This window comes from Rutidosis leptorrhynchoides, chromosome 1, assembly GCF_046630445.1.
Source record: "Rutidosis leptorrhynchoides isolate AG116_Rl617_1_P2 chromosome 1, CSIRO_AGI_Rlap_v1, whole genome shotgun sequence".
NCBI classification, from domain to species: domain Eukaryota; kingdom Viridiplantae; phylum Streptophyta; class Magnoliopsida; order Asterales; family Asteraceae; genus Rutidosis; species Rutidosis leptorrhynchoides.
In genome coordinates, this window is record NC_092333.1 from 20827160 (window position 1) to 20899248 (window position 72089).

The 72089-nt window shown below is 35.2% G+C and overlaps 1 protein-coding gene across 1 annotated transcript; it reads left to right on the forward strand.

Moving 5' to 3' along the window:
• The first annotated feature begins 9873 nt into the window (after positions 1 to 9873).
• On the forward strand, positions 9874 to 48591 carry LOC139846812 (disease resistance protein At4g27190-like). Its single transcript, XM_071836380.1, has 7 exons — positions 9874 to 12516; positions 12702 to 12896; positions 45291 to 45593; positions 45706 to 46341; positions 47028 to 47787; positions 47896 to 47964; positions 48358 to 48591. The coding sequence occupies exons 1-6, from the start codon at positions 9874 to 9876 to the stop codon at positions 47907 to 47909; spliced, it is 4551 nt and encodes a 1516-aa protein (XP_071692481.1). The 3' UTR covers positions 47910 to 47964; positions 48358 to 48591.
• The last annotated feature ends 23498 nt before the right edge of the window (positions 48592 to 72089 follow it).

Consider the following 72089-nt stretch of genomic DNA (forward strand, 5'->3'; position numbering starts at 1 on the left):
CCAAACCCCAATTATGGTACAAAGCTCAATTACCCAATTTTAATATTTTAGCCCAACATCATGATTACTTCGGCATTAAATAAGCATAATAATAACTTAGCTACGAGACATTAAATTAAAAAGGTTGAACATAACTTACAATGATTAAAAATAGCGTAGCGTTACACTGACAGAATTTCAACTTACACCCTTACAACATTCGCTAACATACCCTTATTATTAGAATTTAAAATTAAAATTAAAATTATAATATATATATACGTATGAGTAAGAAGAAGGAAAAAGATGGTGTGTTATTCGACCAAAAACTGCAAAATTTATAGATGTGGCCAATATTTCAGGGCCATGCGATCGCATGGCTTTGATGCCTGATTTCCATGCGATCGCATGGAGGTAGGTATCAGCTCACACTCATTTGTTTTCTTGTTTGCCGACGTTTATAATATATAATATAATATATATATTAATTTTAAGAATTAATTATATATTATATTATATTCATGTGCATAGTTGACTTGTAATTTTAGGTCCGTTGCGTCGAGCGTTGAGAGTTGACTTTGGTCCCGGTTCAGGATTTTCGAACGTCCTTGCGTATAATTTAATATCTTGTACTTTGCGTTTCGCGTCTTGTACTCTTATAATTTTGAGACATTTCTTATCAATAATTGGAACCACTTTGATTGTATTTTGTACTTTTGAGCTTTTTGGTCGTTTGCGTCTTCAATTCGTCGAATCTGTCTTTTGTCTTCACCTTTTATTATTTAAACGAATATTACTTGTAAATAGAACAATTGCAACTAAAAGCTTGTCTTTCTTGAGGGATAATGCTATGAAATATATGTTCGTTTTTAGCATTATCATTTCCCTTGAAACCTTCATGTCGCTTAGCCAGGTTTTGATCATAGACTCTCCCCTTGTTGTTGTCCCACTTACGCTTCTCACTGCTAACCCCCGATTCGGATTTTCCCTTTTCCGGTTCATCGCTGATAATTTAGTTCATTAAGGTGTGCGCCATGCGCATTGCTTCCGGGACATCAGCTGGTTTTGAAGAGGTAACATTTCCCTTAATGGTCTTAGGAAGTCCCCACAAGTACCTTTCCATTCGCTTAAACTCCGGGGTAACCATCGTGGGACACATCAGAGCTAATTCCAGATACCTACGGTTGTAACTATCAAGATCGTTTCCTACCACTTTCAGTCCCCAAAACTCAGTTTCCATCTTCTGTATCTCTGTTCTGGGGCAGTACTCTTCGATCATAGCCCCCTTAAATTCCTCCCACGGGGTAGCATACGCCTCATCAATACCCTTAGCTTGAGCAAGTGTGTTCCACCAGGTTAGTGCGCCGTCCGACAGCGTACATGAGGCATACTTGGTTTTGTTCGTCTCTGAGCAGTTGCTTACACGGAACACCGATTCTAATTTCTCAAACCACCTAGTGAGACCAACTGGCCCCCAGTACCACTAAATTTGTGGGGCTTGCAGCTTTAGAATTCCTTATAAGTACACCCATTACGAATGGGCTGGTTAACTGGTGGGGCTTGGGGGTTCATTTCCGCTAAAGCTGCGGCTACTCGTTCAGTGATCATTTCTTCGATCTGTGCTGCTGTGGGCGTTGATCTTCCGTTGGCCATTGATGTTCTAAACAAAAATTTTGACTCAAGTCAAAATCCAGTATTCAGATAATAGTACAGTATATGGTAACCAACATGGAATCAACACAACACATGCTAATTAAGTAATGCAACTAGATACAGATACCACGAAATCATCATACAGTAATGTAAATAGAACACCGTACAAAAGTAAACAACCCAAAGTTCCATTCATTAATAAGTAAGATAGTTGCATACATCCGCATAAAATTCGTACAATACATAAGTAAAACATGAAACTACAACGAGATTATATAAAGAAATCTAATACAAATGCCCTATGGTGACGGTGGGTAAAGGATGTCCATCATGTGGGACACCTGGTCCTCGAGCTCAGTTACCCGAGCACGGAGGATATCCACCTCCCTCGTCAGTTCCTCGACAGAGGGAGAGGCTGATGGAGCAGGCGGTGCTGATGGTGCAGGTGGTGCCGGTGGTGCAGATGATGCTGGTGGAGCTGGTGGTGCAGACAGTCCAGCACCAGAAGTAGATGATGCGTAACGGGGAGCCTTACATATGAATGGATCAGCAGGATACGGCACAAGCCGCTTACAGGCGGTAACTCTAACCTTCAGTCCATGTGCGTTAACGAACGACCTACCTCCGTTAACCCGGGGAATAACAGTACCATCAAAACGATACCGCTTCTTCGGCGGGGTAGAGGGTGGCTGCACAGGTGTCTCCTCAGGGTCCTCGTCGGAATCATCGTCGCTAGAGTCGTCGGATGATGAGTCGTCAGATGATGAGTCGTCGGAATCATCGGAAGGAGGATGTGCTCGGCCGGTAGTCATCAGTCGGTATCGGCCGGGTGGAATCGGCACAACATGTCCATCAGGAAGGCGTCTAGCCCAATGATTATGCTCATTACGGAACGGAACGTCCCCATATTCCCCAGGAATCACAGCACCACCAGAATGGTGCTGTGGCTCCGAGGGTCCTGGGATGAGTGGAGCTGGAATCTCCGGTGGATCCTCATGTCCTTCTGAGATGATCACTGGGTTGGGTGCATGGCTACTGGCTCCAGAGGACGAAGCGCCAGAGTCGCTGGAGGGTAAAGAGGACGGGATCTGTGAATCGGCAACAATGGCAGGCGATGTGGCGGATGAGTCTGAGTCGCTCTCCAAGATGATAACAGGTGGAATATCCAATATCTGAACAAGGAAAAATAACTTTTTCCATGTCAGTAAGTCATATAGCAAGCACGTATTAGGCAAATTAACTACGACTGTCTAGATCATATATAGCAGTAAGTAGCATGGCAATAACGACAAGTATCATGCAATCAAAAGCAGATAATAGCATGCAGTAGTGAAAGCAAGTAACAGTATACAACATATAGCAGTAAAAGTAAGCAGCAGCATGCAGCAAGTTCCGCAGAAACAAGTAAACTAGCAAATTGTAGATTAGTCCTATTAGTGAATCATACTCGGTCCGGTCTAGACTCACTAATGCAACCTAATTCCCTACAACCAATGCTCTGATACCAAATGTGACGCCCCGTACAAAACCATCGTATACAGATCATCAACAACAGGATCATTACAAGGTCAAACACTATATGCTGTTTTAAAAAAAAGTTTGCATTTATAAGAAAAGGTGACGTCATAACCAACGCCAAATGTTTAACAACCGGTAGTGTGCTTCTACGAATAGAAAGCGATAATAATAGTACGTGACCCATAGGTCATTACAAATCATTGTTTCAAAAGTAATAAAGTTTGAATGCAAATTAAATATTTCATGCGAAGGCATCTCTAATAAGCACAGCGGGAGTCTACAAAGCATGGCAACTACAGCGGAAGCAATCAAACCTTAAGCACCTGAGAAAAACATGCTTAAAAATGTCAACACAAAGATTGGTGAGCTATAGTTTAAGTATAACAGTAATGTAAGGTAGGCCACGAGATTTCAGTGTTTCAAAACAGTATGAAAAGTATATGTTCAAACGTGGGCACTTGGTAACTAACTTAACGTTTATAACACCCCCTAAAAGTACACTTAGCAAGTGCGTAAGTTTACGAAGTATTAAACACCCGTTAAATGCTAGCGCTACTAGCCCGAGTGGGTATGTCAAACCCTATGGATCCATATCTAAGATTCGCGTTCACCGGTTCAAAGACCAATGACTAAACGTTACCGAGCTAAGAGGAAAGTTTATGCCGTTGTATAACCCACACATATATAAAGTTTAAGTACTCGTGCCTAGTATGTAAAACGTAAAATGCGCATGTATTCTCAGTTCCCAAAATAGTTAAAGTAAAAAAGGGATGCTATAACTCACAGTGGAAAGTAGTAAAAGTCGATACGCGGGAATAGTAAGCAAGTGGTTGGTCCGGAAGGTCCTCAACCTAAGTCAAAAGTTACTAAGTCAGTAAATTGTTCCCAAAGGTTTAAAAGTATGTAAATTAGGTCTTAAGTATCATCATCATTCATCATCAAACAAAAAGTGTAAAGTAAGTTTTAAGTCAAGACTAGGGTTTGAAACAAGGGCTGACTTCGTTCAGTCACCACAACCTCTATACAAACTGAAATGAGGTGAGACTAGTGGCCATGGCTCCGTATATGAGTCCCCTAGAGGCTGACCAATTTCCAGAACCAAAATCATCTTTGTTTGACCGTGGCGACGGTTTAAGTGCGAGTAGGTCAGAAATTTCAGCACAACGTTAAAAGGGTGTAGTGACTTTCGGATGGCCATAAATCCTAAACCGTAACTCGGATTAAGACGAGGTCTAAACGGAAAATCATCTAATCGAACCGAACTAGCTGGAAATCAACTTTCCAGTAGCCCAGGTTACTTATCAGTTCCAGAAACAGTAAGTAAAGTTGTTCCGGTGGGTTCTTGGTGCTTGATGCTCATCACGGTTCTCATCCTTGATGCGTATAGCTTCAAGTGTACAACTCGTTGATGTGTTTGCATCATCTTAACCAAGTTTTGTCCATCATAAAACTAGTGTAGGTCTAAGATATGTAGCACAACTCAATTAAGGGTTGTAAGTAGTTAGATGAACCAAAGTTACATCAAGATCTTAGATCCGACACATACATGAGTTCTAATAGTAATATTAAGCTACAAACTTGAAAGTAAACTAAATAAACAAGATCTTAAGTTGTAGAACTTAGATCTTAGCTAGATCTTAAAGAACCTAGACTAGAAAGTCTAGATCTAGTATTCTTAAGTTAGATCCTAAGTTACAAAACTTGGATCTACACTTTAATGAAACCATAAGTTATGAAACTTAGATTTTCAACTTGTAACATGTATATAAGCTTATAAGCTCTTGTTTACAACAATTTAGAAGACCATAAGCTATAGAAACTTAGATCCAACATAAGTATATGAAGTTATAACTAGAAAGTTAAACTTCCATGTTCTTGAACTTACAAGTTTAACTTTAGTTCAAGAAAAATGAGATCAAGATTAACTAGTAACACTTGACCAACAAAACAAGCATCACGACTTTGAAACATGTACAAAGGAAGAAATAAATTAAATCTACAAGTAATAAGTTCATGGTTGTTCATACTTAGAAAGATTCAAGCCAAGGCTTTGATCTTTAAGAAAGTAAACCTTAAGTTTACAAACATGAACACAAGTATGATTTATAAAGCTCATGAACTTTTCTTTTTAACAAGTTTTATGGAGGAATCAAACTATAAACTTGATCCTCCTTGGTCCTTGTATGTTCTTGTATAAACAAGGTAATATGAAGAATAAACTAGAAAGTTTGATTCTTAACAACTAGTAAGTAAACAACAACAAACAACACAAGTAACAAGACAAGTAAGATTGATGATGATGAATTCGGTTTTACAAAGGAGAAAAAGAAAGAAATAAAAGATATAATACTTACAACTAGAGAGAAAATTGAGAGAAAAACAAAGTGGTGTAAGTTTGTGTGTGAGAAAGTGAAGTAATGCTAGCAAATAAGTAACCAAAAAAAAAAAAGATTTGAACTCTCTTTTCTCCCTAGGTGGCCGACGGTCCAAGGAGGCTCAAAGGGGAAGGTCACAAGCCAACTTTCTAGAATGGGGTGAAGGTGAAAGCTTAGAATAGATAAAGTTAAGTGTATGGGGAAGAGTTTCTAGCATGCTTGCACAAGTCTCTTCATCATTAACTTAATTAATCTAAGTTTAACATTAATAAGTTACTAGTAATAAAATGGGCTCACAACTAGTCCATTAAGTGTGTAGGGTGGGCTTTCAAGTCCATTCACATGAGTCCATTAATAAAAGTCCAAGTCTAAGTAAGTAAGCAACAATTATATAAGTAAAGCCCAAGTAATTAACTACTAACATTAGTTAATTAAAAAAGATTAATAATAATTAATCATGAACGTAAATAATATTCGAAATATTATTCGTGAAAAGTACGTGTGTCACAAAGACAAGTCGGGACATGTAAAGTCAATTACGATAACAAGTAAATGTATAAAAATACATTTAATAAAGCGCAAGTATTAATAATAAATATTAATAAATAAAGTCGAAAAAACCAGGGTCGTTACAAAGTTTATGTGTTATCCACAACTAACCTGGTAATGATTAGCGACACAACCAGATTACTTGATTGGTATATTACCTCTCTATAAACAACTTCTCGGGTGAAAAGAGAAGCAACGAACATTAAACGGTTAACACCTGAATAAATCCAAATGACCCATTAAAAATAAGATCTTCACTCATGTAATAATATAGGATTTTAAAACCGAGTGTTAAGGCAATGTCTTAATGACTTGCTTAAAAATTGGGTAATAAGTGGTCGGCTGCAATCAGTATCTTTGTGAGGAGAAATAGTGAAGATTGCCCTAGAAGTTTTGGGTATGGCACATGATTTGATTTCTAACCATGCTATACAACCTCTGTTTAAAACAGATAACACGATAAATTAATCATGTGACCTACAAAAGAATTTGCATGAAGTGGTAGGATTTCCATTCATCATTGGAATACATTCCTCCGAATGTTGAGCATGTTCATTAAAAAACAATGCATCAAAAAATGGGTAAGGTAGGTGGGCGCGTACACTATTCTTGTTAGGAGAAATAGTGGAGTCAACCCTCAAAAATAAAGAAAGTTAAGGTCTGTTTTTGACCAAAACTTTTACAATTCATATCAATAGCACCTAAAACATTCTTCATGCAAACATGTAATAATAGAAGTAAACATGCTTAAATATTCAAAATACTTGGCTTTTACTTTTATTCACTAAAATCATCATTCACAACAACTCATAAAAAAATTTCAATAAAAATACAACAAGCAGGGTGTTATAAACCCAAACAATTTAATTTCGCCTCCCCCACACTTAAATCATGCTACGACCTCGTATGCATGTCAAAAAATATTTTAAGCATAAGTTAAAAAGAGGAAAAGAAAAAGAAAATTATTACCGGGTATCGCTAGCTCTCCATTGGTACTAAAACAATGCAAATAATCAAACATTCATCATCTTATTAATTCCCTTCCTTCCAATACTCTTATTCAAACAAAAATAAAAAGAAGCATAAAATCTAATGTAGCTCACTTTCGTAGAGGTCACGATTGCATTTAGCATATGCAACAAGCCTTTTAAACCACCCAATTGCCTTGGATAGATGAGTGAATTCTCGTGAGGGTTTGCAGTTAAGATACCCACAAAGTTCATTTAAACTAAATAAATAAAATAAAATAGAAATAAAATAAAGAAGACTTACAAACTCTACACATAGTTCGTGTAGTTTTTATTTCCGAATCATGCACGCAAGTCGTTTTCTACTTCAGCTCATTTCGGGCCTATAGAAGGTTCCCCCTTCTCTCACTTTGTGAGAACCTTCACCATCTCTTATTATCCTCAACTTGGACTCCAACCATGCATCATCTTCGTTGGTCACGTGTATTAACTCATACAATTTCTCTTTTTCCTAATTACCTTTAACTATTAAGAGTAAGCAGAGTTCATTTCACGGGATATTGTTCCACGGGATATTGTGGTTAAAAGCAAGTAGTTCTTTGAGTTGGTTTTGTAATTAAAAATAAATAAAAAGTAATTAAAAGACTTAAGTTTTAAGCAAGAAACATAAAACAAGTAATTAAAGAGAAGTCGTAATCAATGGATTAAAATCCTTTATTCCTTCCAAATCCCAATTAGGTATCATTCATTCAAACAAACATGTGTGCTTATCAAGTTATTATCTAAAATCACATATACATGAATTCTTAAATTCGTTAAAGTAGTTACCTTGGGCAGGATTATATAACCTAAACACTTGTCTTTATACTTAATCTAAATTAACACTTAGTGAATCAAGCACAATTGTTAAATCACAATAACACGTCTTGCAATAATCAAAATCAACAAACTTGCATTAAATAATCACTTGAATGTTTACATAATTATAAATCAAAAGACTATCATTGTAAAATTACAAGCCACACACATACTTATGAATAAATAATACACTAAAAGTTCATTAGAAGGAATAAAGAAAATAGAATTAGCCTCGCATGCTCATGATGATGAACATGACGAATCTTTGATGAAGAATCATGAAGAAGCCTTGAATCTTGAAAACTGGAGTGTGATAGTGTTTGGGTTTAACTTCTAGCTCCAAATTTGAGTTATGAGATGATAAAATTCATGGATTAGGGGTTCCCTATTTATAGATGACAGATAACTTGTCCCCTAAGCCAAAAACCCCTAAAATTCATCCATCAAAAAGCGGCCAAAATTAGAAAACATTTGTATATTGTCTGAAACTGTATGTATACTCTTTTGAAATATAAACCGTAGTATAAAGAAACCGTATACATACTCCCCAAACAGCTCTGATCAAATTTTCAAAATTGCAAAGCCGTATACATATAGTTTTGAACCGTATGTATATTCCTTTACAAAATTATGACCTTTCCTTCATTTTAACCATTTTTCGCGCGTTCGACTTTACATTTTATATCCTGAAGTTACCTTTTATACCCTGAAAACTTACATTTTTTTACCCTGGAAGTTGAGCTTTTATACATGTTGAAATCCCTCAAGGTTTTATCGTTTCATTTACTCAAATGACCAAAAGTTGGATGTGTTTTAGTATATAAGGTATTCTCCAACCTTCAAACATCTTAAAAGTAAGATAAGTACCATGTTTTCACCATTAAACTCTTGTCAAAACTCGTCACAAAGACAAAAACATAAGTACCATTTTTTCACCATTAAACTCTTGTCAAAACTCGTCACAAAGACAAATGTGAGTATAAAATATGGAACGATCAAATGACCGAGAAATATTAAGGTCACGACTTGAATTCCCCTGTCATGATCGAAAAATTACACTTCGCTACTTGCATCTCCCCATATAATCGCCGAGAAATTTTAGGTCTTGACCTTAAATTTCAAGTCACGACAAGTTCCTTCCGGTCATGCCCGGGAAATTTCAAGTCACAACTTGCATTTTTCGGTCAAGGCTGAGAAATTTCAGGTTGCGGCAAAAAATTTCTAAGTCATGAGAAAAATCATGCAGCTCGCAAAACGCAAATTTGCGATTTGTGATGAGCGAGAAATCTAAACCGTAACCTAAAATTTCTTGGTCATGACCGAATAATGCAAGTCGCGACCTGAAAGCATACCCGCAATTCACAAAACTCAAGGTTTTTCTTGCAAATTGTGAGGGTTCTTTTTGTAAAATAAATAAATTTGGGGGAAATTGTTGTCATCCGTTTTAAAAAAATGACATTTTGATTAATATCTCTTATTTAAATACCTTTTGAAAGCTCTTAATCTGGAAATTAAGAATTGTAAGATTTTCCCTCCAACCCTTCTCTACCCACCACAAGATTTGAACCTGACACCTCTTGCAAGGATGTCATGGGTCCAAACCACTCGGCTAGCTTGCGATAGTTATTGTGATTTAAATTTTATTTTCACATGATTGTTATTGTGATTTTGATTATTAAATTATTAAATGTGATTATCCTTAAAGGAAAAAATTAAAATATCGGAATAATAGAATATTTATTATTTTAAAAATAGATTATCGAAATGATTCCAATTAAATATTGAACACATGTTTGAAATCTTTGTGTTTTGGAATTTAAAAAAAAAAAAATTTGTTTTCAAGATATTTTTCTGCTATTGCTGCGGTTGGTGGATCTTTATTATGAAGCATAGATAGAAGTATAGAATCGCTGATTTGTGTATTTCTTTTGTAGGTTTCACAAAGTAAAGATTATTCATAAAGAAATTCAAAAATGGAATGTCTGAGTTCTGCAATTTCTTCTGTCGGTGGAAATTTGAAGGACCGCGTTATCAGATACTTGGGTCTCCACTTATGTTGCACGAACTATGTTAAGGAGATGGGTAAAAAATTCAAAGTTTTGAAGAACACCAAAACTGAAGTTGAGAAAAAACAGCGTTCACAATATGCAAGAGATCTAGAACCTAGTAGCCATGTAGACCCCTGGTTGAATGAATTCGAAGATGTCAGGGAAAAAGTTGAAAGTATTCCTACCGATGGAAAAGTATTCGTAAATATGCTGAATTTCCAATTGCAGAAAGAATGTTCCGATATTATCGACACGTTAGATGATCTCATACAACAAGGAGCCGACATCGAATGGCCCAACATAAAAAGAAGTCTTGGTAGTTATTCAGGTCCATCCACCTCTTATGATGTTAACAAAAACGTCGTGACGTCTAGACAAAAGATATTCAATGATGTATTGGAACGCCTTCAACCAAACAATGAGACCCAAATGCTGGCTCTATGTGGAATGGGTGGTGTAGGGAAGTCCACAATGATGGAAAAGCTAAGGGATGCTGTCTTGCGCAGAAATACATTCTTTAAGGTAGTGAGGGTGGGTATTGGGCAAAAGGCAAAACCGATTGATATTCAACGAAAAATTGCAGAGTACACCGGTGGTTCTCTCACGGATACGGATATACAAACAAGAGCAGATCGTCTCCATGACAGATTTAAGAGCTTTTTAGAACATGGTAACAAGTATTTGGTCATATTGGATGATGTTTGGGACGTATTGAATCTCAAAGATATTGGATTAACGAATCCTTTGCCAAAAGGCTGCAAGTTGTTACTCACATCAAGAAATGAAAGTGTGTGCACTTCGATGGGTGTTAGTAGTATTTTCAGTATACGTCTTTTAAAAGAACCAGAGGCACTAAATTTATTTTGGGAAATTGCTGGAACAAGTCAAACCGACAAAAGTGATCCTGAAATCTATAAGATTGGAGAAGATATCGTAAAAAAATGTGAGGGTTTGCCCATTGCCATACATACCGTTGCCTCTTTGCTCAACGGAAACCTCACAAAGGATGAATGGAAAGATATGTTGTTTAGTATAAAGAACGAACAACTTTCAGTATTTGATAAAACTTTTATTGTTTTTAAGAAGAGCTATGACAATCTCAAAGATGAAGAAAAAGCAGTTTTTCTTCTTATTGGCTTGTTCCCCGATGACTATGATATTCCTACAGAGGAATTGATGATGTACGGATGGGGGTTGAGGCTTTTCAAGGATATGAGTCATATCTCAGTAGCAAGACGTCGGATGAACCATTGGGTGAACATTCTCATACGTGCAAATTTGTTGATTGAAAGTGATCGCGAAGGATGTGTCAAAATGCACGATCTCGTTAACGATTTCATTTTAAAAAAATGTTCAAATGATGTTAAGCAAGCTTCGCTTGTTGACATTGATGATATTTCAAAGAAGCTTACAAAAGACTCTTATGAAAGAATTTTATTGAAGTGCACAGGTATGCGTGAGTTTCCTGCAGATTTTAATCACCCAAACCTGGCACTTTTAAAGCTACTCGATGGATATCTTTTACGTGCATTTCCGAAAGATTTTTATGATGGAATGGAGAAACTACAGGTGGTGGCGTACGAGGGAATAATTTATCAATCGTTGCTTCCGCGACGCTCGACCACTCTTCGAACACTCTGTCTTAATTCATGGAGATCGATGCATGATACGGATCTATCTATTCTCGGAGATCTCAGTAACTTGGAAGTACTCAGTTTAGCTGGTGTAATCACGAAGCTACCATCTGCCATAGGGAAGTTGAAAAAGCTAAAATTACTAGATTTGGGTGGATGTGAAAACCTTCGTATTGATGATGGTGTCTTTCAAAGTTTAAATGAACTTGAAGAGCTCTACATGAGAGGTGGTCTTCTATACTCTTATATGTTGACGGAAGACAGTTGTAAAGGACTCCAGATGCTTTCAAGTAAACTCACTGCATTAGAGGTCGACTTCTGTAAGGGTATTATCCAGACCAAAAAATTTTCCTTTAAGAAACTCCAAAGGTTTAAGATATCTATGGGTTGTCAAGGAGGTTGGATTGATAATACAGGTGATACAGCTTCATTTAGAAATACGTTGAAATTCATTGTTAGCCTCCAAGAGCTTTTAGAAAGCAATGCTAATGAGTTGTTTAAGAAAACAGAGAGACTTTATTTAAGTGTGAAGGATTTGAGTTCTCTTGAACATATTTCGATGCATCCTTTTCACTGTTCCTTCAGGGATTTAAGAGCCCTTGTGGTTTATGATTGTGCAGACTTGACAAGCATTTTCACAGTTAATGTGGCAAGTAGTTTGACGAAACTTGAGTGTCTCGAAGTAATTAGCTGTCCAGATCTTAAATATCTGGTACAAGATGAGACTAGTGAAGTCAGGGCGATTAAATTTCACAAGCTAAAGGTATTGAAATTGGATGACTTACCATCGTTTGTAAGTTTTACCGACACTGACGATGTGATGGAGTTACCACAACTTGTGGAGTTGCAACTTGAAGAACTTCCAAATGTTGCCAGCATATTTTCTGAAAATAATGAAATATCTGCAACAATGCAACCATTATTGAAGAAAAATGTACGTTTAATTTGATCTTCAAAAGTTAAAAGTCAGTTTGTTGTTACAAAGCATCTTTATATATATATATATATATATATATATATATATATATATATATATATATATATATATATATTTTTTTTTTTTTTTTGTTTTTTTTTTTTGTTTTTTTTTGCTAAAGTAAAACTTTAATTACTGTGCAGGCTGTGATTCCAAACTTGGAGAAGTTAATGTTGGAGGATATGAAAAACTTGAAGGAGATATGGTCGTCTTTGGAGGATGTTAAAAATACTTCCATGTTGAGACACATTGAGGCAAATGATTGTGAAGCTCTTGTGAATGTATTTCCATGCAATCCAATGCGATTACTCGGTAAACTGCCGGTTAAAAATGGCCAGGTATGAATGATTTCTAGTTTCACTTCATTTCATTTCCTCCATATATCTTATACGATCGATAACCCAATAACATGTCCTACAATATAAGGACAAGAGTCATTCCTTTCTCTAAAATCAATTGGTATTAAAGGGATTTTCCTTTATACTTATATGCATACAGTTGTTTATTTCCATATCCGATGTAGGACTTTAGTTTGCATTTTCTTACAAACCCAACTCCATTTGGGCCTCCGGTCTAACCTTTACCGCCACAACCTCGGAACTTTCAACCTTATTAGGTTGAAATCAGGGAGACTTTCGATACAAGGCTCCATGATTGACTTATTGTTGCCGCGAAAGAGGGGTGCGCCACGTTGCTGCGTGTGCTCAGGGGTGCGTCTATTGCGTCGTCCATCACATCTAGCCTGACTCTGATACCACCAATAGGATCGATAGCCCAACAAGATGTCCTACAATATAAGCCGAATAGTCTCTCCTTTCTCTAAAACTAATTGGGTATTAGAGGGAGTTCCCCTTAGACTTATATGCATACATTTGTTTCTTTCCATATTCGATGTGGAACTTTGATTTGCACTCTTACAATATCAATATCAATCTCTGAAACGTTGAATTTTATCATATGCATTTTTGTTACTTCAAAGGGTATATATATATATATATATATAGCCCGTGCATTGCACGGACGCACGGTAGCTCAAAAATCGTTAAAATCATTAGTTACATATAGATACAGTTTTTAGTCTATGATCAATACTCAAATGAGGGGAAGAATTTCAACATATAAAGACCATAAGTTATTATATAGCAAACCAATTAATACCGCCGTATGAAAGAAATAACCCGGTGACTTTTAGGCATCCCAGAAGAACTTTGACACGAACAATGGTAGTGTTTGACCAAGACGTTCAAGCATTGAACCCTATCTAAATTAATTGTAGTTGTCAAATCTTGTTGCCTCTTAATAAGCTTATAGATAAATTAGGTGGGCATGTTTTATTTTTTCAGTAGGCATGAGTGAAGATGAGCAGTACGTGTAAGAAATTTTGTAAGATAGCATGGTATATGTTTATTTAAAAATACTATTAAATAGTAAAATCACAATCAAAGATTACAGATTTGGGGTTTTGCTTTGCACCAGAATGGTATGCATTTTCACACATGTTTTGTTTCTAAAATGAAGGTATAATTTAAATTATGACAAACTATAATCAAATAATATGAGGTCACATAATACAGATCCTTATATTGATAAAAGGAAATGAATACTGTATTTGGCTCCCTTTGTGAGATTTCTTCAATTTTGTTGAAGGAAGTTACATCAGATTTCATTATAAAAAAAAAAAAGTCAACGCCATTAACAAATAAATAATCAACTCTAAATCTTAAACATTTAACACGTACATGCATTTGTGTATATGAGATAAATTATACAAGTAAATAGTATAAAACTTACAAACTATAAAAGGAACTACGTACATGCATTTGTGCATATGAGATAAATTATATAAGTAAATACTATAATACTTACAAACCTATCAATAAAAGATGCAGGGTAGCGCCAATATGTTTGCTCAAAGGATGTTCCATGGTAACTATACCTATCAAAATAGCGTAACCCACAACAGAGATACAATTATTATTTAGTAAAGAACCATTTAATACAAAAGATCAAAAAAGTGCAACTCTATGACAGAAACTAATTATAGCTTAAATGCAATATTGTGATTGCAGGGTAAAGAAAATAAACACAATAGCAATGTTGTATAAAAAGATAGGTTATGCACCTGCAATTACTAACATTCAGTTGGTGGAATCTGCATAATTTTGAAAAAGCAATCAGCGTTATTGAAAAACGTTATATGCTGATGCAATAATAAACATAGGTTTAGGATACTTTTCAAATATGGAGCTTCAGATTTCAATAGTGGAACATAAAGAGTAATAGTTTTTTCTACTGATTGCATATTGGTGTACTATTATTTTTTAAAGGCAAGTTGTTGGCATCGAATACTCTCATTTGCCAGGCAAGCACACGCTTTTGGGCAGGAAACCCGAACCGCGTTACAGGGATCCGAACCGCGTTACAGGGATCCGAACCTTAAACCATCCCGAGGGGCAGGTGGACGGACCTGGGTCCTGAACACGGGTCGGTAAAACCTTCCTCGGGCAATCTGACTTTCAGAAAATAAATCCCGCGGATACTTTTAAGGGGACTATTATAGTGTAATCACAAGTGACTATTAGTTTGGATGAGACATACTATCAGTGTACTTCACAACAACACTTAGTTTATCACAATATGCAGCACAAAATTAAAGTCTTTAATAAAAACGTTCAATTGAAAATATAGGTTTTTAATTAATAACAAACTATATTTATAAGATCAGAGTTTTTTTTATAAAAAAAACTCACTTTATGATAATCAGGTAGTAAGCTACATTATTTGAAACACACAAGGAAAGCCTGCTATCTAATCTGTAATTTACTCTGAACCAATTAAGTATACACGTAATTTAGTCACGTATTATTTCTCCATAAGCCAACAGTAATAATCTGATAATTTCATTGACTAAATAGTGTCATTAAGATATAATGTGTAACTGTGTAAGTACCTATGAAAATGAAAACTATTAGTAAGAAAATAATTACACATCACACTGCAATAACAATTATAAAAATGGTAAAATAATACTATACAATTCTAAATAAAGAATTGTTAAATTTCATCTATAGTATTTATGTCACATTCAAGATTTCATTGTTATAAAACATCAGAGACAAAATCGTTGATACGCTGAAATTTGACTGTAACCACAAAAATCAACATGCCTTATAAATAAAAGATGATAAGTTGGTCAGTCACAAGACAAAAAAAAATTGTAAAATCAAACCTTTTAGCATAAATAATGCTTGCTCTACAATGCTCTGAAACACAAAACACAACAGCACTATATGTACATAACAAATTGTTAGGATTTTAGGACCCAAAACAACGCAAGTGATTCTACAAGATCACTCGGTAATTCTACAAGATTACTAACCCACTTGAACGAAAGGTGATTCTACAAGATCACTCACCGATAGTAATTCTACAAGATTACTAACCCACTTGAACGAAAGATTATAAATGCAAGAAATGTAAATTGGCAAAAGAGATAACGTGGTTATATGCAATCGTCGTGATTGCTTTAGTCCACGGACCAACTAGAGATTGTATTTACTGAATATTTGTGGTGTATTACAATGAGATATAATGAGCTCAATTTATAGAGATTACAAGAACACTTAGAAACTTCAAGGAATCTGCATGTGGCCAACTAGCCAAGCTTTACACCCATCAATGGCATGATCACAGCCACAATTGGTGGTGTAAAGCAGCCCACTAAGCACCTAAAGTGCTAATTGAATCAATCAAGTTCGGATCCCATGTGTGCAGGTGATGCGCCGCATCTCACCATGATGCGCCGCATCATGTGAGTGCGCGCCGGGCACATATCACCGCGCACTAGCTCAATCCTGGAACAGAACTTCTGTAAACTTCCAATCTCGTGCTCAATGGTTTTGCACTCCGTGTACTACATCGATGCGCCGCATTGGACTCTGTTTCTGCTTTTGTCTTTGTTTAAAAGTCTCCATACTCCAACAATCTCCCACTTGGAGACTTTGAAAAAACTCCATTCATATCAATGATCTAACCAAGAACATTAAACCACCTTCGAATTACCGCCAAATTCTATTTGGGACACGCACGCTCAACACATACTTCGGATTAGTAGACTTTCGATAAAAGGTCTTCAGTACTACTTGTTAATCTTGTAACATAGGCTCTCTAATTCTCTAGTTGGGGTCTTCTCTCATCAAGTCATGAGAAGACCAATTGAGGTAATGCAAAACCTCAATTTCTCTGTCGTAATCACCTTAGTAAACATATCAAAAGGATTCTTCGTACCAAGGATTTTCTCCAATAATAAAGTACCATCATTTATATGTTGTCGAATAAAATGATACCTTATCTTGATGTATTCCGTACGACTATGAAACACCGGATTCTTCCCAAGATGAACCACACTTTGATTATCACAATACAAAACGCAATAGTCTTGTCTTTTACCCAACTCACCTAAGTTCTTCAACCAAACAAGCTCTTTAGAAGCTTCTGCGATAGCCATATATTCGGATTCGGTGGTTGACAAAGCAACACTCTTTTGTAGTCGAGACATCCAACTAACCGCCGTCTTCCCAATTGTGAAAACATAACCCGTAGTGCTTTTTCCCGAATCATCACATCCACCCAAATCAGCATCCGCATAACCCCTAAGTATGAGATTGTTTTTAGTGAAACACAATCCCATATTAGAAGTACCTTTCAAATAACGAAGCAACCATTTGACCGCTTCCCAATGCTCTTTCCCCGGATTAGACATATAACGACTTACAACTCTCACTGCTTGAGCAATATCGGGTCTTGTACAAACCATGGCATACATAACACTACCCACGGCTGATGCATATGGAACCTTTTCCATATCCTTTTTGTCTTCTTCCGTCTTTGGTGATTGATTTTTCGATAACTTCATCGTGCTACTCAAAGGCATAGAACGAGCCTTTGAATTCTCCATGTTGAACCTCTCTACTACTTTCTCAAAATATTTGGATTGAGACAAGTATAGAGTACCCTTCACACGATCACGCACAATACTCATACCAAGTATTTGCCTAGCACCACCAAGATCTTTCATCTCGAATTCATGGGAAAGTAATCCCTCCAACTTGTTGATTTCGGACATGTTGGAACCTGCAAGTAACATGTCATCAACATACAACAATAAGATTATATAAGAAGACTTGAGTTTCTTCAAGTAGCAACAATGATCCGCTTCACATCTTAATAAACCAATCTTCTTCATAAAGTCATCAAACTTCAAGTACCATTGCCGAGGTGCTTGCTTCAATCCATACAAACTTTTCTTTAGCTTACAAACCCACTTCTCTTTACCCTTTACCTCAAAGCCCTCAGGTTGCCTCATGTAGATCTCTTCAACAAGATCACCATGCAAGAATGTGGTCTTCACATCTAGTTGCTCTATATGTAAGTCTTCGGATGCAACCATAGAAAGTACTAAACGAATAGTAATTATTTTAACTACCGGTGAAAATATCTCATTGTAGTCAACCCCTTACTTTTGTTGAAGGCCTTTGACTACCAAACGAGCCTTGTACCTTTTCTTGCCATCCAACTCATTCTTGATACTATATACCCATTTGTTTTGCAACACCCTTTTATCATGAGGTAACTTCACTAGTGACCAAGTTTTATTCTTCTCGAGTGACCCCATCTCTTCTTTCATGGCAAGCTCCCATTGTATGGATTCTTTTGTCTTTCTTACCTCAAAGTAACTTTCGGGTTCACCATTCTCGGTATAGAGCAAGTAGTTTGCTGATGGAGAATACCTAGGATTAGGTTTGGGCACTCTAGTCGAGCGTCTTAGTATAGGAGTAATTAGAATGGTTGGACCGGTTTCATTTGTATCCTCCTCATCACTAGAACTCGCACTATGTTCGGAATCGTCACCGCTTTCCGAACCATCCCCATCATTAGCATTTTCCAACGCCTCATCGTTAAATGGCAATTCATTATTACCCGTACTCCCACTAGAACCTGCAAGATTATCAATAGAAACATCGTCAAAAGTAAAATGACCTGATTTAGGACTCCCCATTTCCGGTTTGCCATAGACCGAATCTTCATTAAAGGTAACATCACGAGAACGTATAAATTTTCTAGCCTCGTTATCCCAACAACGATAACCCATTTCATCCGACCCATAACCTATGAAAATACACTTCTTTGACTTAGCTTCAAGCTTGTCTCTATCCGCATATTTAGTCTTCACATATGCATTACACCCAAAGATCCTAAGGTGATTATAACTCACCTTCTTACCTTTCCATTCTTCCTCGGGAATTCGGAAAACCAACGGTGTTGAGGGTCCCCTATTTATCAAATAAGCCGTCGTATTAACCGCATCTGCCCAAAACAACTTAGGCAAACCGGCATGTAGTCTCATACTCTTAACCCTTTCGTTCAACGTACGATTCATACTTTCGGCGACCCCATTGTGTTGCGGTGTCTCCGGTACCGTTTTCAACATTCTAATACCGAGCTTTGCACAATGGTCTTTAAACTCAAGACTACCATTTTCCCCTCCATTATCCGACTTCAAGCACTTGACTTTCAAATTAGTTTCATTTTCTACCATAGCTTTCCACTTCACAAAAGTATTAAATACATCGAATTTAGCTTTAAGAAAATAAACCCATACCTTTCGAGTGGAGTCGTCAATGAAGGTAACATAATAGCGAGAACCTCCATGTGATTCTACATTGGTTGGACCAAACACATCCGTATGAACGAGCTCCAATTTCTCCAACTTAGGTGCGTTCCCCGATTTCCCAAAAGTCACCTTCTTTTGCTTCCCATATACACGTGGTTCGCAAAACCCAAGTTGTGACGATCGCTCCAAATCCATATGGACGAACACGTCATTCATCGATTTCATTGCGAGGTATTTGACCTCTATATGATACGTTTTGTAAACATTGCATTCTTTTGAAAAGGCACACCATAAATGAATATTTAAATCAAAGGTTTTCGACATCTGATGATTTCTACATATAGACAATCACCGTAAATAATAGTTTACAATAGTAATTCCGTTGACAATGCAGTCAAAATAAGATACGTGGTGATGATTTGGTGAATGCAACGTTTCCTTGATAAATATGCCATGTAAGACTCCATGCACATAGCTTGTCTAACATATAAGCAAACAGCGGAAGACTTCTAGGGAACCTGAGAATAAACATGCTAACAAGTGTCAACACAAAGGTTGGTGAGTTCATAGTTTTAGTGTTTCACATAATCTGTATATAAAGGTGGATCACAAGATTTCAGTTGTTTCATCCAGAAACGTTTATCAAAATATTCTACAAGATTGAGCACCCTCGTAACTAAGCTTTAACGTTATAATAAGTACCCCTGTTTTAACATACATGCAACCAACATGTACAATACACGCAAACTGACGTGTACTAAACTCAAATAGCATACGTCTATTTTATAGTTCAGGCTAGGGTTTCTATACCTGGAACAGACGGGGTTGTCAAGCCCTATGGATCCATATACTACTACTCGCGCCCACCAGTTCTTATAACTGGCAGTTAATAGTTACCAAAGCTAAGGGATTTTTGGTTCAAACTCAGTGTAGAATTTAGTATGTACTTGTGTTCATTACATTTAAAATAAAGTGCATGTATTCTCAGCCCAAAAATATAGATTGCAAAAGCAATTAAAAAGGGAGCAAATGAAACTCACCTTAGCAGCACATAAAGTCGTTCACCGAAATGTGACCGAAACTCGGAATACCAAATAACCGTAGATCTCAACCTAGAGAACATATGTTGGTCAATAAATGTATATCAAGCTAGGTCAGGTCATAGTGTATCACAATCCTAATGCTCAAGATTGACATACAAAAGTTATCCAAAGTTGTTTCAAAAAGTCAATTTTGACTATAGTTCAACAAAACGAGAGTACCTTATATAAGGATTCATTTACTCGGTTGGTAATATTCAAAAATCCAATTTATCAATCTCGTAAACAAGTTGTTTAAATCTTAATTGCAGATTCAAAAGCAATTTTAATTAACGTCAATCATAATTCAGTTGATCATATCTTTAATCCGTTCATCGAAACTATTCGATATCTAAATGAAAAGTTATTGATTTTTCGCCAGCTTTCCAAAAACATGCATATCATATACCTTTTTCCAGTAATATATGTATTTAATTCGTGATTCATCATAAACTGTTTAACGACAAAATTTAGCATACAAGCATGCATAAATATATATACTCGGGCACTAGACATGGATACACAATTAATATACAAAAGATAAGATATGAATGCTCACGTATCAATATTGTGATTCAATATTGTAGGAAAGTACGTAGACGTAACGGAGATGATAAATACTAGGTTTGATTCACAAATATACCCCCGAACATTACCCATAGTGTCATAACCCGTCCTTAACCATAAGAACGTGTTAGATAACGTATGATTTCATTGCGAGGTATTGACCTCTATATGCGACATTTTTAAAAAGGAAAACTGCATATATTATACATTACAACCAAACCATTATTTTTGTTACAAGCTTTAGACAATAAAAAGATGATTATCGTTTAACGATAATCTTCGACTTACAAACTTTACAAATGATAATAACAACACGATTTCTAGCATATTTTACAACACACGTCCTCGGATATGCAGTTTTATTTTTGACACAAATATGAGTACGCATGATCCTGCTTAGATTCAACATAATGCAGCGGAAGCTTTAATTATCACCTGAGAATAAACATGTTTAAAAACGTCAACATAAAGTTGGTGAGATATAGGTTTAGTGCGCAGCAATATATATATATAGACCACAAGATTTCGTATATAAACATTTCAATAAAAATATTCTAAGTGGTTGAGCACTTGGTAACCATACTTAACATTTTCACGTCGCATATTCCCTTTAATATGAAATCTTACTACACCGTACCAAGTGTAGTCACAAAACGAAGTACTGTGCAACCGTTGAATACTGGTCGTCCAGTCCGGTTGGGGTTGTCAGGCCCGATAGATCTATCAACAGGATTCGCGTTTACAATACCGCTGTAAATATTAGTTACCAAGCTACAGGGAAGTATGCCAGTGGTACAACTCAACGTAGAACATATTTTTCAGTTACTTGTGTCCATATCGTAAAACATAAAATACATGTATTCTCATCCCGAAATATTTAGAGTTTAAAAGTGGGACTATATACTCACTCTTGTCTTGATGATATATATATTTTGACTCGGTCTTCCGGTTGATATCACGAACCTATCCATATATAATATATCAATATGTTTTCATTTTAAAACAAACGTTATATATATATATACTTGTTATACTTTTAATATTTTGAATATTTCCTTAGTCCGTAGTTAGCATTCCGATGTTAGTAATTCAATTTTTAATGGTTCATTTTTAGATGTTTAATATACCCGCAATAAACAAAACCCCCAACGAAATAAATAAAACCCCATCGTATATGTATTGGTCGAGATTAATCTTGACCCATGGTACCGGTGTTGTCAAATGACGTGTTGCGTACATAAAGTACCGGTGTTGTCAAATGACGTGTTGCGTACAAACACGGGATCTTATGATTAATCTTCTCGTATTGTTTACGGGTGATCCTGAACCATATAAAATTGAATTATAAGTACATATATATAAAATATCATGTTATCTTAGAAATATGTGATTTATATCATTTTTTTTCCAATTGATCCCGTAGTTGAAATGATCTAGGATAACCAATTTTGTTTCGGTCATAGTTTCTTCGTTACAAATCCGTTTTCGTTGATTCAAATTGCCATCTTCTTGGATCGAGTTCTTCTTTAAGACTATGAACTGTAAATACCTTGGTTTGTATTCAAAATCATACGGCATAAGTGAAACATTAGTGACACATATGAAGTTAAACATTTTTGTTACAACAAAATCATTTAATGACCATTTTTCTAAAAATACTTATACTTTGAAAAACCAAGTTTTACCTTGTTAAATTAGCATATACATAAGTTATATTACAGGTCTTGAAGTATTTTAAAAGTTAAGTTAGAAGGATCTATTTAGTTTGCAAACAAGTTTGAAAACATTCAAACTATGTTCTTGTTGTTAAACTTTTGTACCACAAAATAAGATAGCTATATATATATGAATCGAATAAGGTTATGAACATAGATTCTACCTCAAGTTCCTTGGATAAGTTTGCTGTAAAAGAGAAGTAAGAAGCTAGAATCAAAAGGGTGATAGAAGTGGATGAAAGATTGGTAGTAAGTTGGTGTTCTTGGAGGGTTTTCTTGAAGTGTTTTTGTATGATTTTCTTATGGTGTTTTAGTATGGTTTTTGAAGCTAGATCTTTATGGAACTTTGCTGGATTGTTATGGAGTTTAGAGAGTAAGAAAGAGTGTGTGTTTTTAGTTAAGAAATTGAAGTAAAAATGAATCAAAAATGATGATACATATATACTCCTAAAAATGTGATCTTTAAGGATAACATGACAAAATTTTAGTTTGTATTTTTGTAATTAGTCAAGTAATCATCCAAAAGTAATTACCTAGCTCTAAGGGCATGAATAATGGCTGGTTAGGTGGTGATTTTGATGTGTATTTACTATTAGTAAATACGTATAGGAGCTAGGTATGATACGAGTACAAATACTCTAAATATACGTATAGAAATTTTGTGAAAAATGGAATGAGGATTCAAATATAGCTATCTTTTGGGAATACACTTATATGATTTTATGTATTTAAGTTCTTAAAAGTGATTAAATACATTACTTATACAATATATGTATAAACATTATAGTCTTAAGTATTTAAGTCAAATAACGTTACGTATTGTTATCGTTTTGAAAACTTAAGTTAGTAGTTTCAAAATACACATATAACTTGTTGTTATTAATACAAAATGAGATATTAAAACATTCATTAATCATGTTAAATATGTATATATACATATATATACACAAACGTATAATTATCATATATTGTATAGTTCGTGATATCATTGGTCAAACTAGACGGTCAAACGTTGTGTAAAATTCTTTTCGGAAATATAAATCTCGACAATTTGGATTGCTTATCATGTTGGCAAGGTTTAATTTATGTAAATATTAATCTTATAAGTATAGTATGATCGAAAAAGTGCGGGTCGTTACATTACCTCCCCGTTAAATAAATTTCGTCCCGAAATTTTAAAATTGTACCTATTTTGCGTCATCGAGAAACAAATGCGGATACTTTCGTTTCATCTGATCCTCTCGTTCCCAAGTAAACTCGGGACCTCTTCTAGCATTCCAACGAACCTTAACAATCGGTATATTACTCTGTTTGAGCTGTTTAACTTCACGGTCCATGATTTCGATTGGTTCTTCGACGAATTGTAGTTTCTCGTCGACATGAATTTCTTCAAGAGGAATGGTGAGGTCTTCCTTTGCAAGACACTTCTTAAGGTTTGAAACGTGAAAGGTATTATGTACTCCAGCGAGTTGTTGCGGTAACTCGAGTCGATAAGCTACCGGTCCAATGCGTTCGATGATCTTGAACGGGCCTACGTACCTTGGGTTCAGTTTACCCCTTTTTCCAAAACGTATCACACCTTTCCAAGGTGACACCTTTAGCATAACCATGTCCCCGACCTGAAACTCTAATGGTTTCCTTCGGACATCGGCGTAGCTCTTTTGGCGACTGCGGGCTGTTTTTAATCTCTCCTTGATTTGCACTATCTTCTCAGTCGTTTCATGTATGATCTCGGGACCAGTTAATTGTCGATCTCCTACTTCATTCCAACAGATAGGAGATCTACACTTCCTTCCATACAATGCTTCGAATGGCGCAGCTCCAATGCTCGCATGATAACTATTATTATACGAGAATTCTGCTAACGGTAGATATTTATCCTATCCGTTTCCAAAATCGATCACACATGCCCTGAGCATGTCTTCGAGAGTCTGAATCGTTCTTTCACTCTGTCCATCGGTTTGTGGATGATATGCGGTACTCATATCCAACCGAGTTCCTAGTGCCTCCTGTAGTGATTGCCAAAACTTTGAGGTAAATCTACTATCACGATCGGATATAATGGAAATAGGTATTCCATGCCTTGAAACAACTTCCTTTATATACAATCGTAATAGTTTCTCCATTCTATCTGTTTCCTTTATAGGCAAGAAATGTGCAGACTTGGTGAGACGATCAACAATCACCCAAATGGTGTCGTATCCCCAGGCAGTCTTTGGTAACTTCGTGATGAAATCCATGGTAATACCATCCCATTTCCATTCTGGGATTTCTGGTTGTTGAAGTAACCCTGACGGCTTTTGATGTTCTGCTTTGACTTTGGAACAAGTTAAACATTCCCCAACATATGTTGCAACGTCTGTCTTCAAATTAGGCCACCAATAATGCGTCTTAAGATCTTGGTACATCTTTCCAACTCCAGGATGTATCGAATATCTTGTCTTATGTGCCTCGTTCAATATCAATTTCCTTAATCCACCCAACTTCGGTACCCAAATACGATTTGCAAAATATCGAATTCCATCTTCCCGCATAACGAGTTGCTTCTCATACTTCTTCATTATTTCATTTCCTATATTTTCTTTAGTAAGTGCTTCTCGTTGAACTTCTTTGATTTGTGAGTTGAGATTCATGCGAATTTTTATGTTCATCGCTCGTACTCGAATTGGTTCTCGTTCCTTTCTGCTTAGTGCGTCAGCCACCACATTCGCTTTCCCGGGATGATAACGAATTTCACAATCATAGTCGTTTATTAACTCGACCCACCTACGTTGCCTCATGTTCAATTGTTTCTGATCAAAAATATGTTGAAGGCTTTTATGATCAGTAAACACAGTGAATTTAACCCCATACAAGTAATGTCTCCACATCTTCAATGCAAACACGACTGCTCCCAATTCTAGATCATGCGTCGTATAATTTCGCTCGTGAATCTTCAATTGTCGGGATGCAAATGCAATAACTTTCTTCCGTTGCATAAGAACACAACCAAAACCTTGTCGCGAAGCGTCACAATATATTTCAAAATCATCGTTCCCTTCTGGTAACGATAATATAGGCGCCGTAGTTAACTTCTTCTTCAATAATTGAAATGCGTTCTCCTGCTCCGAGGTCCATTCGTATTTCTTCCCTTTTTGCGTTAACGCTGTCAACGGTTTAGCTATTCGGGAAAAATCTTGAATAAACCTTCTATAATAACCGGCTAAACCCAAAAATTGGCGTATCTGCGTTGGTGTCTTAGGAGTCTCCCATTTTTCAATGGCTTCAATTTTTGCTGGATCAACCTGAATTCCTTTGCTACTAACAACGTGGCCAAGAAATTGTACTTCTTTCAACCAGAAAGCACACTTAGAAAATTTAGCATAAAGTTGTTCTTTTCTCAACAACTCCAGTATCAACCTTAAATGCTCTTCATGCTCTTGCTCACTCTTGGAATAGATAAGAATATCATCAATGAAAACGATAACAAACTTATCTAAATACGGACTACAAACTCGATTCATGAGGTCCATGAATACAGCTGGCGCATTCGTCAATCCAAACGGCATAACCAAAAATTCGTAATGACCATAACGTGTCCGAAAAGCAGTTTTTGGAATGTCCTCTTCTTTAACGCGTAGTTGATGATAGCCCGATCTTAAGTCGATTTTCGAATAAACACATGATCCTTGCAATTGATCAAATAAGTCATCAATTCTCGGTAGTGGATACCGATTCTTGATAGTTAACTTATTTAATTCACGATAATCTATACACATCCTGAAAGATCCATCTTTCTTCTTAACAAACAAAATTGGAGCTCCCCACGGTGAAGTACTCGGTCGTATGAATCCACGGTCCAGTAATTCTTTTAACTGACTTTGAAGTTCTTTTAACTCGGACGGTGCAAGTCTATATGGAGCACGAGCCACTGGTGCAGCTCCTGGTACTAAATCTATTTGAAATTCTACCGATCTAAATGGAGGTAATCCCGGCAATTCTTCCGGAAAAACTTCAGGAAAATCTTTTGCCACAGGCACGTCGTTGATGCACTTTTCTTTCTTTTCGACTTTATTAACATGTGCTAAAATAGCGTAACATCCCTTTTCTAAACACTTCTTGGCTTTCAAACAGCTAATGAGTTTTAGCTTTGAATTACCCTTCTCTCCATAAATCATCACCGGTATTTTATCCTTACCAGGAATACGAATTGCCTTCTTAGCACAAACAACTTCCGCTCCTATTTTGGACATCCAGTCCATGCCGACTATTACATCAAAACCTCCTAATTCTACGGGTATTAAGTCGATTTTAAACGTTTCTCCGGCTAAATTTATTTCACAATCACGACAAATTTTATCGGCTTCAATTAGTTTACCATTAGCTAACTCAATCAAGTACTTAGCATCTAAAGGTAATGATGAACAATTCAATTTAGTGTAAAAATTTATACACACGTAGCTTCTATCGGCGCCAGTATCAAATAAAATAGATGCTGATAAGTTATTAATGGTAAACGTACCCGTAACAAGCTCCGGGTCTTCTCGTGCCTCTCTAGCATTAATAACAAACGCTCTTCCACGTGCAGGTCCGCCATTCTGATTCGGGCACTGACTCTTATAGTGACCTTGTTTTCCACAACCAAAACAAGTAATGGTAGCCAAAGCAGTTCTATTTGCGTTGGTGGCAGGAGTCTTGTTGCCACTTGTAACGAGAGCCTTACAATCTTCCGCAAGATGACCTTGTCGATTACACTTGGTGCATAACACACTACAGTAACCAAAGTGATGTTTGTGGCAACGGTTGCATAAAGGACTTTGTCCTTTATAACCAAAACCTGAACCACTACTCGCACCTTTTGTGGTTTCTTGTTTCTTATAAGGTTGTTGTTGGTTACCTCGATCATAACTTCCATTCCACTTTTTCTTGTTTCCCAATACCTTCACCTCAGTATTGAATGCTTTCTTGTCCAAAATGACCTGATCCATTAGCTCGTTCGCCATGGTTATAGCTTCATGAATTGTCTTAGGTTTCGATGCTGTAACATTTGCCTTGACCTTTTTGGGCAAACCAGCTTTGTACATTTCAATCTTCCGTTCTTCGGTTGGAACCAATTCAGGACATAGCAAAACTAATTCCATGAATCGCTGGTTGTAGTTGGTGATTTCAGTACCAACCACCTTCAAACTTCGTAACTCATCTTCTAACTTAATAACCTCATTCCTTGGACAATACTCGGTGATTATCATTGCTTTGAATTCTTCCCATGGAGTATCATAAGCTACATCTCCTCCTACCGCCTTCACATAATTCTTCCACCATGTGAGTGCACTATCTTGTAAAGTGCACGATGCAAACTTGGTCATGTCTTTTTCATCACAACCACTGATTTTAAACACCGTCTCCATCTTTTCTATCCATCGGGTTAAACCGATCGGTCCTTCCGTTCCACTGAATGATGAAGGCTTGCAAGCTTGAAACGTCTTGTAGGAGCATCCTACACGAGGATTTGGATTAACTGCAGCAGCTCTTGCAGCCTCAACCCATAACATTCTGTCGTTCACTCGCTGGTTGATGAGTTCCTCGAGTTCTTGTTTCGTCATTCGATTCAATCGCGCCATTTCCTAATGAAAGAAAATAATTATTCACATGGATTATTATAGATGTAGTGTGTATTTATAGTACATTATAGCTTATTAATAATATGAACTAGGTATTATTATAAAAGCCTTTTCTTCTTATTAGCGTTTTATAATTATATCTTGGGTAGTACCTACCCGTTAATGTTCATACTTAATAGCTTAGTACAGAATCAATTACTACAATCTAAATAATACTTAACCATGGAAAATTATTGCATTTCATACTTCAATATTTTACATATGCTTATCTTACATCGAACATTAAGCAAACCACACTATTAATATTATACAAAACATTATTCGGTTCCATGGTTTGACACAGCAGCGCATCGTTTGATCTATTTTCTAGGACGTTTAGACACAAAGATTTGCTTAACGCTTATCCTAACTGTCTGCCTATATTTTGGCTGTGGGACTGAAGAACTGGATGCCGGGACAGAACGAATAGGAATAGCGGGGATAGGGGTGGTAGTGTTGAGTGGAATTGGTGCCACATCATTCTCATTAAACTCGGGATTTGGATTTTCTAATTCATTAGCCTTTCGTTTCTTTCCTAGTTCGAACTCGTCTTTTGTAATTTCCTGTATTTCTTCCTCGGGTTCACTTTCCTCCTCGGGTTCACTTTCCTCCTCGGGTTCACTTTCCTCCTCGGGTTCACTTTCCGGGTTCTTTATAGTTGGTTCATCCGGAATTTGTGAGTCTTCCCCAAGGATATCATTTTCGTCATCGGACAGGTTAATGACTGGAACGCCATCTGAAGATTCTGATTCGGAGTCGTTGATTGTGATAACAATTTTTGAACTCGACATCTATCACACAACAACTAACCCATTAGTACTTATATAATATTTACATATAAATTTTAACCAACAGTGATAAGCAATGGTTTTTTTTTTAAATCAGACCCGGTCAAAGTCCAGACTTTACTAATGTATCCTAACGACTTATCAGTTAGACACACTAATGCAAACCTGGTTCGCTAAGACCACCGCTCTGATACCACATGTCATAACCCGTCCTTAACCATAAGAACGTGTTAGATAACGTATGATTTCATTGCGAGGTATTGACCTCTATATGCGACATTTTTAAAAAGGAAAACTGCATATATTATACATTACAACCAAACCATTATTTTTGTTACAAGCTTTAGACAATAAAAAGATGATTATCGTTTAACGATAATCTTCGACTTACAAACTTTACAAATGATAATAACAACACGATTTCTAGCATATTTTACAACACACGTCCTCGGATATGCAGTTTTATTTTTGACACAAATATGAGTACGCATGATCCTGCTTAGATTCAACATAATGCAGCGGAAGCTTTAATTATCACCTGAGAATAAACATGTTTAAAAACGTCAACATAAAGTTGGTGAGATATAGGTTTAGTGCGCAGCAATATATATATATAGACCACAAGATTTCGTATATAAACATTTCAATAAAAATATTCTAAGTGGTTGAGCACTTGGTAACCATACTTAACATTTTCACGTCGCATATTCCCTTTAATATGAAATCTTACTACACCGTACCAAGTGTAGTCACAAAACGAAGTACTGTGCAACCGTTGAATACTGGTCGTCCAGTCCGGTTGGGGTTGTCAGGCCCGATAGATCTATCAACAGGATTCGCGTTTACAATACCGCTGTAAATATTAGTTACCAAGCTACAGGGAAGTATGCCAGTGGTACAACTCAACGTAGAACATATTTTTCAGTTACTTGTGTCCATATCGTAAAACATAAAATACATGTATTCTCATCCCGAAATATTTAGAGTTTAAAAGTGGGACTATATACTCACTCTTGTCTTGATGATATATATATTTTGACTCGGTCTTCCGGTTGATATCACGAACCTATCCATATATAATATATCAATATGTTTTCATTTTAAAACAAACGTTATATATATATATACTTGTTATACTTTTAATATTTTGAATATTTCCTTAGTCCGTAGTTAGCATTCCGATGTTAGTAATTCAATTTTTAATGGTTCATTTTTAGATGTTTAATATACCCGCAATAAACAAAACCCCCAACGAAATAAATAAAACCCCATCGTATATGTATTGGTCGAGATTAATCTTGACCCATGGTACCGGTGTTGTCAAATGACGTGTTGCGTACATAAAGTACCGGTGTTGTCAAATGACGTGTTGCGTACAAACACGGGATCTTATGATTAATCTTCTCGTATTGTTTACGGGTGATCCTGAACCATATAAAATTGAATTATAAGTACATATATATAAAATATCATGTTATCTTAGAAATATGTGATTTATATCATTTTTTTCCAATTGATCCCGTAGTTGAAATGATCTAGGATAACCAATTTTGTTTCGGTCATAGTTTCTTCGTTACAAATCCGTTTTCGTTGATTCAAATTGCCATCTTCTTGGATCGAGTTCTTCTTTAAGACTATGAACTGTAAATACCTTGGTTTGTATTCAAAATCATACGGCATAAGTGAAACATTAGTGACACATATGAAGTTAAACATTTTTGTTACAACAAAATCATTTAATGACCATTTTTCTAAAAATACTTATACTTTGAAAAACCAAGTTTTACCTTGTTAAATTAGCATATACATAAGTTATATTACAGGTCTTGAAGTATTTTAAAAGTTAAGTTAGAAGGATCTATTTAGTTTGCAAACAAGTTTGAAAACATTCAAACTATGTTCTTGTTGTTAAACTTTTGTACCACAAAATAAGATAGCTATATATATATGAATCGAATAAGGTTATGAACATAGATTCTACCTCAAGTTCCTTGGATAAGTTTGCTGTAAAAGAGAAGTAAGAAGCTAGAATCAAAAGGGTGATAGAAGTGGATGAAAGATTGGTAGTAAGTTGGTGTTCTTGGAGGGTTTTCTTGAAGTGTTTTTGTATGATTTTCTTATGGTGTTTTAGTATGGTTTTTGAAGCTAGATCTTTATGGAACTTTGCTGGATTGTTATGGAGTTTAGAGAGTAAGAAAGAGTGTGTGTTTTTAGTTAAGAAATTGAAGTAAAAATGAATCAAAAATGATGATACATATATACTCCTAAAAATGTGATCTTTAAGGATAACATGACAAAATTTTAGTTTGTATTTTTGTAATTAGTCAAGTAATCATCCAAAAGTAATTACCTAGCTCTAAGGGCATGAATAATGGCTGGTTAGGTGGTGATTTTGATGTGTATTTACTATTAGTAAATACGTATAGGAGCTAGGTATGATACGAGTACAAATACTCTAAATATACGTATAGAAATTTTGTGAAAAATGGAATGAGGATTCAAATATAGCTATCTTTTGGGAATACACTTATATGATTTTATGTATTTAAGTTCTTAAAAGTGATTAAATACATTACTTATACAATATATGTATAAACATTATAGTCTTAAGTATTTAAGTCAAATAACGTTACGTATTGTTATCGTTTTGAAAACTTAAGTTAGTAGTTTCAAAATACACATATAACTTGTTGTTATTAATACAAAATGAGATATTAAAACATTCATTAATCATGTTAAATATGTATATATACATATATATACACAAACGTATAATTATCATATATTGTATAGTTCGTGATATCATTGGTCAAACTAGACGGTCAAACGTTGTGTAAAATTCTTTTCGGAAATATAAATCTCGACAATTTGGATTGCTTATCATGTTGGCAAGGTTTAATTTATGTAAATATTAATCTTATAAGTATAGTATGATCGAAAAAGTGCGGGTCGTTACACATAGCCTCCTTGGCAATAACCCATAATTTCCTTAGCTCTAGCTTGCTCGAAACCCATTTTTGAAAGTGACACGCTCATAACCTCGTCGTAATATTTTATGTAATTATATTACTAAAAATAATACTAATAATAATAATAATAAGATTAATAATAATAATAATAATAATAATAATAATAATAATAATAATAATAATAATAATAATAATAATAATAATAATAATAATAATAATAATAATATATAAATAAATATAATACGGAGCAAGAGATAGATTGATGAAATATATATTGAATTCGATCACCAGGCTTCGCATTTTATAGTACCTGACTTGTCCCAGCCCACCATGCGATCGCATGGTTTTTGGGCATCAAGGCCATGCGATCTCATGGCCCTCTGATGCAGCTCACATTTGTTTAACTTTTAGCTTGTCGACATATTTTTATATAATATATATAATATATTTAATTTAAATAATTAATTATATATTATATTAAATTCACGTGCATAGTTGACTTGTAATTTTTGTTCCGATAAGTCGTACGTCATCACTCGACTTATGTTCCGGTTCCGATTTTTCGAATGTCCATTCGTACAATGAGAAAACTGGCTCTTTACGTTTCGTGACTCGTACCTTTGTTAAAATATAGTCTTAAATTATCAATAAACTATATCACTCAAAGTGTATCTTAAACTTTCGAGTGTTTTGGTCATTTACTTCTATAAATCATCGTCTCGTAGTATATAAATATACATTTTCATTTTGAAATAGTGTTTACGGTAGCAAAGTCACTGCAGCAAAGTTTTTTTTACTGTAGCAAATAGTGATTTTCGAAAACAATGTAGCTTTTCGGGTACTGTAGCAATTCGAAAATACTGTAGCAAATTAGTGTTTTACTGGTTCATCTTAAACGTTTTAGTTAACTTATCTAAATATCAATCGAATCAATAATCGAATGTTACTATCGTTTACTAAATAACTTGAAATCATGTATATATATATATATATATATATATATATATATATATATATATATATATATATATATATATATATATATATATGCACATTAAGTTATATATATATTGTTCGTGAATCTTCGAGAACAGTCAAAGAATAATTGATTACATGAATATAGTTCCAAAACTTTGAGACTCAACATTACAGACTTTGCTTATCGTGTCGAAAACATTAAATCATTTAAAGATAAAGTTTAAATTTGGTCAGAAATTTCCGGGTCATCACACAAGTTCTACCTTTTTCAAATGCGGAATTCTTCCACTCGAAACAAGCATCTTCATACCCTTCTCACTCATATGTCCGAGTCTTCGGTGCCATAGAGTTGATTCGAACTCACCATTAACCGTAGCAACCACCGTGTCTTCATCAAATACTTCAACCATATAAAGAGTTCCCCTTTTATGTCCACGAGCCACTACACAACTACCCTTAACCACCTTCCATTGGCGGTTTTCAAAAGTAACCGCGTTACCTTCATCGTCTAATTGACCAACCGAGATAAGCTTCCTTTTTAACTTAGGAATCACGTCCTTCAAAGTCCAATTAGAACCAAGAGTAGTCTTCAATACAACATCTCCAGTGCCCTCTATATTGAGTTGTTTGTTGTCGGCCAATCTCGCCTTGCCTTGATATGATCGAAAATTCTTCATCATGCTTTTGACATGAGTAGCATAAAACGAAGCTCCCGAATCTAAAATCCAAGACTCCATAGAATTTTCTACACTACACAAAAGTGCATCATCACTATCTTCTGCGGTCAAGTTCACACCTTTCGCCGGACCATTTTTACAATTCCTTTGAAAGTGCCCTTTTTGATTGCAACCCCAACAAACGGCTTCACTTATATCCTTCGATAAATACCTCTTCTTAGACTTCTTTCTACCCTTCTTCTCACCGCGATCAAATTTCCTACCACGGTTGTCGGTACTTAACAAAGAACCGGATGTCGATTCCCCCGATTTTCTCCTACGAGTATCTTCACCAAGAATCAAGTCCCTCATTGCTTCAAACGCTAGCTTAGTAGAGCTACTAACCGCGGTAACCGTTCCCGACCAACTTTCCGGTAATGATGAAAGCAAAATTAGTGCTTTTAGTTCATCATCAAACTAAATCTCTACTGATTCAAGCCTTGAAACGATATTATTAAATTCATTGGTATGATCCGTTGCACTCGTACTTTCCTTCATCTTCGTGTTGAATAATTGTCGCATGAGAAACACCTTATTAGAAGCGGTAGGTTTCTCATACATGTTAGTGAGTGCTTTTAAACAAGCAAACGTCGTCTTCTCATTCACAACATTATATTCAACGTTCTTAGCAAGTGAAAGAAGAATAACACCCAAAGCTTGACGATCCAAAAGCGTCCAATCGGCATCGTTCATGCTTTCGGGCTTGGTCTCTAACAAAGGTTGGTGTAGCTTCTTTTGATACAAGTAATCTTCAATTTGCATCTTCCAAAAGCCAAAGTCTCTCCCATCGAATCGGTCGATTCTAAACTTTTCGCCTTCCGCCATTGTTCCCTTAACGAAACCTTGTGCTCTAGATACCAGTTGTTAGGATTTTAGGACCCAAAACAACGCAAGTGATTCTACAAGATCACTCACCGATAGTAATTCTACAAGATTACTAACTCACTTAATGAACGAAAAATTATAAATGCAAGAAATGTAAATCGACACAAGAGATAACGTGGTTATATGCAATCGTTGTGATTGCTTTAGTCCACGGACTAACTAGAGATTGTATTTACTGAATATTTGTGGTGTGTTACAATGAGATATAATGAGCTCAATTTATAGAGATTACAAGAACACTTAGAAACTTCAAGGAAAATCTTCATGTGGCCAACTAGTCAAGCTTTACACCCATCAATGGCATGATCACAGCCACAATTGGTGGTGTAAAGCATCCCACTAAGCACCTAAAGTGCTAATTGAATCAATCAAGTTCGGATCCCATATACAGGTGATGCGCCGCATCTCACCATGATGCGCCGCATCATGTGAGTGCGCGCCGGGCACATCTCCATACTGCGCACCGCGCACTAGCTCAATCCTGGAACATTCTGTAAACTTCCAATCTCGTGCGTAATGGTTGTGCACTCTGTGCACTACATCGATGTGTCGCATCTTTGCCATGATGTGCCGCATTGGACTCTGTTTCTGCTTTTGTCTTTGTTTAAACGTCTCCATACTCCAACACAAATCACATAAACCACTTAAGAGAAGAACAAAGAGAAAATAAGAAGACGTGGAGCTTTTACCTGTTAGCAAACACTACAAACCTGCAACATTTGCCCAATGCAAAATAATGGTCAGATTACAAAAATCTGAATAATATATTTTCTAATGCTACATAGTATGTGTATATATATATATATATATATATATATATATATATATATATATATATATATATATATATATATATATATATATAGGGGCAGGTTCAAACGAGAACCACTAAAAATGTGAGAACTGCGAGAACTATTTAATTTAATAGTTTTTATGCGTTTAAATGCAACAAATTACATGCAAATATTAATTAATTCACATATCATTAACAAACATATGTTCATTAGCTCAAATTACATGTTAAATTGTTAATTATATGAAACTGTTCACATGTTCGGAAACAAATATGCACATGTGAATGAGAAACTATATATTTAATTATATAGGTAAAATATAAGTGTTTTTCAACTATTTTATGTTCATTCATACTCTTCATCAAGGTTTATGTGTGATTCAATCTATTTACATGATCATGCATATTTTTACCATAGGGTTAATATGTCTGTTCAATACGTAAAGGGGGGTTTAAGGATCTTAGAACAAGGCTCTCCGGTCCGGCTACCGTGAATAACCATGGACGACATGATGATGTCGGCGGGGTGGCCAAGTGATTAAGTCCACCTTCGATAACGGTCGTTGATCGGAAGGCCTCATATAAGGCTGTAGGTGCTAGTCAACAAAGAACTAACCTGTTAACCTTGAGAAGACGAGAGATGATGCTGGTTACGTAAGATGTGTGGTTGATGATTGTTACGTAACGTGGTTGTCCCTTAGAATGATAATTAGGGTTTGTATATATAGGCAAACCCTAATTCTAGAACCATCCGAGATAATGGTAATCCCTTCCATAACCAACTCCCCCGAATCACGGATATAATTATGGAAAAGATACTTACTTGAGGACCAAGTAACCGCCGTACCGGGAACAAAAGCATTCGATACGAATCCGCATGATGCATACCGCATACAAAGTACACGCATACGCATGCTAGCGAGTGCCCGCATACGTATATAGTGTGCATGCGGGTTGCGGTATCATTATTACATGTGAAAATCGTTATAAATCAAAAGTTCTCGCAGTTCTCGCCTTTTTAATGGTTCTCGTTTGAACTTTTGGCTATATATATATATATATATATATATATATATATATATATATATATATATATGATGTTAAAGCGGAGGTGTATACGAAATAGTTATATTTTTATTACGAAATACGATACAATTTACACAAGTTTTATTTATTTATAGAATGGATATACCTAAACCTTGCTACAACGCTTATAGGCAGTGTACCTAATCGTAGAGTAGTGTAGTTTTTAGTAAGTCCGGTTCGTTTCACAGGAAGATGGCTTATTGTGTACACTATATTTTTAAACAATTATATTTGTATAAATATATATATATATATATATATATATATATATATATATATATATATATAGTAGTATTATTATTATAAAAGGGGGGTTTTACCGTTTAATGACCGGTTTGTCGATTTTAAACAAAGCATAAAGATAAATGACGATAATATAAATGACAGAATTTAAATTGCAATAAAGTAAATTGCAGTAATTAAAATGACAGTAAATAAAGGTACGATGAAATATGAAATAAAAGTATTATGCTTATTTAAATATCCGTAATCATGATGTTTGACGTTTTGATTTTAATTAATTGTTACCCGGGTTAATTGTCCTTTGTCCTGGATTATTTGATACCTATTTGGTTTTTGTCCATAATAGTCCATCGGTCATAATTATAAAATGCTCTTCAAATTAATCTTATTCCCGAAGTCAAATATTCCAACTAATTAGGGATTCGAACTGTAACAAGGTTTTAATACTTTATTTAATAATTACACCAGGTTATCGACTGCGTGTAATCCAAGGTTTTATTACTTTGTTAACAATTACACCAATTATCCTTGTATGTAATCCACCCCTATTTTAATGAGATATGAATATTAATTTACCCACTTGATCAGAATGAATAATCAATTACTCAACCCACATAATTAATTAAATGATCGTAAAAGATGTCGTATAAACGTCACTAAATAGGACATACATAATCATTTTAATAATTATTAGATTAACTAATTTGAAGATAGGTTCGACAGGTTCCAATGAGTTGTCGCAATTAGACAATATCCCCTATCTATTAATAGTCATAGTCCATTGTCCACAAGTGTCGGTCTTTTGTCCAAACCCAAATTATGGTACAAAATCTAATAACCCAATCTTAATTTTTAGTCCAACATCACGATTATTTTGGCTTAAATAAGCATAATAATAACTTAGTTACGAGACATTAATTTAAAAAGGTTGAACATAACTTACAATGAGTATTAATAGTGTAGCGTTACACGGACAGAATTTCGACTTACACACTTACAACATTCGCCACTATAACCTTATTATTATTAAACTTTAATATTAAAATTATAATTAAAATATAAATATAAATATATATTTGAGAGTGAGAGATTGAATTATATTGTACATAACTCATCCGAAAAACTGACTTTTTATAGAACTTGGCCTGCTACAGTAACTCATGCGAGTGCATGAGTTTTGTGCCTTCTGGCCATGCGATCGCATGGACGCCTGGGACAGCTCACATACTTTTGTTTTCTTATTTGCCGACGTTTTATTTAATAATATATAATATAATATATATAATTTTATATAATTATATATATTATATTATATTCTTGTGCATAGTTGACTCGTAATTTTAGGTCCGTTGCGTCGCGCGTTGATAGTTGGTTCATGTCTAGGTTCCGGATTTTCGAACGTCCTTGCGTACTATTTAATATCTTGTACTTTGCGTTTTACGACTTGTACTTTTGTAATTTTGAGACGTTTCTCATCAATAAATTGAACCACTTGGATTGTACTTTTTACTTTTTAGCTTTTTGGTCGTTTGCGTCTTCAAATCGTCGAATCTGTCTTTTGTCTTCACCTTTTATTATTTAAACGAATATCACTTGTAAATAGAACAATTGCAACCAAAAGCTTGTCTTCCTTGAAGGATAATGCTATGAAATATATGTTCGTTTTTAGCATTATCAATATATATATATATATATATATATATATATATATATATATATATATATATATATATATATATATATATATATATATATATATAAAATTGTAAGAACTGAGGAATGAATACAAGTTGTGACGTGTTTATTCCATTTCAGATCCCATATCTGAATGTCACGTGTTAAAGTAATCTTGATGATTGTATTTGATGGGTCTTTGAATACTATAATATATTATATTCTCTTCTAGATATATTTTTTTCAATCTGAGTGTGATCTTCATATCTGTTTCATTCCATTAACTCAGAAGAACTTCCCATGCGCGACTTTATCTATCTGGATCACGTGAGTTAATATGGAATCGTGGTTTTCTTAAATCGTGGTTTTCTTGGATCCAGACTAACTCTTAGATAATCTAGATTTTTACTTACCAGTTTTATGCATATTTCTGTTAAAATTAGTGCAACATAATCCCTTGATTTATGGGATATTACAATCCCTTAATTTATGGGATATTTCCAAATTATATATATCTTGCATTTAATATAGAGATTGTAGGATCTCTCTTTTATATCTAGCATTTAATGTTTCTTAGGTATAGTTGGTTTGCATTTATTATGCATTTAATATTTCTCTTGTATTTAAAGAGGTAGTATGTAACATTTGAAAATAAGGAAAACCATTTACAATACACTTCAAGTTTGTACATTCTTTGTTCATATTTTGTTTACTAAACTTCTATTTTAGCAAGTTATTAATTATCATATGGTATCAGAGCTTGGTTATAAACTTGGTTATAAGTTTAGCCCTAAGTTAAACTTTGTGTGCAATTACTCAAAGTGTAAACTAATTTCTTGCTAATCAAAAATGGAAGTCTCAAATGTAAACAATGGAGGTATGTTCAATGGTATGGAAAGACTTGTAGGCAACAACTACAAGTATTGGAACATGTGTATGGAGGCTTATCTTCAAGGTCAAGATCTATGGGAACTTGTGGCCGAAAGCGATGCTATAATTCCCGTAGAAACTCTTGAGCAAGGCGAGTCACGAAGAAAATGGAAGATTAAGTGTGGGAAGGCTCTCTTTGCGTTGAGGACATCAATTAGCAGAGAGTTCATAGAACACGTTCGTGATCTTAACTCGCCAAAGAAGGTTTGGGATACTCTTGAGAAACTCTTTACCAAGAAGAATACCGCACGGTTGCAATTCTTGGAAAATGAGTTAGCAATCTTAAGACAAGAAGGTATGTCAATTTCTGAATATTTCATACGGGTGAAAACTCTTTGTTCTGAAATTTCAGAGATTGATACAAACGAGAAAATTAGTGAATCTCGGTTGCGAAGATATTTAATTCGTGGTTTGAAGAAAGAGTATGTTCCGTTCATAACCTCTATACAGGGGTGGTCTACTCAACCTTCGGTTGAAGAATTAGAGAATTTGCTCTCTAATCAAGAAGTTTTGGCCAAGCAAATGGCTAAAGGATTTGAAAATGATGCGGTATTATTTTCAAAAGGGAAGAACTTCAAGAAAAGTTCTTCTAGCAAAGAAAAAGAAGAAGAGCAAGCTAGTTACAAAAGTAACTATGAAAAGAAACCTCCCACATGTTACAAGTGCGGGAAGGTTGGTCACATCAAGAAATATTGTCGTTCTAAAGTCACAAAAGCAAACGCGGCTTGTTCAAGCAACGATGATGATGAAGTCAAATGGGAGCAATGTTTTACCGTTGATACGATTGTTAAGAAGATTCAATGGATTATTGATTCGGGTTGCTCTCATCTTGTGACCGGTGATGGAACTCTTCTTCATGACGTTAGAGATCACAATCAAAATCGAGTTGTAATCACGGCCGACAACTCAACTCATCTGGTTAAAAAGGAAGGTAATGCTATTATTGATGTTAATAATAATACTTTTACTTTGGAAGATGTTTATCTTGTTCCTAAATTGACCAAGAATCTAGTTTCGGTACCTCAAATTACCGAATCTGGAAAATATGTTCTTTTTGGTCCAACGGATGTGAAGGTCCTTGAGAATTTCAAGGAGATTGTGGGTGATGTTCTTTTCACGGGAGAAAAGAAAGGTTCTTTGTTTGTGTTGTCCGCAGGTGTGGCTTATGTGAAGAAAACAAGTCAAACCGACAACGGAGCTATTTGGCATGCTAGACTAGGCCATGTGGGATATCAAATGTTGCAAAAGATATTCTCACATAAACTAGTTGATGGAATTCCTCAATTAAAGAATGTTCGTGAGGAAGTAATATGCCAAGGATGTCAATATGGAAAGTCACACCGACTTCCATATAAGAAGTCAACAAATCGAAAACAAGGTTTGCTTGACTTGATTCATACGGACTTGATGGGGCCAATAAAAACACCAAGTTATAGCGGTCATTGCTATGTCATGGTGTTTATTGATGACTATTCTCGGTTTACTTGGGTGAAATTCCTAAAGGAGAAAAGCGAAGCTTCATCAAAGTTTATAGAATTCAAAGAAGCGGTAGAATCAGAATTTGGGAGAAAGGTAAAAGCTCTTAGGAGTGATAATGGTGGAGAATTCATGTCAAATGATTTCTTTACTTAATGTAAAACGAATGGTATTTCTCGCCAAATGACTTGTCCGGATACTCCACAACAAAATGGGGTTTCAGAAAGAAAGATTGCTTACCTTGTTTCAATATGCTTATCTTGGTTACATGACAAGGGGTTGCCTAGGGAGCTATGGGCGGAAGCACTTCAATGTGATTGTCATGTGTCTAATCGGTTACCATCTTGGCCAGGTACACAAAAATCATCTTTTGAGCTAGCTTATGGTGAAAAGTCTAATGTAAGCTATTTTAGGGTGTTTGGTTCTATTTGTTATGTTCATGTTCCAAAATCTAACCGAACCAAACTTGACCCAAAAGCTCGAAGGTGTATTTTTGTTGGTTATGATTCTCACAGGAAAGGTTGGAGGTGTATGGATCTAGAAACAAAGAAGTTCACCACTTCAAGAGATGTGGTATTTGATGAAGTGTCCTCTCAATTTTATGAATCAAGCAAAAATGGTGAAGAAAATAGAGATTACAAATTTATGTTTCCTAGCTTCGACACTCAAGAAGAAAGTGAGAATGATGGTGTTTCTCAAACTCAAGAAGAGACACCTAGTGAAGAAGTACCAACTCAAGTTAGAAGGTCAACAAGAGAAAAGAGACAACCAAAACATCTAAGTGACTATGAGGTGAACACAGTCACAACTTGTTTCTTTTCAGGTGGCTTAACTGAAGAACCAACATGTTATGAAGAAGCTAAAGATTCTCCGGATTGGAGAAAAGCAATGCAAGAGGAGATTGATGCATTGGAAAAGAATGAAACTTGGGAGCTTATCAAGAAACCGGAAGCATGTAAACCGGTTACTTGCAAATGGGTCTACCGTTTGAAGAAGAACTCGGATGGAACCATTAATAGGTTCAAGGCTCGATTGGTGGCTCGTGGCTTTTGTCAAAGTTATGGGCTTGATTATGAGGAAACTTTTAGCCCCGTGGCTAAAATGGTAACGGTGAGAACAATAATCTCACTAGCGGCTTACAAAGGGTGGAAATTGTGGCAACTTGATGTGAAGAATGCTTTTCTATATGGAGAGCTTGATCGCGAGGTGTTCATGGAACAACCTATTGGGTTCATTTCAAATCAATTTTCAGAATATGTGGGCCTGTTAAAAAAAGCTCTTTATGGCTTGAAACAAGCTCCGAGAGCTTGGTATGGTAAGGTTGCACAATACCTTGTCTTTTGTGGTTTTAAGGTTTCTGATGCGGATTCTAGTTTGTTTGTAAAGAAAGAATCAGGTTTCCATGTTTTGGTGTTATTATATGTTGATGATATGATTATCACCGGAGGAAATGAGTCAGAAATCTCTCGTTTAAGTGACGATCTTTCTCGTTTTGAAATGAAGAATCTGGGAGAGATTGGATGTTTTCTTGGCTTGGAAGTTGATAAATTAGAAAACGGATACTTTATCTCTCAAAGAGATTATGCAAGAAGTCTCTTGGAACGTTTCAACATGGGGGAGTCAAAGCCTATGACTACTCCAATGGAACCAAACCTCAAAATGAAGAAAGATCAAGGAAAAGAGCTTAAGGATGTGAAGTTGTCCGACAAATGGTTGGGAGTTTGATCTATCTAACCATCACAAGGCCGGAAATTGCTTACTCGGTTGGCATTGTTTCACAATTTATGCAATGTCCAACTAATGTTCATCTTGATGCAGCAAAAAGGATCCTTCGTTATGTGAAAGGATCAATAAACCACGGCTCGTGGTATAAGAAGTGTGATAATGTTTTGTTAAATAGTTTCGTGGATGCAGATTGGATGGGAGACGCAAATGATCGCCATTCAACTTCCGGTTACTGTTTTAACATGGGTTCCGCTGTTATTTCATGGTGTAGCAAGAAGCAAGATGTTGTTGCTTTGTCTAGCACGGAAGCGGAATACATAGCTGCAACAATGGCGGCTCAAGAATGTATTTGGTTAAGAAGATTGATTGGTGACATACTTGAAAAAGTAGATTATGTTGTCAAATTGAAATGTGACAACGAAAGTGAAATCAAGCTTGCTTCGAATCCCGTGTTTCATGCCCGTACTAAGCATATAGAAATGAGATATCATTTTATTCGTGAAAAGGTTCTTAGCGGGGAGATCGAGCTAGCAAACATAACGACAAATGCTCAAGTAGCCGACATCTTTACTAAAGCTCTAATGAAAACTAAGTTCATGGAATTTCGAGAAGCGTTGGGGATTTTTGATCGAGAGTTTGCACTAAGGGGGAGTGTTAAAATTAGTGCAACATAATTCCTTGATTTATGGGATATTACAATCCCTTAATTTATGGGATATTTTCAAATTATAGATATCTTGCATTTAATATAGAGATTGTAGGATATCTCTTTTATATCTAGCATTTAATGTTTCTTAAGTATAGTTGGTTTGCATTTATTATGCATTTAATATTTCTCTTGTATTTAAAGAGGTAGTATGTAACATTTGAAAATAAGAAAAACCATTTACAATACACTTCAAGTTTGTACATTCTTTGTTCATATTTTGTTTACTAAACTTCTATTCTAGCAAGTTATTAATTATCATAATTTCAACTTTGACTCATTAGATTAATAGATTCATAAAGTTGGGTTTGATTATTGTTTTCCCAACATAATAACACATAATAACATCAGTACCTTTTGATTTGGATTTACTTTAGAGACAAAATATGAATATGAATATGAATGATTAATACTAATAATACTATTGTAGGTCTTTGACAATTATTATGAGAATAGAATCTACCATATATTTTAGCTTTTCTGTGTATTGTGCCAATCTTGGAACCCAATAAACTACAGTATTAATTAGTCCGTATTATTTACTCCATTTAGTTTGGGGGAATGATTCTCACATACACTTTTTTGATCCTCACACACCTATTTTAACCTTTTACTCTTCTAATAATACTCAATTGGTGTGTGAGGATCAAAAAAGTGTGTGTGAGAATCATCCCCCGTTTAGTTTGGGTCTATGAGTTTCCCTCCAATTAAAATTTTATATTATTTCGTCACTTCTAATTATATATATATATATATATATATATATATATATATATATATATATATATATATATATATATATATATATATATATAGGGGCAGGTTCAATGGGGAAGTAACCAATCGGGGGAAGCAAATTTTTTTTTTCTTCGTTTTTTGAAAAAACTTTGTTCACGAACATTATAGATTGGATGAAAATATGAACATTTAGAAAAGACACTTCGTGATGAATGTTATTATTTTGGCGGGAAAACGATTGACAAAAGTAACATTCAAGATAATATTGTTCGTGAAGAATGTTAACGTTTTTTTCATGTTTTGTGAAGTAAAATTTAGCCAGATTTAGAGTTTAGCGTTTAGGGTTTTGAGTTTATTCCATAAACCCAAAACACCAAACCCTAAACCCTAAACTCTAAACCGTTCGTGTTAAAAACTCAATCTAAATCATAAATCTAAACCCTAAATCTAAACCCTAAACCCTAAATTTCTAAACCCTAATATCTAAACCCTATAAACCCTAATATCTAAACCTCAACGTACGCTCGAAAAACACGATAATTGTTATATATTACTTCTTCGAGCGTTTTTCCGCCAAAATAAAAACATTTATCACAAAGTGCATTTATTAAATGTTCATATTTTAATCCAATCTATAATGTTCGTGAACAAAGTTTTTTCAAAAAACAAAAAAAAAACATTTTGCTTCCCCCCGATTGGTTACTTCTCCCTTGATCCTACCACTATATATATATATATATATATATATATATATATATATATATATATATATATATATATATATATATATATATATATATATATGGAGTAATAATAATGGATATGGAGTAATAACTAGTTGTGGAGCCCTCGCTTCGCGCCGGGGGTTCCGTTTTGAATGCGAGTTAAAAAAAAGTCTTGATCTATTTTATAAAAAAGAATTTTTTTCGACATCTAACGTTAAATGGTTGTTCCTTTTGTGAAAGTTGCTTATTTGTTTTTTTTTTTTAAGTTAGTTGATCTATTTTGTAAAAAAGAATGTTTTTCGACATCTTTTGGTAGCATTGAAGGGTTGTTCATTTTATGAAAGTTGCCTTTTTTATCGTTGAGGAAGAAAAGAGAGAAAAAAAAAAAGTTAGTTGAATCTTTTGTAAAAAAGGAATTTTTTTCGACATCTTTTGATAACATTGAAGGGTTGGTTCTTTTACGAAAATTGCTTCTTTTATCGTTGGAGACAAAAAAACAAAAAAAAAAGTGAAATGATGAAAACACCCCTGATTACTATTGTTAAATAGTGAAATAGTGTTTTGTCTATCGGTACAAGTATATATAGATAATAAATAAAAAATTAACTATTTATTCATCATCAACAGCCACTTTCTTTGTTCCCCAACCTCTCGAGCATAAAATTGGATGAATGCAAGAACGTTAAGTATTTGTTTTCACCTCTCATGGCGACACATCTTTCCAACCTAAAGGAAGTCGAACTTAGTCACTGTGATGGTATGGAGGAAGTTGTTTCAAACGGAGATGATAATGAAGAGATGACCGCACCTGAAACCACAACTTTGTTCCCTCATCTTGATTCACTTGAGCTTTCTTTTCTGCCAAGTCTCAAGGATGGTGGTGGTGGTGTTGTCAAGGGTACAAAAAATGTCATTCCTGATCAACTTGAGGTATGAGTTCAACTACTTATTTATTTAGTACAGTAAGCTATTAGGATTTGATAAAGCAATAAGCGTGTTTATGTATATAACTTGTTACAATTGAGTATTCCATTTGCTGCAGTATTCTCAAGGGGGTGTCGTTCATTGGTCCTTATGCCAGTACCCAAGATACATAAATGTAATCGAATGCCCTTCTCTGTCACATGTGATTCCATCGCATGTAGCAGGGCAAATGGTAAAGGTTGAAGAACTGAGCATAAACGATTGCAACAGCATGAAGGAGGTGTGTGCAACTACACATATCAACAATAGTGGTGGCCTTAGTACTCATAAACTGCCGAACCTAAAGAGAATGCATATAATCAATTGTAACAGCTTGGAACATATATTGACATGTTCCACACTTGAAAGCCTTACTAAACTTGAAGAGATATCATTACGCAAGTGTAAGGAAATGAAAGTGATTTTGAAGGAAGAAGAAGAAGAAGCAGAGCAACCACTGGCACCTAAGGTTGTGAAATTTCCATATCTAAAATCAATTGAACTAGTCTGTCTACCAAAGCTTGAAGGTTTCTTTTTGGGTATGGGTGAATTCAAATGGCCATTATTGGATGATGTTAAGGTAATGAAATGCCCAAAACTGGTGGCTTTCACATCTGGCAAGTCAACAGCTCCGAAGCTCAAGTACATAAACTCAATATTCGGCAATTATAGTCCTGAATGGCATAACTTCTATGTGACAACCAATTCACATCAGGTATTCTTTTTACATTTTTCATCGTCAAACCAATAAATCTCCAAGCAAAGTGGCTATACTCATGTTGGATGCTTGGGAATCTCCAATGGAGACACAAGTTCAATCCCCAATAGCTACACTTTGAGGCCTTGCCTTAAAAAAAAAGTGGCTAAACTAATTGATACTGATTTTATGTGAAAGTTATCCTGATTGGTTGTAGAAATAAGTAAAAACTTCATATAATACCTTGAATTAAAAAATGTACTTTATGTTATGTGTAAGGAACCTTGAATAGATATTAGATGTATACCAATATTGTGCATGCTTAAAACCTTGTGTTGTAGTTCAAGTGGTAGTGGTGTGACACTCTTTGTTAGAAGTCAGGAGTTCGACTCCCGGGGACTACAACATTGCACACAAGATTATTCTCTGACCTTGAAATCCACCCAAAGTCGCATTTCGCACATTGAGTTGGGGGCACGGGAGGGGGGTTTTACCGGCCCCCAGTTGGGGATAGGTTATGCAACTGCGGGAGATGGTCGCGTCATGGTTTAGTCCCTCTAGGTGATCTCAAACCGCTGTTAAAAAAAATATTGTGCATGCTTAAGAAGTATGACAAGTAGTAGTACATTAGTATCATAAAATCAAAGTGTTGATCTTTACCGGGCCTTTAATGCATTTTTCTTCTTTGTGGGAGTGCTGTGCAGATCCCAGTCATAAGTTTAGAAGCCGGAATTTTGTCTGAACTGAATGTAGAAGACAATGACGCATTTGAAGAGATAATTGCATCCAACGAGTTGCTACAATTTCAAAACCTTGAAAAGGTTCGTGTTAAGAATTGTAAATGCGTAGATGCGGTGTTTAAAGTAGAATCAGAAGAAGTGTCAGATAAGGAATTAACTAGCAAATCGCAAACTGTTGTCAAGTTTCCGAAACTAAAAGAAGTGGAATTAGAGTTTGTACCATCACTCAAGTGTATATGGAAGAGCAATCAGTGGACGAAATTGGAGTTTCCAAACCTCACAAGAATTTCTATATCTAATGCTGGTTCTGGGTTAGAATATGTATTAACAAGTTCAATGGTTGGTAGTCTCATGCAACTCCAAGACCTACATATAACTGAATGTGAGTGTTCCAAGGTAGTTGTTAAAGAAGAAGAAGAAGATGATGATGATGATGATGATTCAAAGGAAGAGGAAAGAGAGATTATAACGTTTCCTTGTCTAAAGTCTTTAAAACTTGAACGTCTTTATTTCCTCAAAGGATTTTACTTGGGGAATAAGGAGGTGGATGTTTCATTGCCATCACTCACTACCTTGGTAATCAAAAATTGCCGAAATATAGAAATCTTTACCGATGGACGTGTGGCTGCTCCATGCCTCAAAGTAATTGAGACAACCTCAGGTATCGTTAATGTAGGGAGGGAAGAAGACATCAACGCCTTTATAATCACCAAAAAAACAAGAGGTAATTCATTGATTATGTAGAACTTGTCATTATGTATATATAGGTTTAGCTATATATATGTATTGTTAAAACCTTCAATCACTTTCTATTTTTTATGGATTACTCCAGGGAGAACATTTTGATGATTATGGCATCTGATTTGGAGGACTACTAATAGCAAATATTCTTTAATAAAAGGTGAATTCTCTTTTTATTCTCTGGTCAGTTAGAAAAAGATATACTTTTGCGTTCTCCTTGGTGATAAAAATAAAAATGAATTTAAAGTCTCAATAATATTTTACATCCGCATGTTCATCCATCAGATCTTTAAACCATTCTTCACAAGTCATTCGTTTTTATGTAATTATATCTGGAACCTGTGTTCACTGAAAATGCAGAGCTTGTGTTTGATGAAATGTCTGTTGATGAACTTCAGTGTATCTTTTAAGAACCTATGTGGTTAATAGTTTAGTATATATAACATATGTTTTTTAAAGGATATTTGTAAGACTCATAATTTAAAGATAACGTGAATGTTCGCATGATTTCCGCTTAAAATAACATGGTCTGTTTTTAATATAATTTTTTCAGTGGCTGGAGGGTATGTTGAAGGTTCGGTGTGTTTTGAGAACAGAAACAGTGAAGGTAGGAGACTAGAAACTTGAACACTCTGCTTGTTAATAATACCTTATTCGATGTTACTGGTTTGTTAATAATGGTGTCTTCTATATTTGTGGACATGTTTCAACTGTTATTTTTCTTTTCTTATCCAGAACTTAATTTATGTATTACGTAGAAAACATGGTGTGCACTTCTTTCTTGTTCTGCGTGTTGTATAAATAAATGATTATGTACTTGTTAAAGTTGTAACTTTATGACTTGTTTGTGTTGGTTTTTGAAATGATTTTGACTTTGGTTATATCACCTGCATATGTGTTGGGATTTTGTTATTTTGAATTAATTTCGGTAATTATCTTCCTTTTCTGAGTATGATTTAATTATTATAGCTGCTAATCCTTCAGTAAATTTCCTTGCTACCGTCAGATACAATTCATTGTTGTTGATTAATCATCCCAAGACTTTCTACCATGATAGTGTCTCATACACCATCTATAATTTTATTTATATGTACCTCTTAGCTAGAGTAGACAACCAACAAACTCAAGACCATTTCACCACAACCTCCCAATGGCAACATAACCTCAGTGGCCCGATAAATGATTCACCTAGTAACTTTTAAACCAAATGCTAACATTCACAAGAACTAGTCAGACATATGGTTTGCTACACTACGGATAATGGACACGTGCTATTCGTAGGACAACCTAATATATATTTTATCCATTGCAATAGTGTTAGATCTCATAATCGTAGTCACTTGTAGCAGAAGTATGAGATGGGCCGAGAGGTAGCAAAAAAATAAAAAAATAAAATAATAATAAAAATAAATAAATAAATAAATAAATAAAATCAAAGGGTGTCACAAGTACACCTTTTTACACTAGATGGACTTATCTAGATGAGCTTAAACTATACGGGTTTATTTCACTGGTAGCACTTGTTACCGGTTATGATGAAGTAGATCTGGCTCTGCATTGCAAAGTCGAGGATATTGTGTACCATTTCACGAGAACTTCTCTATTAACATAAATTATTGGAGCAAACACTACATTATTGTCACTCTCTTACAAATTCGCCAACTTATCTCAACAACATGCTCGTTATCCATTTTTAAACCACAACTTCCGATGAAACAAATTAACCTTTACACATAATGTAATGAATTTTCTGCAAATTTAAGTGAAGAGCTTTTGAAGTACAAGCTTGTAAAAAAAATATTCTAAGCATCTGAACCTTCTTCCCGCTATATAAATAAAAGAGGATAGAAAATTTCCTATGTGGCGTCACCTCCTTGTGACATCTAAGCATTTTTCCTAGGTGTCATTCCCATATTTTTCCGACATATTGTCCTGCCATGTAACCTCAAATTATTGATTTTAATAGTTAGTTAAGTTTATTAAAATATTATCCTGCCATGTAACCTCAAATTATTAATTATTGTAGTTAGTTAAGTTTATTTATCGGAAGGCCCATTTATCACGGGTTTTTTAAAATCACTATCCATAATCCATTATCAAAATCTAGGGTAGCTAGGTTTCCTTTATACTCTGTAAATATCTATTAGACAGTAAGTCGGCATTAGGGGGTGTTTGAGTTTGCGTTTTGCAAATTGATTTTGCGTTTAAGATAATTATAATCAGATAATCAGTTGTACCAAAACGTGTTATACATTAATAGTATTTGGATTTTATTATACCGTTTGGTTATACTGTGTTAAGACACACTCCTTCACTACTACATCCCTTAGTGACCCATAATCCTACCCATATTGACACATCAACCAAATTTGACAACATACTCACATTTAAAGTATTACTTCTTCACTACAAAATTTTACAAGTGTTATAACACCAAATTACATTTAACACTCCAAAAATAACAACTAAATCTTGCAAAGTAGAGCTAAAGTACAAACCATCTCTTCTAAGTGATATAATAACTTTATTTTAACAACAAAATCAAGACATCAAACTACCAAGTTAGGGTTTTAATATTAAATTTCGTTTTTCTAACTTCAGTATTAAAGAATCTTCTTTTACTAACTCATCACCCTACCAAATACCCCTAAACAACCCAAAATCAACAAGACTAACCAACGAAAATGAACAAGAGCTAGGGTTTCTTACAATTAGATGGAAATGAAGAAGAAGGTGACCAAATCTTGTTGGAGATGAGTTTCCTTCACTAGATAACACACCAATTTAGAGTTTCACAGCAAGAATGACCCCCAATTGATCAACCCCTAGGTTCTCCTTCAAGCATCAACACAGTCGTTCTTTTCTTTTTGTTTGGAAGATAAAATGAGAAGTGAGACAGGAACTCTCCAGCCCTTTGGGATTTATTTAAAAATTTTAGACAAAATTTCATTCATACTACTGAATTTTACATTAAATTTGACTCCATGTCCTTTTTTTCTTTTTTGCATTCCTCATCCCTAATGTATCAAAAATCTACATCCCTCATCCTTCCGTCTATTTTCTATCTATTTTTCCGTTAACACTGCAGATCATGTGAGAGTATTTTTGTCTTTGTAAAAAATAAATAATTCATTTCTTTATCCATCTAACTTCTTACTTCTACAGTACCTATTATACCTACTACATCTCAAAAATATCATCTATCATCATCATCACGTGACTGAATCACATCATCCATCTCTTTCTACAATATAAAATAAATAAATAAATAAATAATACCGAATCCATCTTTTCTCTCTCCTAAACCTGTACTGTACAAATTGATCTTCATCTTCATCGATTCTCAATCTTCATCTTCAACATCTCTTATCATCATCTGTTCATTATCATCGAGTATAACCTTCATCATCTCATAGCATTAACAACATCACAAATTCATCTCAGATCGATATCATTTTATCTTCATGTTCATCCTTCGACCTAAAACATCAAGTTTTGAGCTCTCTGGATCTATTTGACTGTTTTCATGACAAATTAATCATTGATACAAGTTTCTAAATACCTATACAAGCTTCGTAAGTATTCCTTTTGAATCAATTTCAACATTTAATCGAGAATTCCAATCAGGTTGACTTTTCATAAAAGTCAAAGTTCTTCGAATTGATGATGTAGATGTTGTTTCTGTTGAGAAAAGCGACACCAAATTATAGCAAACCGCTAGTAATAATTGAAATAACGATAATAATAGGAACACTGAGATTTAACGTGGAAAACCCCAAAGGGTAAAAACCACGGGCAAGGAAAGAAACGCTTCACTAATAAGAATAATAGGAATTACACTTCTCTCTAATTACAAGGATAAGTACTAATCTTTATATCTCTTGTAATTAGGAGACTAAACACTCACAAACTCTCTATTTAATTATTAGTATACAAGATAACTTGTAATTTGAGATGCAGAAATGAGCTTGCATAATGCTCATATTTATAGTAACACAAGATTGGTTGGTGAACTTGTGAATGCAAAAGTCTTCATAATGTGTATGCTCAACAAAATGCAGCTAGTGGCTGTACCATCCAAATTTAATATTCAACATTGCATAAAACACATGTGGTATTTGACCACATATACCCACCAACCATTCAACATTTCAACAATCTCCCACTTGAAGATTTGATTGAAGCCCAATAAATCTTCACACGATAATCCTACCTTGCCAATGATGTTGCTTACGTCTCTGCTAGGCCGCATGAAGAACGGCACCAAATAAACTTGTCACGATTGATTGACTTTGTTAGAAAATCAGCCACATTTTTATCAGTATGAATTTTCTGCATATCCACGGTTCCTTCTTCCACTTTCTCACGAACGAAGTGATACTGAACTCGTATATGCTTTGTCTTTGAATGAAATGCCGGATTCCTTGCAAGATGCAAGGCACTCTGGTTGTCACAAAATAAAGTGATATTCTTCTGTTTGTGCCCGAGTTCTTCCAACAACATCTTCAACCATACTGCCTCTTTAGTAGCTTGAGTAGCTGCTACATATTCTGCTTCTGTTGTTGACGTTGCCACAACTGACTGCAGTTTTGAAACCCAGCTTAATGTTCCACCATAAAGTTTGAAAACATATGCAGTGGTAGATTTACTTTTATCGATATCACCTGCATAATCTGAATCAACATACCCTTTGACAATAAATTCTGGTTCCCCATAACATAATGCAACATCTAAGGTTCCTTTGATGTATTTAAGGATCCTCTTTACCGCATTCCAATGCTCTTTACCAGGATTCGCCATGTACCGACTAACTACTCCCACTGCATGTGCAATGTCTGGTCTTGTACATATCATTGCGAACATTAAACTTCCCACTGCTGATGCATACGGTACTCGAGACATCTCCTTCCTCTCGTCTTCACTGCTAGGACACATAACGGAGGATAACTTGAGATTAGTAGGAAGTGGGGTTGAGATTGGCTTACTATCTTGCATATTGAAACGCTCCAAGATTTTCCTCAAATAATTCTTTTGAGAAAGCCAAATCTTCCTATTATCTCTGTCTCGGTGAATTTGCATCCCTAGAATCTTGTTTGCGGCACCCAAGTCTTTCATTTCAAACTCCCTAGCCAATTGAGCCTTCAGCTTATTAATACGATCTTTGTTGGGGCCTGCAACCAACATGTCGTCTACATATAACAGCAAAATGACAAAATCATTGTCCCCAAACCTCTTGAAATATGCACAAGGGTCTGCATAAAGTCTGTTATATTCAAGGCTCATTATGAAAGAATCAAATCTCTTGTACCAACATCTCGGCGCCTGTTTGAGACCATACAGAGATTTCTTTAACCTGCAAACCAAGTTCTTTTTTCCTTGTAGTTCAAAACCTTCTGGTTGAAGCATATAAATTTCTTCTTCAAGATTTCCATGAAGAAATGCAGTTTTCACATCTAGCTGCTCTAGATGCAAATCAAATGTAGCACACATCGCTAGAACTACTCGAATTGTTGTAAGTCAAACCACAGGAGAAAATATTTCATTAAAGTCCGTACCTTCTTTCTGAGCATATCCTTTAACCACCAGCCTTGCACGATACCGCTCCACTTGATCATCGCCATTTCGCTTGATCTTATACACCCATTTATTTCCAATAGGTTTTCTACCTTTTGGCAATGGCACAAGTTCCCATGTTTTATTTTTATGAAGAGCTTCAATTTCTTCCTGCATAGCCGTCATCCACTGAGATGCATCTGAATGATTCAGTGCCTCGCGAAGAGTTGTTGGCTCTCCTTCCTCTGTTAGAAGACAATATGCAACATTACTTTCCATAATATAATCCGAGTGCCACCCTGGACGTTTTCTTTCCCGATTAGAAATACGAGTCGCTGGAGCTTCATCAACGACTACTTGATTTTCATCGTGCTCTGGTACTGCTTCAGAAGAATCTTTATGAAATTCATTACCCACCTGTATCGGTATAGTTTCTTTTGAAGTGCTAACATCTTCAAGATCTTTGTCTTCTGTAAAGACAACATCTCTGCTGATGACTACTTTGTGGGCAGTGGGGTCCCACAAGCGATACCCCTTAACTCCATCGGCATACCCCAAGAACAAACACTTTCTGGACTTCGGATCCAACTTTGTCGTTTCTTGAGAATTGTACATTGCGTACACAGGACTTCCAAATACATGAAGGTCAGAATAATTAACTGGTTTTCCAGTCCACATTTTCATCGGCGATTTCAACTCAATTGCAGTTGATGGTGACCGATTTATCACGTAACAGGCAGTACTTACTGCTTCTGCCCAGAATGATTTTCCCAAGCTTGCAGTTGCCAACATCGCCCTTGTTCTATCTAACAAGGTTCTGTTCATCCGCTCTGCCACTCCGTTTTGTTGAGGAGTGTATGCTGTCGTGAACTGCCTTTTGATACCTTCTTGTTTGCAAAACCTATCAAATTCATCACCAGTGTATTCTCCTCCATTATCTGTCCTCAAACACTTGATCTTTTTACCAGATTCAAGTTCAACCCGAGCTTTGTAAACTTTGAAAACTTCAAACACATCCGCCTTTCTCTTGATTGGGTACACCCAACATCTCCTAGTGTAATCATCAATAAATGATACAAAATACTTTGCTCCTCCTAGGGATTGAGCTGGTGCTTGCCACACATCAGAGTGAACCAATTCTAGAATCAATTTACTTCTAGAATTTGATGTGTTAAACTTCAGGCGATGTTGCTTGCTGATTACACAATGCTCACAGAAAGGTAGCGATACCTTTGTAAGACCAGGAATAAGATTTCTTTCAACAAGAATCTTCATACCTTGCTCAGACATGTGTCCAAGCTTTTGATGCCATGTCATAGCAACTTTATCACTTGAACTATTCGAAGCAACAGATGCTTCCGATTCCTGTACCGTCTCGCCTTTCAGAATGTATAAATTAGCACCCACCTTTTCTCCTTTCATAAGTACAACCGCGCCTTTCTTGATTATCATGATCTTCTCATGTATCACCATTTTACAACCAAGATCATCCAATTGTCCTAAAGACAATAAGTTCTTCTTCAAACCCTCCACGTGTCGTACACCTTGAATAGTACGAACTGTACCATCGTGCATCTTCAGAATGATATCTCCAATTCCAATGATCTTTAGTTCATGATCATTGCAACTGTATACAGATCCTCCTGAGATACGTTCATATTGTTTGAACCATTCTCTTCTAGGGGTCATGTGAAAAGTAGCTCCCGAGTCAAATAACCAGACATCAACAAATGTCTTTCTGCCTTCATTTGCTACCACTGCTTCACTAACCAAAGCAGTCCCATCATCTGAAGTGCTTACAATATTTCCTTGAGGATTTGAGTTATTTAAACTCCGGCAATCCTTCTTCAGGTGACCTTTCTTGCCACAATTGTAGCATGTATAGGTCTTCTTCTTTTTAGACTTCGGTTTACCATGATTGTGACTCCCACTTGGGCCACGTTCCGTTGATCTCCCTCCTGACATCACCAAGGCCTCCACTTGTCGTGAACCGGCCTGTTTGTCCTCCTTGTTATTGCGCCGATTTTCTCCTTCTAGAATAGCAGCCGCAACTTCATCATAGACTAGATACTCCGAGAGAACATTATTGGTTAAGTTAATAATGAGTTGATCATACGAGTCAGGTAGACTCTGAAGTAAAAGTTCAGCACGTTCTTTTGGCTCTATATTGCAACTTAATGAAGCGAGTTGAGAAAATAGAGTATTCAAAGAATTAATGTGCTCATTAACTGAAGTAGATTCATTCATGCGTAGCGCATAAAGTTTCCTCTTAAGGAATATCTTATTGTGGAGTGATTTGGTCTCGTACAATTTTACGAGGTGATCCCAAATCTCTTTCGCCGTCTTCTTTTCTTCTATGCTAGACAAAACGCCATCTGCTAGTGCCAGATGAAGATTTGCGATAGCCTGGCCGTCCATCTCTTCCCATTTTTCATCAGTGACTTCGGCGGAACGTCCACTGATGGCCGCCAAACACTTATCCTTTCTCAGGATAGCTTTCATCTTTAGTTTCCATAACGAGAAGTTACTCCCGTTGAACTTTTCAATTTCAAATTTCGTAGACATTGCTATAATTACAATCTTCTTTTCGACAATATTATTTTTCTTGAAATAACACCCAAGGACTTTTACCGAGTGAAAATAATCTTACTTATTTTCTGATGTGGACGATCCACTCCCGTGGCAACCACAGAGCATACGATAAGTAGATTAATACACACTAGATATTAGAACCTTAGCTCTTGATACCACTTGTTGAGAAAAGCGACACCAAATTATAGCAAACCGCTAGTAATAATTGAAATAACGACAATAATAGGAACACTGAGATTTAACGTGGAAAACCCCAAAAGGGTAAAAACCACGGGCAAGGAAAGAAACGCTTCACTAATAAGAATAATAGGAATTACACTTCTCTCTAATTACAAGGATAAGTACTAATCTTTATATCTCTTGTAATTAGGAGACTAAACACTCACAAACTCTCTATTTAATTATTAGTATACAAGATAACTTGTAATTTGAGATGCAGAAATGAGCTTGCATAATGCTCATATTTATAGTAACACAAGATTGGTTGGTGAACTTGTGAATGCAAAAGTCTTCATAATGTGTATGCTCAACAAAATGCGGCTAGTGGCTGTACCATCCAAATTTAATATTCAACATTGCATAAAACACATGTGGTATTTGACCACATATACCCACCAACCATTCAACATTTCAACAGTTTCAGCTGCAATTGATGATTAACGAGTGTTATTGGAAGGATTTGAGACATATTTCGTGAAGGAATCACATCCTGAAATCAACTGAATCGAACTTTTAATTTTGGTGTTCTTCATTGCAAAAACGAAGTTGTTCTTAATTGATTAAGGAATTTGAAGTTGTTGTTCTTGTTGTTTGCTACTGAAATCATCTAGTCGCTGGTTCTGGATTCACGAGAATTAATTTCATGCTTTAATTCAAACAGTTGATGATTTTAGAAATTTGTGTTCATCACGGTTTGAAGAACAAAAGCAGATTATGTTGTTGTAATTGTTGAAATTCTAGTGCAGGTTGGGAATTGTGGGGATGTTTCCCTTGTAAGCATAGCATATCAGGTTGTACATACAATTTTTGTTTGCAAGTAGATGAAGAAATGGGTCTGCACGTGATCTGCACGTGAAAAATGACAGAACAAAGACAAAAATACCCTCACATGATCTGCACGTGATAGGTGTTAACGGAAAAATAGACAGAAAGTAAAGGGGAGGACGAGAGATGTATATTTTTGATACATTATGGACGAGGAATGCACAAAAAAAAAAGATATGGAGTCAAATTTGATGTAAAGTTCAGGGACGAGGAATGAAATTTTGTCAAAATTTTAACCTTTACCCCCTAAATGGTAATGCAAAAAATAAGCAAAAGTGACTTTTCTATCTAGCAGTGTGCGCGGGGCACGGCGCACCACCTATGCTGAAATGTTTGGATTGTTATAGATTATTTGTTAAATTATCAAGTGAAACGCAATTATTTAATAATCACGTTTTACTGCAGTAAAAGGTAACCTACTTTTTTATTTTCACGTTTTGAGACTTTAAAATCGCAATTAATTGATTTTTTTTTGTTTAACTTACTATTCACCGGAAATTGATTATTTACGTTTTGAAAATGTGATAATCAAATAATTACTTCTAAACGCATAGACAACAACCCCTAAATGTTTGATCGAGGATAGTAACATGCATGTAACCATAAGAAAGTGATCTTGATTTTTAAAAAGCTTTTAGATCAACATCACCCTTTCATGTTATTGTCAGATCGAATTATTCAATATATGCGAGTGTACAGCATTCGATGTTACTGCCTACGGAGTAGTTAGTAATGGCGTCTTCTAGATTAATTGGTTATAGACATGTTTCAACCTGTTTTCTTTTCTTTTCTTTTCAAGGACTGGGAGCAAGATGTTTGAGCATATTTGGGATCAAAGTAACCATCGAGAATACGCTATGGCATCTCGAGAGTTGACGCAGATTTATGTCTTAGCAAACATGGTGTGCACTTTTTTTTTTTTTTTTTTGAAAAGCAATAATCTTTTATTTCTCAAGCTATATACAGAAAGGCTCCTAGAATCAGGAGTAAGAGTTCACAGCGGATGCCAAGCTAGCATCAATTTATACATCGCACACTAAATATACACATTTAAACTAAATCAAATAACAAGAAGGATTATGAAACCAATTATGCCAATCAATCGATTTCCCTTTAAATCTCTTCGCGATCCACTCGTAACTCTTCACTTGTATTTCGCTTAAGGCATTCGGAGTACTCCAACACTTATTCTTGAATATTGTCGAGTTCCGATTTTTCCATATTAGGTAACAAGTACTCCAAATTACCCCTTGCAAAATGCACTTGCCCGAGACCGAATTTGTGAGGTTCGGCAAGCCTTGAAGAAGATCATCAAAGGATCAAAGGAGAAGTTTGAGGCACCATTAATACCCCACCATTTGAAAACTTTAGTCTACACCTCATTCGCTTTTTCGCACGTGAGTAGAGAATGAACCACCGACTCGATATCATCATCACAAATCGGGCAACGAACCGAGTGTAGATCAATTCCCCATTTGTCAAGTTCTATTCGAGCCGGAATTCTTTCTCTTCTAACCCTCCAAATGAAAATCTCGACCTTTTTTGGTACCACGTTGTTCCTTAAGGTTCCTTTTGCGTTTGCACCCGCATGTATTGTTTTTGAAATGACCAAGGAAGAAAGGCTTTTTGTAGTGAACAAACCATTACTATTACCACTCCACCTCCACGAGTCCTTCAAATCCGGATCTAGCCTCACCGATTGTAGCATGACAGATAACTCCTCAAGCTCACCAAGCACACAGCCCGATGGTGTCCTTGTCCATTCCCAAGTCGCCACTGTTTTCGAACCATCCCAATGTAACCTGTCTTTTACCAAGGCTTCCTGATTCAAATCGAGTCTTGCGAGCCTACGGAATTTTTCCTTTAGCGCAACATCCCCGAGCCAAATATCCCCCCAAAAACTTGTAGCATCCCCGGTCCCAATTTTCCGAACAAACGAATCTCTGAAGCGAACTCCAAGAGAGTCAATATGTTGCCCTGTTTCAATAACATTAGACTAAACAGATTTGGGCGATCTACCATGGTAACTTGCATCACCAAGGAGACCACCCGATGTGCCATAAATACTCGAGATGACCTTAACCCATAAGGAGTCGGATTCGGTTTTAAACCTCCACCACCACTTACCAATTAAGGCCAAATTTTTGCTATATAAAGAACCCAGATTTAAGCCCCCCGACCCATAAGGTAAAAGTAATTCTTCCCATTTGACCCAAGAGATAGATTTAGTGAAGCGACCCGTCCCAATCCATAAGGACGAATACAATAACATATGATTACATTGCGAGGTATTTGACCTCTATATGATACATTTTACAAACATTGCATTCGTTTTTAAAAGACAACTTTCTTTACATCGAAACTTGACAGACATGCATACCATTTCATAATATCCAAACTATAAATTACCTAATCTGTCATTTACTTATTATTAATCTTGTTGAACTCAACGACTCGAATGCAACGTCTTTTGAAATATGTCATGAATGACTCCAACTAATAATGAGCAAATGCACAGCGGAAGATTTCTTTCAAACCTGAGGATAAACATGCTTTAAAGTGTCAACCAAAAGGTTGGTGAGTTCATTAGTTTATCGTAATCAATCATTTCCATAATTTTAATAGACCACAAGATTTCCTATTTCAATTTCTCATAAACTTAATCTCATATCAGGCATTTCGCAAACTGCATAGAGATAAAAATTCATTCATATGTTGAACACCTAGTAACCGACCTTAACAGGATGCATATAGAATATCCCCATCATTCCGGGACTCTCATCGGATATGATAAATCGAAGTGCTAAAGCAGTTCAAATTCTCTGACTGGGGCTTGTTAGTGCCCATAGATCTATCTTTAGGATTCGCGTCAATTAGGGGCCATTTCCCTCATTCTTAGGCTACCAAGCTAAAAAGGGGCATATTCGGTTGGATAATCCAACATAGAATGTAGTTTCGATTACTTGTGTCTATTTTGTAAGACATTTATAAAAGCAGCGCATGTATTCTCAGTCCCAAAAAGATATATTGCAAAAGCATTTAAAAAGGGAGCAAATGAAACTCACAATCCAATATTTTGTAGTAAAAATATTCACACGACGAAACTGAATAATGCAGGGTTGGCGTTGGATTCACGAACCTATATCATTGATATATATATCAACACATATAATGGTAATCACAAAATTTTATTTATATATTATATATAAATATTTGTAGTTATGTAGAATTTATACTAATTTCTATTTAAAATATATACATTATATCTTAAATTATATGTTATATATATTTATTTTGTATATATATTTAAGATATTTATTATCTATACATTTAGTTATTTTATTATACACACACACACACACACACACACACACACACATATATATATATATATATATATATATATATATATATATATAGGGGTAGGATCAAGAGGGAAGTAACCAATCGGGGGGAAGCAATTTTTTTTTTTCGTTTTTTGAAAAAACTTTGTTCACGAACATTATATATGAGATGAAAATATGAACATTTAGTAGAGACACTTTGTGATAAATGTTTTTATTTTGGCGGGAAAACGCTCAAAGAAGTAATATATAACAATTATCGTGTTTTTCAAGCGTATTTTGAGGTTTTAGCTATTGGGGTTTAGATATTAGGGTTTATAGGGTTTAGATATTAGGGTTTAGAAATTTAGGGTTTAGGGTGAAATGTTCCGTTCATATTGATTATAAACGTTCCATATTAATTGATTTCGTCGCGAGGTTTTGACATCTATATGAGACGTTTTTCAAAGACTGCATTCATTTTTAAAACAACCATAACCTTTATTTTATCGATAAAGGTTTAAAAAGCATTACGTAGATTATCAAATAATGATAATCTAAAATATACCTTTTACACACGACCATTACATAATGGTTTACAATAAGAATATATTACATCAAAAATAAGTTTCTTGAATGCAGTTTTTACATAATATCATACAAGCATGGACTCCAAATCTTGTCCTTATTTTAGTATGCAACAGCGGAAGCTCTCAATAATCACCTGAGAATAAACATGCTTAAAACGTCAACAAAAATGTTGGTGAGTTATAGGTTTAACCTATATATTATCAAATCATAATAATAGACCACGAGATTTCATATTTCAATATACATCTCATACATAGAGATAAAAATCATTCATATGGTGAACACCTGGTAACCGACATTAACAAGATGCATATAAGAATATCCCCTATCATTTCGGAAAATCCTTCGGACATGATAAAAACGAATTCGAAGTACTAAAGCATCCGGTACTTTGGATGGGGTTCGTTAGGCCCAGTAGATCTATCTTTAGGATTCGCGTCAATTAGTAGATCGGTTTACTAATTCTTAGGTTACCAAGCAAAAGGGGCATATTCGGCTTCGATCATTCACCCATATAATGTAGTTTCATTTACTTGTGTCTATTTTGTAAAACATTTATCAAACTGCATATATTCTCATCCCAAAATATTAGATTTTAAAAGTGGGACTATAACTCACTTTCACATATTTTTACTTCGTCGGGAAGTAAGACTTGGTCACTGGTCGATTCACGAACCTATAACAAATATGTACATATATATCAAAGTATGTTCAAAATATATTTATAACATTTTTAATACGTTTTACTATTTTAAGTTTATTAAGTCAACTGTCCTCGTTAGTAACCTACAACTAGTTGTCCAAAGTTAGATGTACAGAAAAAAATTGATATATATTATTTTGAATCAATCCACGACCCAGTGTATACACGTCTCAGGCTAGATCACAACTCAAAGTATATATATTTTTGGAATCAACCTCAACCCTGTATAACTAACTCCCACATTACTGCATATAGAGTGTCTATGGTTGTTCCAAATAATATATACACATGGGTCGATATGATATGTCAAAACATTTGCATACGTGTCTATGGTATCCCAAGATTACATAATATATTAGAATACATGTATAATACAATGTAAGTTAGCTAGGATATGATTAATATAGATTTGTTACCAATTTTCATGTAGCTACAACAAGAAAAATTATCCAATCTTGTTTTACCCATAACTTCTTCGTTTTAAATCCGTTTTGAGTGAATCAAATTGCTATGGTTTCATATTGAACTCTATTTTATGAATCTAAACAGAAAAAGTATAGGTTTATAGTCATAAATATAAGTTACAAGTCTTTTTTGTAAAGGTAGTCATTTCAGTCGAAAGAACGACGTCTTGATGACCATTTTGAAAAACATACTTCCACTTTGAGTTTAACCATGATTTTTGGATATAGTTTCATATTCATAAGAAAAATCATTTTCCCAGAATAACAACTTTTAAATCAAAGTTTATCATAGTTTTTAATTATCAAACCCAAAACAGTCCGCGGTGTTACTACGACGGCGTATGTCCGGTTTTACGGTGTTTTTCGTGTTTCCAGGTTTTAAATCATTAAGTTAGCATATCATATAGATATATAACATGTGTTTAGTTGATTTTAAAAGTCAAGTTAGAAGGATTAACTTTTATTTGCGAACAAGTTTAGAGTTAACTAAACTATGTTCTAGTGATTACAAGTTTAAACCTTTGAATAAGATAGCTTTAAATGTATGAATCGAATGATGTTATGAACATCATTACTACCTCTAGTTTTGTGGATAAAGCTACTGGAAATGAGAAAAATGGATCTAGCTTCAAAGGATCCTTGGATAGCTTGAAAGTTCTTGAAGCAGAATCATGACACGAAAACAAGTTCAAGTAAGATCGTCACTTAAAATAAGATTGTTATAGTTATAGAAATTGAACCAAAGTTTGAATATGAGTATTACCTTGTATTAGAAAGATATCTTACTGTAAATAAGAAAAATTTCTTGAGATTGGATGATCACTTTACAAGATTGGAAGTAAGCTAGCAAACTTGGAAGTATTCTTGATTTTATGAAACTAGAACTTATAGAATTTATGAAGAACACTTAGAACTTGAAGATAGAACTTGAGAGAGATCAATTAGATGAAGAAAATTGAAGAATGAAAGTGATTTTAGGTGTTTTTGGTCGTTGGTATATGGATTAGATATAAAGGATGTGTAATTTTGTTTACATGTAAATAAGTCATGAATGATTACTCATATTTTTGTAATTTTATGAGACATTTCATGCTAGTTGCCAAATGATGGTTCCCACATGTGTTAGTTGACTCACATGGGCTGCTAAGAGCTTATCATTGGAGTGTATATACCAATAGTACATACATCTAAAAGCTGTGTATTGTACGAGTGCGAATACGGGTGCATACGAGTAGAATTGTTGATGAAACTGAACGAGGATGTAATTGTAAGCACTTTTGTTAAGTAGAAGTATTTTGATAAGTGTCTTGAAGTATTTCAAAAGTTTATGAATACATATTAAAACACTACATGTATATACATTTTAACTGAGTCGTTAAGTCATCGTTAGTCGTTACATGTAAATGTTGTTTTGAAACCTTTAGGTTAACGATCTTGTTAAATGTTGTTAACCCATTGTTTATTAAATCAAATGAGATGTTAAATTATTACATTATCATGATATCATGATGTATTAATATATCTTAATATGATATATATACATTAAATGTCGTTACAACGATAATCGTTACATATATGTCTCGTTTCAAAATCATTAAGTTAGTAGTCTTATTTTTACATATGTAGTTCATTGTTAATATACTTAATGATATGTTTACTTATCATAATATCATGTTAACTATATATATATATATATATATATATATATATATATATATATATATATATATATATATACATATATATATATATATATATATATATATATATATATATATATATATATATATATATATATATATATATATATATATATATATATATATATCCATATATATGTCATCATATAGTTTTTACAAGTTTTAACGTTCGTGAATCACCGGTCAACTTGGGTGGTCAATTGTCTATATGAAACCTATTTCAATTAATCAAGTCTTAACAAGTTTGATTGCTTAACATGTTGGAAACATTAATCATGTAAATATCAATTTCATTTAATATATATAAACATGGAAAAGTTCGGGTCACTACAGTACCTACCCGTTAAATAAATTTCGCCCCGAAATTTTAAGCAGTTGGAGGTGTTGACTTATCTTCTGGAAATAAGTGCGGGTATTGCTTCTTCATCTGATCTTCTCATTCCCAGGTGAACTCGGGTCCTCTACGAGAATTCCATCGAACCTTAACAATTGGTATCTTGTTTTGTTTAAGTCTTTTAACCTCACGATCCATTATTTCGACGGGTTCTTCGATGAATTGAAGTTTTTCGTTGATTTTGATTTCGTCTAACGGAATAGTGAGATCTTCTTTAGCAAAACATTTCTTCAAATTCGAGACGTGGAAAGTGTTATGTACAGCTGCGAGTTGTTAAGGTAACTCAAGTCGGTAAGCTACTGGTCCGACACGATCAATAATCTTGAATGGTCCAATATACCTTGGATTTAATTTCCCTCGTTTACCAAATCGAACAACGCCTTTCCAAGGTGCAACCTTAAGCATGACCATCTCTCCAATTTCAAATTCTATATCTTTTCTTTTAATGTCGGCGTAGCTCTTTTGTCGACTTTGGGCGGTTTTCAACCGTTGTTGAATTTGGATGATCTTCTCGGTAGTTTCTTGTATTATCTCCGGACCCGTAATCTGTCTATCCCCCACTTCACTCCAACAAATCGGAGACATGCACTTTCTACCATAAAGTGCTTCAAACGGCGCCATCTCAATGCTTGAATGGTAGCTGTTTTTGTAGGAAAATTCTGGTAACGATAGATGTCGATCCAAACTGTTTCCGAAATCAATAACACATGCTCGTAGCATGTCTTCAAGCATTTGTATCGTCCTTTCGCTCTGCCCATCAGTTTGTGGATGATAGGCAGTACTCATGTCTAGACGAGTTCCTAATGCTTGCTGTAATGTCTGCCAGAATCTTGAAATAAATCTGCCATCCCTATCAGAGATAATAGAGATTGGTATTCCATGTCTGGAGACGATTTCCTTCAAATACAGTCGTGCTAACTTCTCCATCTTGTCATCTTCTCTTATTGGCAGGAAGTGTGCTAATTTGGTGAGACGATCAACTATTACCCAAATAGTATCAAAACCACTTGCAGTCCTTGGCAATTTAGTGATGAAATCCATGGTAATGTTTTCCCATTTCCATTTCGGGATTTTGGGTTGTTGAAGTAGACCTGATGGTTTTTGATGCTCCGCTTTGACCTTAGAACACGTCAAACATTCCCCTACGTATTTAGCAACATCGGCTTTCATACCTGGCCACCAAAAATGTTTCTTAAGATCCTTGTACATCTTCCCCGTTCCAGGATGTATTGAGTATCTGGTTTTATGAGCTTCTTTAAGTATCATTTCTCTCATATCTCCAAATTTTGGTACCCAAATTCTTTCAGCCCTATACCGGGTTCCATCTTCCCGAATATTAAGATGCTTATCCGATCCTTTGGGTATTTCATTCTTTAAATTTTCCTCTTTTAAAACTCCTTGTTGCGCCTCCTTTATTTGAGTAGTAAGATTATTGTGAATCATTATATTCATAGATTTTACTCGAATGGGTTCTCTTTCCTTTCTGCTCAAGGCGTCGGTTACCACATTTGCCTTCCTCGGGTGGTAACGAATCTCAAAGTCGTAATCATTCAACAATTCAATCCACCTACGCTGCCTCATGTTCAGTTGTTTCTGATTAAATATGTGTTGAAGACTTTTGTGGTCGGTATATATAATACTTTTGACCCCATATAAGTAGTGCCTCCAAGTATTTAATGCAAAAACAACTGCGCCTAATTCCAAATCATGCGTCGTATAATTTTGCTCGTGAATCTTCAATTGTCTAGACGCATAAGCAATTGCCTTCGTTCGTTGCATTAATACACAACCGAGACCTTGCTTTGAGGCGTCACAATATATCATAAAATCATCATTACCTTCAGGTAATGACAATATAGGTGTCGTAGTTAACTTTTTCTTCAACAATTGAAATGCTTTCTCTTGTTCATCCTTCCATTCAAATTTCTTCCCTTTATGCGTTAATGCAGTCAAGGATTTTGCTATTTTGGAAAAATCTTGGATGAATCTCCTGTAATAACCAACTAGCCCTAAAAATTGGCGTATGTGTTTCGGAGTTTTCGGGGTTTCCCACTTTTCAACGGTTTCAATCTTTGCTGGATCCACCTGAATACCTTCTTTGTTCACTATATGACCGAGGAATTGAACTTCTTCCAACCAAAATGCACACTTTCAAAACTTAGCGTACAGTTTTTCTTTTCTCAGCAACTCTAGCACTTTTCTCAAATGTTCTTCGTGCTCTTGATCATTTTTCGAGTAAATAAGTATGTCATCGATGAAAACAATGACAAACTTGTCAAGATATGGCCCACACACTCGGTTCATGAGGTTCATGAACACAGCTGGTGCGTTAGTCAATCCAAACGGCATAACCATAAACTCGTAATGACCGTAACGCATCCTAAAAGCAGTCTTTGGAATATCATCCTCCTTCAACCGCATTTGATGATACCCAGAACGTAAATCAATCTTTGAATAAACCGACGAGCCTTATAGTTGATCAAATAAGTCGTCGATTCTCGGTAGTGGGTAGCGGTTCTTGATGGTAAGTTTGTTCAACTCTCGGTAGTCGATACACAACCTAAATGTACCATCCTTCTTCTTGACAAACAAAACAGGAGCTCCCCACGGTGGTGTGCTTGGTCGAATGAAACCACGCTCTAAAAGTTCTTGTAATTGGCTCTGAAGTTCCTTCATTTCGCTGGGTGCGAGTCTGTATGGAGCACGAGCTATTGGTGCAGCTCCTGGTACAAGGTCTATTTGAAATTCAACGGATCGGTGTGGAGGTAGTCCCGGTAATTCTTTCGGAAATACATCGGGAAATTCTTTTGCGATGGGAACATCACCGATGTTCTTTTCTTCAGGTTTAACTTCCTCGATGTGTGCTAGAATGATGTAACAACATTTTCTTATTAGTTTTTGCGCCTTCAAACTACTAATAAGATTTAATTTCGCGTTGTTCTTTTCTCCGTACACCATTAAAGGTTTTCCTTTTTCACGCATAATGCGAATCGCATTTTTGTAACAAACGATCTCTGCTCTCTCCTTTTTCAACCAGTCCATGCCAATTATTACATCAAAACTCCCTAACTCGACTGGTATTAAATCAATTTTGAACGTTTCATCCCCCAGTTTAATTTCTCTCTCCCGACATATATTATCTGCTGAAATTAATTTACCATTTGCTAATTCGAGTAAAAATTTACTATCCAAAGGCGTCAATGGGAACTTAATTTAGCACAATATTCTCTACTCATATAGCTTCTATCCACACCCGAATCAAATAAAACATAAGCAGATTTATCGTCAATAAGAAACGTACCCGTAACAAGCTCCGGGTCTTCCTGTGCTTCTGCCGCATTAATATTGAAAACTCTTCCACGGCCCTGCCCATTAGTATTCCCCTGATTCGGGCAATTTCTAATAATGTGGCCCGGTTTTCCACATTTATAACAAACAGCGTTGGTATTACTTGCTCCGACACTATTCGTTTCAGCATTACTTGTTCCGACATTATTTGTTCCTTTAGTTCTGTTAAACTTTGGTCCGTAGACCTCACACTTTGTCGCGCTATGACCATTTCTTTTACACCTGTTGCAAAATTTCGTGCAAAACCCCTGATGATTTTCTTCACACCTATGACATGGCTGTTTTTGGTTTTTGTTGCCGTTGTTGTTATTGAGGTTGTTGTTGGAATTGTTATTGTTGTTGAAATAGTTGTTGTAGTTGTTGTTGTTGTTGTTGGGATGTTTGTTGTAGTTATTGTTGATATTGCGGTTATTGTTGCGATTGTTGTTGCGGTTGTTGGGATAGTTGTTGCGATTGTGGTTGTAATTGTTGTTGTTGTTGTACTGGTGACTCTTGTCACCGTTTTCCTCCCACTTCCTCTTGAGTTGCTTTGTGTTGGCTTCTTCGGCCGCCTGCTCTTTAATTCTTCCCTCAATCTAATTTATGAGTTTATGAGCCATTCGACTTGCCCTCTGTATAGAAGCGGGCTCGTGTGAACTCACATCTTCTTGAATCCTTACTGGTAACCCTTTTACAAACGCATCGATCTTCTCTTCTTCATCTTCGAATGCTCCCGGACACAATAGGCACAACTCTGTGAATCGTCGTTCATATGTGGTAACGTCGAACCCTTGTGTTCGTAACTCTCTAAGTTCTGCCTTGAGTTTATTGACTTCGTTTCTAGGATGGTACTGCTCGTTCATCAATTGCTTGAATGCCGACCACGGTAGTGCGTAAGCAGCATTTTGTCCTACCTGTTCAAGATAGGTGTTCCACCACGTTAATGCAGTACCTGTGAAGGTATGCGTAGCGTACTTAACTTTGTCCTCTTCAGTACACTTACTTATGGCAAACACCGATTCGACTTTCTCGGTCCACCGTTTCAATCTAATTGGTCCTTCGGTTCCATCAAATTCCAAAGGTTTGCAGGCAGTGAATTCTTTGTAGGAGCATCCTACACGATTTCTTGCGCCGTTAGCTGCATTGCTAGATTCAGAGTTATTGTTGGTATGTAGCGCATCCTGTACTGCGGCTATGTTTGCAGCAAGAAAGGTACGGAATTCCTCTTAGCTCATATTCATGGTGTGTCGAGTAGTCGGTGCCATTTCCTTCAAAATAGCCAACTGAATAGAGTTAATCATACAGAATATTAAGAGTAGTCAATAGTATTTCGTAGCATAATATGAACTCATTTATAAAAGGTTTTTTTTCATATTAGCATTTTATAAGTTTAAATTCGAGTACTACCTACCCGTTAAGTTCATACTTAGTAGCTAATATATACAATTCAACTACTACAATTCCATATGAAAAAACTGATTATAATAATATATCACATACAAATATTCTTCAAACTTACAACTTCGCTATATTACATATAACATGAAATATAGTACACTATGATACAGGACAGTTTTGAAGATAAATCTAGTTAATACGCAAGTTGTTCAGCAAAGGAAATAAAGACACGTAATTCATAAGTCCAGAAATAAGTCATGCATTCTGGTTTTACTAAGACGACTTCCCATCCTTGGTCTTGTGGAAAATAACCGTTATGACCATTGGCTAGGCAGCATGTTGTAATGTCGTCAAAAGGACGAGGGTTTCGTAATGTCCAACAGCCCCGTAATAATCTAAAAACCTTGTTTCTCACCCCAACTACTGAATCCGTCACTTGTGGGAAGGTTTTATTTAAAAGTTGCAATCCGATGTTCTTTTTCTCACTTTGGTAAGAAGCGAACATCACTAACCCGTAAGCATAACATGCTTCTTTATGTTGCATGTTAGAAGCTCTTTCTAATTCATGAAATCCTATGTTGGGATATGTTGAGTCAAAATAGGTTCTTAACCAGTAGCGTAAAATTGCATTTGGGTTCCCCGCATTTAATGCTTTAAAGAAAACACGGCGTAACTTACGGTCTCCCCAATGTGATATACCCAACCTTTCAAAGGAAAGCCTTTTATAAACTAAGGCATTTCCGGAAAGTCTTTCAAATGTTTGACAAGTTAATTTTACCATAACTAAATGTGCTGATGAATTCTGACCGACTCGAGACAAGATTTCCTCAATCATATCCTCTGGTAGGTCTTCTAAAATATTCGGTTGTCTACCCTTAACGTCCATTTTATTTTTATACTGTAAAATAGAAAAGGATTAGATTCGTAAAAGATAATTAACAAACAATACAAGCAATTTTTACATAGAACATAAAAGTACAAGCACACTACAATACATATAATACACAACATGATTACAACCCTCTAATCTAAATCACTGGTTTCTTCTTCTTCGGACTTGGTTCGTTTTCCTAATTTTCTAATAATATATGATGTTCCTCTAATATGAGCCGTCATTTTCCATAATGGTTTAGAAAAACCTGGTGGTTTAGAGGTTCCCAGGTCATTGTTACATTTTAGGAAATACGGATGTTGCCGATACATATAAAGTTCATCGGGGTTGGAATCGGGTTTTTCTATTTTTATACCTTTTCCCTTATTATTTTCTTTCGCTTTATTAAATTGGGTCGAGGTAATTTCTATAACATCATCGGAATCCACATCAGGATCCGATTCATCAGAAAATTGGTAATCTTCCCAATATTTTGCTTCCTCGGCGGAAACACCATTGACCATTATTAACTTTGGTCCGTTGATTGTGGATTTTCTTTTATTTAATCTATTTACGATAGGTATCAATATTTCTTCCTCCGGAACCTCTTCTTCTTCCAGTTCCTCCTCTTCCGGTTCCTCTTCTTCCGGTTCCTCTTCTTCTGGTTCCTCCTCTTCCGGTTCCTCCTCTTCAGGTTCCTCTTCTTCCGGTTCTTCTTCGGGAATTTGTGAATCTTCCTAAAATATATTCGACTCTTCATTATTATTAGGTGAATCGATGGGATTTGTACTAGTGGTATGTAGTGACCCGAACTTTTCCATGTTTATATATATATATATTAAATGAAATTGTTATTTACATGACTAAGTGTTTCCAACATGTTAAGCAATCAAACTTGTTAAGACTTGATTAATTGAAATAGGTTTCATATAGACAATTGACCACCCAAGTTGACCGGTGATTCACGAACGTTAAAACTTGTAAAAACTATACGATGACATATATATGGTTATATATATAGTTAACATGATTTTATTATAAGTATGTATCTCATTAGGTATTTTAACAATGAGTTATATACATAAAAATGAGACTATTAATTTAAGAAACTCGAAAACGATATATATAACGATTATCGTTATAACAACGTCTTACTAGGTACATATGAATCATATTAAGATATTGATACACTTGGTTAATTATGTTAAATGATAAGTAAATATATTATTAAGTGTATTAACAATGAAATACATATGTAAAAATAAGACTACTAACTTAATGATTTCGAAACGAGACATATATGTAACGATTATCGTTGTAACGACATTTAACTGTATATACATCATACTAAGATATATTATATATCATAATATCATGATAATATAACAATTTAACATCTCATTTGTTATAATAAACAATGGGTTAACAACATTCAACAAGATCGTTAACCTAAAGGTTTCAAAACAACGTTTACATGTAACGACTAGCGATGACTTAACGACTCAGTTAAAATGTATATACATGTAGTGTTTTAATATGTATTCATACACTTTTGAAAGACTTCAAGACACTTATAAAAATACTTCTACTTAACAAAAATGCTTACAATTACATCCTCGTTCAGTTTCATCAACAATTCTACTCGTATGCACCCGTATTCTTAATCGTACAATACACAGCTTTTAGATGTATGTACTATTGGTATATACACTCCAATGATCAGCTCTTAACAGCCCATGTGAGTTACCTAACACATGTGGGAACCATCATTTGGCAACTAGCATGAAATATCTCATAAAATTACAAAAATATGAGTAATCATTCATGACTTATTTACATGAAAACAAAAATTACATATCCTTTATATCTAATCCATACACCAACGACCAAAAACACCTACAAACACTTTCATTCTTCAATTTTCTTCATCTAATTGATCTCTCTCAAGTTCTATCTTCAAGTTCTAAGTGTTCTTCATAAATTCCAAAAGTTCTAGTTTCATAAAATCAAGAATACTTCCAAGATTGCAAGTTTACTTCCATGTTTTCTAAATCCATTCCAAGTAATCATCCAAGATCAAGAAACCTTTGTTACTTACAGTAGGTTATCTTTCTAATACAAGGTAATAATCATATTCAAACTTTAATTCAATTTCTATAACTATAACAATCTTATTTCGAGTGGAAATCTTACTTGAAATTGTTTTCGTGTCATGATTCTGCTTCAAGAACTTTCAAGCCATCCAAGGATCCTTTGAAGCTAGATCTATTTTTATCATTTCCAGTAGGTTTATCCAAGGAACTTGAGGTAGTAATGATGTTCATA

Bases quoted from the DNA above. Each gene is read 5' to 3' on its own strand.
- LOC139846812 (XM_071836380.1), top strand. From the start codon at position 9,874: ATGGAATGTCTGAGTTCTGCAATTTCTTCTGTCGGTGGAAATTTGAAG. The intron at 12,517-12,701 runs GTACGTTTAATT...ATTACTGTGCAG, and splicing joins AACCATTATTGAAGAAAAAT to GCTGTGATTCCAAACTTGGA. The intron at 45,594-45,705 runs GTATGAGTTCAA...CATTTGCTGCAG, and splicing joins TCATTCCTGATCAACTTGAG to TATTCTCAAGGGGGTGTCGT.